This window comes from Pleurodeles waltl, chromosome 6, assembly GCF_031143425.1.
Source record: "Pleurodeles waltl isolate 20211129_DDA chromosome 6, aPleWal1.hap1.20221129, whole genome shotgun sequence".
Lineage (NCBI taxonomy): Eukaryota > Metazoa > Chordata > Amphibia > Caudata > Salamandridae > Pleurodeles > Pleurodeles waltl.
This window is the reverse complement of record NC_090445.1, coordinates 171,107,352-171,179,440: the sequence shown is the minus strand read 5'-3', so window position 1 is coordinate 171,179,440 and position 72,089 is coordinate 171,107,352. Positions and strand designations below refer to the sequence as shown.

At 43.7% G+C, this 72,089-nt stretch overlaps 1 protein-coding gene across 1 annotated transcript; it reads right to left on the bottom strand.

Moving 5' to 3' along the window:
- Positions 1–36,880: 36,880 nt before the first annotated feature.
- LOC138299481 (glucose-6-phosphatase catalytic subunit 1-like) lies at positions 36,881–53,247 on the bottom strand. Its single transcript, XM_069237747.1, has 5 exons — positions 52,519–53,247; positions 49,859–49,968; positions 43,930–44,038; positions 42,351–42,466; positions 36,881–40,189 (listed from the first exon to the last, which is right to left on the bottom strand). Exons 1-5 carry the CDS (start codon positions 52,734–52,736, stop codon positions 39,681–39,683), a joined length of 1,062 nt encoding a protein of 353 aa, XP_069093848.1. The 5' UTR covers positions 52,737–53,247; the 3' UTR covers positions 36,881–39,680.
- Between the last annotated feature and the right edge of the window lie 18,842 nt (positions 53,248–72,089).

The following is a 72,089-nucleotide window of genomic DNA, read 5'->3' as shown; positions in this document are numbered from 1 at the left end:
CCATCGACCAACTCCCGCAAGTACAGCTGGGTAGGTAGTAGCTGCTACTCCTCCTGGACTCCAGTGTGACCTTTGGACTTGGTCCCCTCTCTCCACAGGTCTTCTTCTCCAGGAATTCACTGCTGGTTTCTTGCAGTCTTGTCTGGGTGTCTTCTTTTCTTCTTTTCCTTCCTTTTGGGTGGTTTGGGGAAAATCCAGTGATTTACTCCTGCTTTCCTGGTCGCTGGGGGGTACGGTGTTACTTACCTCTGTGGTTTTCTAGTACTCCCAGCTCCCCTCTACACATTCCACTTACCTAGGTGGGGGTCCTGTGTTCGCATTCCCTTTTTTTGGTAAATGGTTTGGGCTCCCCCTAGGGTCACTATTGGTTAGCTACATTTACACTGTTTTCTAACCTTTTCTCTGCCTGTTACTGTTTACTAGTGCAGTGGTTCCCAACCTGTGGTCTGTGGACCCCTGGGGGTCCAGGACTGCTTAGAAAATTAAATAGTATTAACAGACTACTTCTCCAACTTTCAGTTATGACTCAGTGGGGCGGTCCCTGGATTCCATCAGAAGTTAAAAGGTTGGGAATCACTGTACTAGTGTATATAATTAGGGTATTACTTACCTCCTATTGGAGGGTTGCCTTTCAGGTACTTTGTGGTATTGTGTGACCAAAAATAAAGTACCTTTATTTTTGTACAACGGAGTGTTTTCTTTCATGTGTGTAAGTGCTGTGTGACTACAGTGGTTTTGCATGAGCTTTGCATGTCTCCCAGATAAGCCTTGGCTGCTCATCCACAGCTACCTCTAGAGAGCCTGGCTTCTAGACACTGCCTACACTTCACTGATAGGGGATATCTAGACCTGGTATAAGGCGTAGGTACCTTAGGTACCCACTACACACCAGGTCAGCTTCCCACATTCAGAGATTTTCAATTTTGATTTGTGTTTATGTATCATTAGAGAAGTAATTTGGATTTTGTAAACATTGCTAATCCAGGCCAATTTTCTTCTGGACCACCTTTTATTTTTTTTTATTTTTTAGAAATGGCAGATGTGTTGCATTGATGATTTAATATTTGAGGAACCATGAGACTTATATACTTAATTTTGGTGTCAAACATAGGTTCTTGGGGTCAAACAGTCTTATAGAGACAAAAAATAACTCTCCAGAGCAACCCTTCCACCATTTTCTAAAATTGTGGCTCTAGAGTGATGTGGACAGAAAAGAGTTTGAGATGCTGCAGATATACAGCAAGACGAAATTCCCAAAAGATTGAAACTGATGGGTGAAGAGGATCAAATATTTTATCATTGTAACAAGTGCTGCAAGACGTATACAGTGGAAAAAAGCCTGGAAAAAAATTGTCAAAAAATAGCAGAAACCAGTAAATCGCAACCAGAATCCGAGTCTTCTGAGAAAGCAACGACGACCAAACCCAATGCCAATCCACTTAGAAGATCGATGGCTACTCATCCTCCACCTCCAACAACTGATCAGAAAGCAGAGAATCTTCAATGCGTTAACTCTGGTTTAGCCAGAACAAGGGCCAAAGGGATTGACAAAAGAACAGAGTATGTGAGTCTCAAAGGGAAAACATGTTTTTATCTGCAGCTAGTTTCTTCCAAGATGAAGTTTTCAGCCGAGTAGATGATCTAAACAGTGAGGTGAATGTATTTGCAGTGGATTTGTATGCCCACCAGAACTGCATGCCTGAATACTTTTGAAAATATGAATGTAATATGAGCTCCCAGAAGCAACGTAACCACCAGCTTTCAGTTCAGTTTGCACTCTTTGAAAAAGCAAATTAAGTTTTAAAGCTGCTCTTGAGTGCTGGCTACAGGTTCACACTCAGTGAGATGAGAGAAATAATGGTCAACATTGATGAAACTGTATTGATCCATAACAATGAAACAAAGATTTTTCTGGTGAGAATGTACAATGACAGAATTTGTGTTTGTCAGTTTAACAAAAAAAATGAGCCACCTATGGTGTTCTCAGCTGACTTGTGACTCCTGAAGTTCTTGCTGTCAAAATAAGATCATAGGACGCAGTAAAATCAGTAGGAACTGTTTTAAGAAACATCCTGAAAGATTTAGATTTTGACCTTAATGGCAAATTTTGTGATGCCCCAGAGTCAACAAGAATGCCTGCTGCTGTCTTAACATTATTTACATCATTGTTTAATATCAGCAAAGGAAAAATATTACAAACTAAAGTTCTTGAGTTTGGAGTAGAAGCCGACAACGTTGCTGATTGCTTTGAAGATATAAGAGAAGAAGTGGAAGACAATCACATTAACTGACAGGCTTATGCACTGTCTTTTTCCAATTCATATTAGGAAACTTCACTACTCATGCTGACTGCCCATGCAATCTATGACAAGTGCAAAAGTAGAATGGTAATCACTTCAGTGAATAGGATTGGTGTGTCAACAAGTCATAATGAATAGTACGGATCAGGAACTTGTTAGTCCGACAGCACACCACTTCCAAGTCACTTTACCAGGCAAGGATTTGCAATTGCTTCTCTTGATAATTTTGATTTTGAAGACAGCTCTTCTTTGTCTGGAACATCCAGCACACATGATACTGCCATGGTGCTTTTTCCTGATTGTACCAATGAAGTAGCTGCTGCAAAACAAGATGTCAGCTGTAGGCATAAACAAACAAAGCTGAAAACTTATAACCTAGCCTTGCCAATGTGTGCAAAACCACTACTAGCCATCAACATGTCCCAGTCTACCAAAAAGTTTCAAAGTGGCAGAGGACCTGGATCTTCTTCTGCTGTAGTTCGCAAAGCTGAATTAACTCAATTTATTATATCGCTTATTTGGTGCGGACTAAAGGATGAAGAAAAGCGAGTTCCTCTGTGGGCTGGAATTCATGCTCTGATCTCCCAGAATGCCATTCCACTGAAAAAGGTTGGGTTTTTATCAGTAATACCATATCCAGTCACAAACCCCGCAACAGTAAACACAGCTCTAAAACATTTCCAAATTGTGCGTGCTCATCTTGAAGACCAGCCTATATTGCAGATTTTCTGCAATTAAGGTGTTTTCCGTATTGTAGCTGACATTTTTATGAGTAATCCAGTAGAATTCAATGATCTTTAACCAATGATGGGTGAACTTGGGATTTCATGTGCCACTCTTTTTGCTCTTCAATGTGTCCAGCAGTCCCTTAGTTAGCGGAATATTGAGGGTAATGTGCAAGAAGTAGAGAGGTTTGCGAGTGTGAAAGTAGAGTGAGAGGTGTACCTGTGCAAGCACATGATGAATGGTGCATATGTGCTAGCACAGGGTGAAAGGTATGTCTGTGTGCTAGTGAGTTTATGGTTGTGGTGGGGTTATGCTAGTGGACAGTGACACTAATATATGTCTGCTTATATGAGTGCAGGGTAAGCAGTTTGCATGTGTGAGTGTGGGATGAGCAATGTGCCTCTAAGTTTGTAGTGAGGAGTGTGCTTCTATGGGTGTTTGAACTGTATGAACGGTGAACATTAATGAGTGTATAGCTAACAGTGCTTGCATGAGTGAACAGTGTACTTGCATGAATGTAGGGTAAAAGGGTGCCTGTGTGAGGTACAGTGAAAAAGGTATGCGTGTAAGAGTGTAGGGTGAGAAGTGTGCTTGTATAAGTGTACCATGTGCCTGTATAAGGAGGGTGAGGGGTGTATCTGTGTGAGTGCTGGGTGAGGGTTTTCTGTGTGAGTGCGGATGGAAGGGTATGTCTGTGAGTGCAGATGGGGGGTTGTGCTGGTGTGAGTAAAGGGGAGTAAAGGGGAGGTGTGCCTTTGTGAGTGCATTATGAGCAATGTAGCTATGTAGGTACATGGGGAAGGGTCTATGGTGTGTGATGCATCCCATTCAAGCCAGGCCTATTGGTATTGCCAGTGTTTATTGGAATGGTTTGCTTTAAGGTTGAGGAGGATTTACGCATATTTTAAAGCATGTAGACCTTCATTATGAGTAGCCTGTTAAAATTCCTGTTATTTGACAGCCCTGGATAACTTGTACCAGCAGTCACAATATTTCCAAGCAGGGGAATAAAGAGGATTAAATGTTCTGGGGGAAGAATGAGAATAGTGTTTTGGACTGACTCGCGCATGCTTTCCCAGGTGCTTACCATGGACATTTCTGCTGCTGGAAGTAGCCAAAATCTCTGTGAGAGACAAAACAATTTTTTTTTATTACACTGGTCCCAGTAACTCCACTTACTATACTTATTAAAATGTATGGGCGACTCATAATGAGGGCTTTAGAAACTGAATTTCTCCACCCCATCTAAAACTAGCCTCATTTTATAACCCTCCCTGGTGAACTAACTAACCCCAAATGCCACAAACTACCCGGAACCTACACCTTCAAAGCCTGTCCATTCACAACAGAATGCAGATTTCCTGGATGATGATTACCAGGGAACGGAAGTCTGGAGAAGAACAACATCTACCTAGCATGTCAATGGTTTTGACACACCATCCATTTTAGGAACCCTTATTTCTTGTGTTCTCTCCAAATGGTCATAGTGTGGTTGGGTCTTTCCAGGTAGTGTCGCCAATGAGCAAAGGCACCTGTAATGGCATACAATTCAGGGTTATAGATTGTATAATGTTGTTTGGCCTCTGTGTAGTGAAATATGTGGTTGACTACTGACTTTGTGTTGCACCACTTTGCACCTGGATTAGCTGTCTAGTGTGCACCAGTTGCAGATTACATTTTGTATTCAGTTTAGCTGCCTATTGACTTTATCGTAGTGTTAGACACTGCCATGTTAAATCTGTTCGTACTTTTCCTAATTTTAAAATGTGCTTGTTTTCGTGCTTTTTCTCACCAAGGGCTTTGGCTGATAAGGATGTACTCAGACGGCATGGAACGGCTTTGTTTTGATTTGATATCTTGGGATTGTGGCCAAATCCCAACGTGTTATTTTGAAAGCAGGGCCTAAACTAGCCAGCATGTTTTAATTGCTAAATGAGTTTTTTTTTCCAGAAAGCTCCTTTTGGTTCTGTAAGATCTAAAAAGACCCACTGCGACAGCGAGAGTGAGAGTGGCCTCAATCAGGATTCTTGACGTCGGATGCCTGATATCTGTCCCGTGAGGGTGGTAATCTCTTTCTCACAGTCGAACGGGGTCATCGTCTTGCTGGCATGAGAAAGATGAAGAGCTTGGCAGGCCCTACTGTGATACATTTTTACTTCATTATTTGCCTTGCATAATATAATTTAAGTACATATATTTGCTGTGTACGTTGCAATGTAGAATCATTTTGGTATGTTTTCCTTTCATTGCTGTGACTATTTTTAAATGTGTGCTTTCAACATGCTAATCTACTTTTAGGAACCTCGTGGTGGAATAATAATAAATGTCTTCTTTGAACTGAGAAGTGCATTCCAAAGATTTTTGTCAGCTCAGTCATTAGTGAAAGCAAAACACTCTGACAGTGTTAATAAATAATAATCTACCAAATACAACTCATCCGTTTGTTCATCGTTTTGTGACTGTGTGTTCCCAATTGCTGAAGCTTATGCTTTCATTGCCACAATAAATGGCATTTAGGTAATGACATCTGACAATCTCACAAACAAAGCAGATCTTAAGTGCACAAAAGGCAGTTTCTTTATCAAGGCTCTACTGACCTGAAACTCCTTTTCAATTAAAATGAATAATGGTGGAACCAAGGATGAAGAGCTTGTTAGAAACTGATGACAGAAATTAGCCAAACCAATATCTTGTTGAACTTCGTCCGTGGAACTGGGTGTTGACCACCATGAGACAGCTTAAATGTCTTCAATCAATAAATAACTTTATTTCGGCTGAAAGCCATAAAAGTATCCAATAAACAGCAAACCATAATCGTGCAGTAAAATAATAAATAAGTAAAAGAAAAAGGTTCCACATAATACATAAAAAAAACGCTAATATTTCTACTAAGTTAAAATGTTAAAACTCAATTATAAAAAACAATACAGGATAGATAACAAGTTTCAAAAGTCCTATGGGCCTATGTTATCTTAGTTCCACATAGTGGTCTGTTTCTACCTAAAATAATTTAAGCTAAAATGAGTTGTTGGTACACATGGTTATAACAGCAATACAAGACTAATGTCAGAGTTTCTTTTTCTTTGAAAGGTGAGCCTGCCTATCTTCGTTGCATATAGTAGTCTTCTTTGACCTCAAGTGATTATGGCTACACCAGTCAATTTAAAATTTTCTTATGTTCTCTGGTTCTTATGGCCCATGCGCTTTGTAGGTACCTAGCAACAGCAAAATCTATCTTATCACTTGTGAGGATTCGCAAGGATGTATTGTGTTTCCTTATCCCCATTAATCTACATAAGGGGATAATCCACTTCTTCCTGGACACCGAATATCTAGGACAGAAAAACATGAAATGGGCGAGTGTCTCTGAATGCTCAGGGCAGAAATGACAAGAGCTTGATTTATTGACCTCCTTACTCCATCTTACAGTGAATGTATTAAGTGACAATATCCCTAACCTGAATTTAACAAAGAGAGTTTTAACGTTGAGAGGGACTGATATTGTCCTTTTAGGCCTCAAACTTGGGGCTGCATTTATGATCCAGGAACTGTAGCGTCCTGCTACCATGGGCCTTATTGGTCCAATATTGCACCAAAATAAACTCCCAGTAGCACCACCTTATTCGTACTTTTACTTCCTTTGTTAAATTGCGAGAATCTCTCCACACCTCCTCCATTTTAATGAGTTGGCACGTATCTCTAATGTGTTTGACCCAAGGGATTTTTAGCACACCACCGTCCGCTAAAAGCTCAGCTACTGCTACTTGGTAGGAGGATAAGTATTCGGATGTCCAGAGACGGACCCAATACATAAGAGGTCTTAAGGCAATCTCATTATGGATCTCGTTTAGGGCTAGATCCAATCTGAGAGGTGTGAGAGGAGTACTTATTGGTAATCGCAAAAATTACGTAAAAAGCAATTCTCCGCCGTCGTCAAGCAACTAGAGTTGCAATGCCCTCATAACTCAGCACCATAGATTGAGGCAGCCACTGCCGCTGCCTTGTATACTGTGATAGCAGGTGAGATTTCTCCTTCCGAAGTATTGGCTATTTTCCTCGCTATCACAACTGACCTCTGTCGGAGGATGGACAAACTCTTCTCAATCTGTGCCGACCACCGTTGGTCATCCGATAATCTAATCCCCAGATAGTCGAATTGACTAACTCTCTCTACCAGTTGTCCTGCTAAAGTCATTTTCCCCCTAAAGGACTTGTGTGGGTTGCGAGCCATAAATTTGGTCTTGGAAAGACTTATCTCAAGGCCCCTCTTGATGCAAAATTTAGAGACAGCATCGAGTTCATTTTGAAGGCCCATTGGGGTTCTTGAGAGCAATAAGGTGTCGTCCGCGAACATTAAGATGGGAACGGGAATTCCTGCTAACTTTAGGGCGTCATGGTTGCAGTGCATCAGCTGGTCAACCGCACCATTGATAAAGTGGTTGAACAGAGTGGGGGCCAAGACACACCACTGTCTGACCCCCCTGTCCACGGGTATGGCTTCTGTCAGGTTTCCGCCTTGAGACCAGCGTACCTGGGTATAAGTGCCCTCCTGGAGACGCCTGATCAATTTCAGCATCTCTTTATCGAGTTTATAGGTCTCAAGAACGTTCCACAGTAAATCCCTTGGGACCATATCAAAAGCAGCTTTTAGGTCAATGAAGGCCACGTACAAGTGGCTCTTATGGAGTATCAGATGTTTCCAGCAAAGGATGTTAAACCTAAATGCCTGATCTATTGTACTCACTCCTTTCCTGAACCCTGCCTGGAGGTCGGAAAGGATCAGTGAGTCCTCTATCCATGCCTGCAGTCTGGTCAAAACTTGCTTGCAAAAAACGTTTTGGCTAATGTCAATTAGACTTATTGGTCTGTAGTTAGATGGTAGTTCCCTTGAGCCCTTTTTAAAAATGGGAATTATAATTGTTCCTTGCCATGTGGAAGGTAACCCACCACCTCTCAAAAGCTCATTGCTAAGTGTATTTAAATATAAGGACCAGGTTCTGGGTCGAGACAAATACAAATCACTTGAAATACCATCTGGCCCAGGAGCCTTCCCCTTATGTAGTGTTTGAAGTGCCGAGGTTGTTTCTTTTAAGGAAAACGGAGCCAGATCAAATTTGGAAGGAGCAACTAACCCAGAAGTAAGTAGATGGAAAGGCCCCTCGGAGGAAGGGGGAACAGTGATACTACTAGTTTGAGCCATTTTATACACATTTTCAAAGTGTAAAACCCAGAGTGCTGGCTGGATTACTGGGTAAGTCTCCACATTTTCGGAATGTCCTTTTTCTGCCACTAGTTTCCAGAACAGTCTTGAGTCCTTTACTTGTAGAGCATCTACCAGAGCCTTCCAATGTTCAGTTTCTCATTCTTTTTTAGCATTTTTCAGTACCGTTTTGTATGCAGACCTGGTAGCTCTTATCGCACAACGACTCCCTACCTTCAATGCTTCCAAGAGCTGTGATTTGGCCTGTCGGCAGGAGCTAGAAAACCACCTCAAGGGTCTGTCCCTGTTTTCTACCCGCCTCCTTGCTACCTGGAAGTATGGCTTTAACTGGTTGACCAGGATATTGTGCAGGTTATTCAAGTCGACGATACAGAGTCAATATACTTCAAAGGGAGAAGCGTCGATATCACTACTTTATATATTGATACTTGGAAGTTTGCATCATCTGCCACCATTTCCCACCTAATGTTTTTATAATCGTTTGACGCAACTAAGGTGCTACCCTTCACCCACTTAGATAGGAAGTTGCAATTAAAGAGGGAGGTTGAAAAAGATATACAGAGAGCTTGGTGATCACTGTCGTCACATGGAGAAACTGCCATGTCAATAAGAGAATTCCAAAGGGAAGTGTCTACTTGAACATAGTCTAGACGGCTTGAATATAGGCCTTTCCTATACGTGGGTGACACAGGAGTGTCTGACTTCGTGTTCCCATTAACTATTCTTAACCCCATTGCTTTTATCGAGTCCTCCAATAGATCTAAGGCTCCCCGTAGTCTTTGTAGAAGTCTGGGCCGGGCCTGATCTGTCCCATGGAAGTGCAAACTGGATTCTTTTTTGCTGGGAATCGTCCTCACAGTTCAATTGCATATTATAGTCTCCTGCGACAAGTAGACCCTGCCCCCCAGGCAGATGATTCAAGAAATCTATAAGCAATTTTAGCTGAACGATCTGAGTCTTTTGTGTGCCAGGCCTGATGATTATGTTTACAAGAACTACGCGAACAGGCCCCCTAGGGCCGCTGAGTTCAACCTCCACGGCTAATATGTCCCTGGTGGGGGTAGGCAGCTCCTTTACGTTAGGCAACAGATCGTGCTTAAGTCAGATAATCAGACCCCCAGATGCTCTACCAGATGGCGATGGAAGTGCAGCCTTCTGGAAGGTCCAATATCCTGCTCTGTAAATCGTGGAAGAGGCCCATGTCTCCTGTAGTAAAATAATGTGATGTCGATCCATAAAACTGCACCATTCTGGATTGGTTGTTTTAGATGACACACTGGCCACATTCCAGGATAAGAAATTAATGAAAGATTTGTTAGGTTCGTTACTACCTCCAGTATTTTGCGATCTCACTTTACGCTTATTGTTAGAGGATTTAACTCCACAATACCTCCCTTCTACATAGTCATTGCAACATGCTCCTATCTCTGCCCCCACAGTGCCCAACGGTAAAGTACTTAGATCACGCAATTCCAAAGGTTTGGTACCAAAAATATCCTTCTTCCCTACCTCTGCTATTGGGGCTTTGCGTCAATCTATAATTGCAGTTGAACTACTCATACGTCCCGTCTTGAAGTACATGTACTGTGAGAAAATCGGAATTTAGGACTACCTTTAAAGAACAAATTAACCATAAGGGGGGGATCGTCTGGACAAGAGTGACTTGGGACAAAGTGCATGGTCTCGATCTTAACTCAAGAGCTAATAGGCCCTTTACTAGACTCTGGCTAGCCCTATGAGGTCCGTTTCTGAACTGTCGCTTGAGAATCTCTGGGCAGTTAATATATCATCCCGTATAACGGACCTACATTTCTTTACACCCCTTATCCAGTGGATTACTTTGTTCTTAAGTGAATCCCCTTGTTCCCTTAATCCGTAGCTCACCTTTGGAATATTCATCATATAGATATCATACTGACTATGCTTCATCTGACTCGATGGAGTGCTCGACTGGGAATCTTTGTTAACATTAACTAAAAGCTTATCTCTAGGCATCTCTTGATTAGCCCCTCTGATCAGTTTAGTATTGTATTTATTTGAATTGGCCACTACGGGAGCTACACAAACTTCCCGTTGACTATTTTGTGATACCACTCTTGCGCTCTTAACCCTGTGCATTCCCTTTATAGGAGCGTCGGTTTGCTGTGTTTGAATAGATAGAGAGTTAGACTTAGGGTTGAGAGAGGATTTCCTTATATCCCCAATCACGGCTGCTATACCGTCTAGCTTCTCATGTACCATATAGCTAAGGGAAGTGAGATACTCTCTTAAGCTCATTATTTCAGTTCTTATTTGTGCTAACTGAGCCTCTACAGGTCGTTCCACCTGGATGGCTGAGTGTGTTAAAAGCTCCTCGGCTTACCTTATTGGACCCTTCTCTGAACTAGGGGTTGCCAAAGAAACCAGGGGTAAGAAGCGATTAAAACAGTTTATTTGGGGTGATGCACAATCCTGCTCATTGGTCACACTCAATTTCGGGCTCTCTAAAGGATTAACCAGGGAGTCTAACATAATAGGCTCTAATTGAGACCCCCGTGATAACACGGACGATGGCTCATTGTTCTCAGGAGTCGCAGGAATGAAAAAAGTTTTTATATCTTTAGTCACAAAATCGGATCCTTTCTTGGGGAGCTTGGAAGGTTTGGTAGCTAACAAGCTCTCAACTTCTTCTATTAGGTCATCAATTTGAGACAATGTGCATTTTTCGGCAGCGTGGCGGGGTATTTTCTTTGCCCCCCCGCCCGGTGGTATTACCACTGGCTTTCCATTTCCCCATTCTGGGTACAATAATAAAGTTTCTCAAGTTTGGATGTGGCGGAAAAGAACACAATATCCAGGAAGGGGCTGGGCCAGGAGGCTCTTATTGACAGCACTGCGCTCCCGCTTTGCGGGCAGCGCATCTCCATGGCGGATCGAGGAAGGGACTGGGCCAGGAGGCCCTTATTGACAGCACCGCGCTCCTGCTTCGCGGGCAGCGCATCTCCACGCCGGATCCAGGAAGGGGCTGGGCCAGAAGGCCCTTACTGACAGCACCGTGCTCCCGCTTTGCGGGCAGTGCACGGGTGGCGCCCGGGCACAGCCCGGGCCAAGGGCGGCCCGTCCTTTGCCCGTCATCGTCAGAAAGAGGCAGGGCTGGGCCATCCCTCTGACATCATCTTCACGATTGTGCTACTGCGACGCTCAACCTTCTGGCTGCCCGGAGGTAACCTTTTTACTTATCTTTCTGCTACTGCTAAGGTTAGTCCTTCTTTATTGTTATTTAAACGTTTAAGCTCAGTTGGCAGAAGCTTGCAAAAGACTACTTCGTATTGTGGTTGCTGGGGGTGGGACCAAGCCCCTCAAAGCTACCTTGTGCTCCTTCTGTACAGGAAAGCGTTGGCTCCTGTTTGTGGCAGTTGGGGGTGGCCCAAGCCCCTACTAACTTGACATTGCGTCCCCTTATTTGGGAAGTGTTTGATCTCGTCTGCGATTGTTGGGTGCGGGTTAAGCCCCAACAAATTGGCTTAAATGTCTTCTTTATCCATATTGTTTCTTATATACAAGATGTACCCCATGAAAGAAATTGCTGATGATTCAAAGGAACACTTAGACAACTTGGCATACAATGGATAATGGGGGGGTGGGGCTCAGGAAAATCTCTTGCACATGCTGCTTATGCTCTTGAAGTGCTCCGATAGCCTATTACAAATTTATCCAATAGATCATTAAAAAAGTAATTTATGAAGTGTTGGAAACCCACTGGAGCAATACATAATCTGAGCGGCATTACAAGGTATTCATAATGTCCATATTTTATATTAAAAGTCATCTTCCATTCATCCTTACTTTTCATGTAAACTTCATTGTATGCCCCATGAAGACATAACTTTGTGACCCAGCAGGCATTGTGCAACAGATCTAACAGAATAGAAATGAGTGATAGTGAATGATGATTTAGGATAGTGACTTCATCCAGTTACCTGTAGTTGATGCAAGGTCACAATTCCTCTTGTGGTTTTGGCACAGTGAAAGTGTGAGTCCTGCCATGTTAGGAACATTGACTAATAAACCCTTTAGCTAGATATTTTTCATTATATTTTTTCAGTTCTTGTTCTGCATTACCCACAGGATGAGATTGGCAATATCTACAATAGTGGTCAGCCAGGAAGTGGAATAAGTAAGCAGCTGTAAGGCAAGAGTTCCAGGAATATTATGTAGACTGGAGACAGCAGGCCTCAAAATGTAGCCAGGAGCTTCAGAGAAGGTATATTTCCTTGAAAGAACAATGAAAAAAACAGAGGTCCACTAAAAAGGAGGCTGGATATGAACTGGGCTGCGAAGCAGAGAAACCCCAGCAAGCTGCACACTTACTAGGCAGTGCAGCGCACACTGTGTAGCCTCTTATAATACTGCTGCTGGTCTTGATCTGGAATATTCTGCCTGAAAGGTCAGCACCAATTTGGTAAGGGAAGAAGACAATTATTCTTAATGGCAATGCCACCACCTAGGAATGGGAAAAGCATTGGACAATCATCAGTTACTCCACTTTAAACACTATATGCAACCTGTGGTTGCAGTAGTTCAGTTGATGAAGTGGTGACCACAAGTATCATCTGTAGTCGCCATATTTGGAAATGTCAACTTCCATTAGGGTTTATTATTTTATCCTCCTCTTATACACAGGGAGCATGATGCTCTGGTTGACTGATGAGTGCTCACACAGTTCCTGACCGCACCATTTTTCCAGATCCCTTGGAAAAGCACATTTTAAAGTGTCTACACACAACATTTAGTGCCCAGGCGCGGCAGAAAATGAACAGGGAGAAGGCTAGATGTGACAAGGCTTAGGGGGTAATTACAACTTTGGCGGGCGGCTGCCAATGCGGCCGCACTCCTGCAGTGCCCATTTGGACATCCCTGCAGGGCCGGCGGGCGGAAACCAAGTTTCCGCCCGCCGGCCCAGCGGGGATGTGGGCCGCAACATGGGAGCCGGCTCCAAATGGAGCCGGCGGTGTTGCGGCCATGCGACGGGTGCAGTTGCACCCGTCGCGCTTTTCACTGTCTGCATAGCAGACAGTGACAACCGCATGGGGCCCTGTCAGGGGGCCCCTGCACTGCCCATGCCAGTGGCATGGGCAGTGCAGGGGCCCCCAGGGGCCCCACGACTCCCCGTACCACCAGCCTTTTCCTGGCGGTTCAGACCGCCAGAAAAAGGCTGGCGGTCGGGGACTCGTAATCCCCTGGGCAGCGCTGCCCAGGCGGATTATCACCGCCGGGGCAAATCTGGCAGGATACCGCCGGCCCCGGTGGTCGAAATAGGCCAGGAAGCACCGCCACCCTGTTGGCGGTGCTTCCGTCATTTTAGCCCTGGCGGTCTCGTACCACCAGGGTCAAAATGACCCCCTTAGTGCCAAATGCTCAGGCACAGCATCATGCCCTTGTAAAACCATTATATTTGTGAATGCAGTCTGGTTTCCCAGTCAAGGTCATCATATATCCATGCCTCAATGTATGTTCAGCATCCTTTACACAACCATATTTTGACTATCACTATACTCTGTCCCTTCATGACGCCTAGATTTAATAATAATATAAAATTGAGGACATCTTCGAAGACATAAAAGAGCCTGTTTACAATTCAGTGGTGTTGGACTAGAGTGACGCTTGCAGGGGTAAAAAAGTGAAAAGAGTAACCATGTTTGAAATTGACCGGGTTTGTTCCCAAATGGGTTTAGAGGTCCTCCAAAAAAGGTTTTGGTCTACTGATATTTTTTTCTTTCCCTTTGTAGCTTCATTGCTTCCTTTAGATTCTTAATATTTCTGTATGTATGAAAGTAAAGTAGAAAACAAGGTATTATGCCACCACGGCCTTGTTAAACTTTCAGCAATCACATGCAGATCCACTGCATCTTTTACCTTGATGTTATAATGTTATCCCACTAAAGTCCTTGTTATGAGTGGTCTGTGAATTCCAATGGGCCCAATAACAGCAGTTACTTTCATAAGCAAAACAGGGGGGGGGGGAGGAGGATGCGCTAATTAGCAGAAACACCAATTGCATGTAATTCTCCCAAACCTCACAATCCCCATATTTCCCCACCTGCGGAATTCCCAGGACCCCCAGGTAGAGGTAACATTGGGCTGCGGAAATAACTAGGATTTTAATTGGCAATTCATAATGAGGGTCAAACTGACCAATTACTGATGCCACTGATTATCAGCCTCACTGCTGCACTAAACATGTAGGCACATAAATTGCTTTTTCAACTGTTACCTATTATGGTCTGCTAACCCTCCCTGAAATGATCTGTCCCTTCAGTGAACCATTAAATCTGTATTGGGACCTTTCAGCTCAGTCAATCATCTGCAGAAATATCATCCATTTGCCCTACATATATGACATTCCACACAGTCATTTAAGCCTTGATAAAATGTGTCCTGCTGCTGTTGGAAGGTGCAATCCTACTGATGTGCAGGGACAAGAAGAACCATAAATGTCTTGTGGACGACAGAAGTCTAGCCAGGAAAGACTGCCTTCCAGGTGGAAGTGAGGGTTGTGGTATCCCATTGAGGATGGTATTGACTGAGTCTGGGTGAAAGACGATTAGTATGTGTAGCTGCCTCCAGATATCCAGGTGAGGGAAGGTGTTTGATATTTTGAAGGGAGGGAAAATATAGTAATTTGGTGATTCTATTGATGTGCGAGTGACAATGTGGAGGTCAACAGTAAATTCCAACAATTTTACAAATGTAGAGTGATGGTGCAACGCCACCCAGCTCCCTGAAACAATGAGGGTTGAAATTGGTTTTATGGTGGAGATGAGAAGGATCCTTCAATGGATTTAAGGGACCATCCGGTCATTGATGCCACTATCAACTTGGAACCCAAGCTAATACAATCAAGCAAAGCAAGTTTCTAAAATGCCTATTGTTGGTAAATTTGAGAGATGCAGGACTGAGTAAACCGCACTATTTTTTTCTGCACTACGTGGCTCTTAAACCAGCAAAAAGGTGTTCGAAATCCAGTGTTGTAGATTCACAAGGCTCCAGCAGAGGTTTTGAATGTCATGAATGGATGATGTGAAGTTGCTGGTCATCTATTTACCAGTGTATGCACATGCCTTTCTCCTCGAAACGTAAACTATAAGGCTCAAGATACAGACTGAATAAAGGGGAAGCATAGAAAGACATCAGGAGCAGCATGTAGTGAGCATCAATTAACATTTGTAGAGTTATAGTTTTGATACTGTACTATATTAGGTACAAAAGCAACATTGTATTTTACCAGTAGATGTTGATTGTTGATTTAATAGAAGACACACCTCTCAATAGCAAGAGGTTGCAGACAGGTCTGAAATGGAGTGGAGACTAGTCTGAAGTTGGGTTATTTCAAGAATGGTGTGAGTTTGCCGGTTTATAGTACCTCTGGAAGCTTTTTTGTGTAAGTGAAGCATTGAAAAAGATGCACAATGCTCACTAGAAGACAGGGAACTTTTTTATGGCACTGGAAGGGAGGCTATCCAAGTGATTTTTGACATATTTCATGACTTAAGCAAAATCATGACTATATGGTGGAAAAGAGGCCAAAGAGTTGTTGCTTTTGGGTAGAAATATGAGCTCTAGATTGCACTGGGCCTGATTTAATCATATGCAGAGTTGATTTTGTCAGTTACTACGGAGCTGTATGACAGAATACTGAGGACAATATCATAACACCAGAATATTAAGTCAAAAATATTGCAAAAAATTGCATTTACATTCTTTGGAGGTAAACTACCAAAATAGTGGGGCAAAAATTTTGCGCAACACAATATCAACAAAAAAGGTAAGTATATTGAAATATTTGTATGTATACCATGAGATGTAATGTATGTGAAATAGGAAAGAAAAATAATATAATTTAAAAATTATTTTTAATTAGTAATTTAAATTAAATATATAAAAAAAATATATAATATATATTTATGTATATGCATATATTTTTTACAAGTTGATGCTAAGGTGCGAGACCAGCAAGCTGGCGTCTGTGCGTCATCAATGAGCAGTTGATGGAATGGAACTACCCCCTCTATGTCAACTTCATCTATTATGAGAAGGTATTCAACAGCGTGGACACAGCGACCCTTTGGAAACTCCTCTGCCACTATGGTGTGCCAGATAAACTCACAAGAATCATTAGGAACTCTTATGAGGGAATCACCTGCATGATAGCCCATGAAGGACAACTCACGGAAACCTTCCAAGTCAGGACCGGAGTCCACCAGGGTTGTTTGCTCTCACCTTTTCTCTTCCTGCTGGCTAAAAACTAGATCATAAAGGTATCCACAGTAAGGAGAAGAAATAAGATCCAGTGGACACCTTTGACGCATCTCGACAACCTGGACTTTGCAGATGACCTGGCCCTACTCTCCCACACCCATCTGCAGATGCAAGAGAAGACAGACAATGTGGCAACCACATCAGCACCACTTGGCCTCAACATGTGCAGGGGAAAACCAAGGTCCTGAAGGCTAACATGACCAGCACAACTGCAGTCACTCCTGCAGGTGATGCACTGGAAGAAGGTATGGCCTTCACCTACATATGCAGTGTCACAGTCAGGCTTTTTAACACCAAAGTACATTTGCTCCTTCTGTAGGGAGCAGAAACTTGGAGGACAACAGTGACCACCACCAACAAAGTCCAGACCCTCATCAACACTGGTCTGAGGAAAATCCTCTACATCCTCTGGCCGCACACCATCAGCAACAATGATCTATTGCAGCAGAATTTCCCACTCCCTGCTCATGAAGAAATCATGAAAAAATACAGGAGCTGGATAGGTCACATGCTCCGCTAACCCCCATCAAACACCACCAAGCAAGCCATGGCCTGGAACCATCAAGGGAAAAGGAAAAGAGGAAGGCAAAGAAACACCTGGTGCTGAGGCCTCGAGGCTGACTGAAAGGAGATGGGTTACATCTGGCGTCAGACTGAAAGAAAAGTGCAGGACTGAGATGGCTGGTTTCCTGGTTGATGGCCTATATCCCAGCAGGAGTAGTAGGCATAAGTAAGTAAGCAAATATGTAATCTGTACAAAATAAGAAAAACAACAATTAAACATCCCTTAAAACATTTCATAAAAAATATTTACACTAACAAAATATAAAAGAATTTAAATTGTTTTATTATTAATGAATATATATATACATATATATGTATATATATATCTATGCGCACACTTTATAAAAAACAATATTTAAACAATTAACAAATACATAAAAATAGTAACAATAACTTTAAAGCTTAAAATAACAAATAACTAATATCACACTCAATGAAAACAATTCATGTTTATGGCTAATATAAACATTAAATAAAAACATAAAAATAATAAAACAACTATACAAAATAAACAAGATTTGCAAATGTGTTGGACTTCAAAGGATCAGATTTACTATTCTAATTACAGTTTAAGCAAAAGTAGAGGAAGTGTAGGGCTTTGGAGGGGATAGATGTACAATTCCTACTCCAATTTCAACAGCCATAGGGTGTTTGACTTTGCAGGGGGTAGATTTACTATTCCAAATTCAATGTAAGCAAATCAGCCAAAGTGTTAAACTTTGGAAAGGTTACATTTATTATTCCAGTTTCAGCATAAGCAAAATCAGGATAAGCATGGGACTATTTAGTATTCCAAATTTAATCTAAGCAACATTAGGGTAAATGTTGGACTTTGGAGGGGTTACCGTTACTATTGAGGTAAGCAAATCAGAGAATGGTTTGGACTTTATAAGGGTTAGATTTACTATCCCCACTCCAACTTAAGCAAAAGCAGGAAAATGTTTGACTTTGGAAGGATAGATATGCCAATCCAATTCCTGATCATTTAAGAAAAGTAAAAACCTAACAACATACAATAATTTAAACATTTAAAATAAAAATATGCATTATAAATAAATAGAATTAGATGTATTAGATAATACATTTAAAATAAAAACACTTCCCTCCCTATGACCTAATAAAATTGACCAACCAAAAGGCATTCTGAACAAAACATTAATAACATTAAAATAGTAATCAAGTGAGGCAAATATCATTAATACATATAATAAATATAATCTTCACTGTACATATATTTATTAATAATTACACATATGAACACATTTGCAATTACTTAATATACAATAAATGATTGGCATTACAAATAATGAGTTGCATAATTATGATGTAGCCTTTTCATGAACTTAAAAATGCACTACAAATTAAAAATATATTTATTATTTTCATCAAGCTTTCACCCTAATCCCCTACAAGGCCAAAACCCCACTAATAAATTGCAAATTAGTATTTATGTTGTAGAAAATGTAATGTACACATCACAAAATACACTTAAATAACTAAAATAAAAATAAAATTATTAACATAATTAACATAATGAATTACCAATCAAATATGTAATTAGCATAAAAAGTAATGGCCAATAAAAAACAATAATTTATCATTTTAATAACATTCCACCCTATTGCCCTACAAACTCAACATCCAGCTACCAAATTATAAATTAGTAATGAAACTATAAAAATATTAAATTACACATAGACATCGTTAAAAAAAATCACAAAATACACTTAAAATAACAAGTAAGTAATTAAATAATTTGCACAATTGATTACTAAATAAATATTCAATTAACATAAAACATCAAAACAGAAACAATAATGTATAATTTAAATAACTTCCCACCCTATTTCCTCACAAACCCAACAACCTACTACTACATTTTAAACTAGTAATTAAATGTAAAAAATATTAAATTACACTTTGATACTTACAAAATATACTAAAAAAACTTGTATTATAATATGAATACCTAAATATAATAAAAAATATATATTAAATAGATTTTAAACCGATATTTAATACAACTATACTAAAATAGAAATATATTCCTTATTTAAAAAAAAAAATATTATATACATTATAAAACCATATTCTTACCTTCTATACTTTTTCTCGACTTTTGACTTCACAATATTTTTGACACAATTTTGTTGCACTGCAATTGTATTTACTTAAGTCACCCTGCCGCTTGGAAGACTTGTGCCTTGATATTCTATGTGATGTAGGGGAAATCCAGCGGAAGTTGCTGGAACTGCGCTATGGAGTCCCTCCAGGTATAGCGTCGATGTACTCTTGTGCAATAAACTCCATCCTTAACTCTACTTAGCATGTTCTCATCCCAAAACAAGCTTTGGCAAAGCAGAGAGGTCGCACCTATGGAAGATCTATTGGCTTTGCCAATGTGTTTTTGCCAAGTTATTCACCAGCATGGCTGCTGTTCACCAACATTTAGTAGCATTAAGGAGAGTGGTGTGGATTGTCAAACAATGGAATGGCGAAGAGTGGAATAGAGTGTTGTAGAGTGGAGTGGCAGAGAGTCTTGTGTATTGGAGTGGCATAGTGTGGAGTCGCGTAGAGTGGCAGGATGTTTTGTAATCTCATGGTTGTTTTTGACATTAACAGTGTATCATCAGCAGAGAGGCCAGGTGTTTCTTGGTCCGCTAATTTAGGGAGATCACCTCTGCAATCATATAGTGTGTTTATTAGTCCATTCATGTATAGTGTGAACAATGTTGGGGCTAGGACGCAGCACTGGCGGACCCCTCTAGAGATGTCTATACATTCTGTCAGTTTGCCCTCCCTATCCCACCTCACTTGAGGATCCTTCCCATTATGCAAACAAATTATTAACTGTATTAGTTCTAAGGGCATCCCTATCTCCTTTAGTGCAACCCACAATTTCTCCTGTGGATCAAAAGCAGACTTTAAGTCCACAAACACTACGTAGAGATGCCCATTGTTGATCAGAACCCATTTCCACAGAATCAGTAGAATCTGGATGCCCTTATTTTTGTCGGCAGAGACTCTCCCCTATGAATTAGACTGGGTTTTATTGAAAATCTGCATCGATGGCTTGGTAATTTTATGTCCATTTTTGAAAATGCCAGCTAATTTATAGTGCTAGTATGTGCCCTGAAACCATAGTGCTAGTATGTGCCCTGAAGCTATCTTTTGAGTGGGATAGAACTTGATTATCCTCCATCCAGGGGTGTATGTTCGTCAATACCTGCCTACAAAGAGTTTTCTTAGCTTATAGTTAGCCGGCTTCCCTTGTCCCCCTTTTTGTAAATTTGGATCATTTTGGCCCCCTCCCACGTATCCGTTATCTCTGCCCCCTTCGCTATTGCATTGGAAATCATGTTTAATATGTATCCCTAGATAATTGACTCTGAACTATAAAGGTTGCTGGTGTTCTGTCTAGACAGGGCGTTTTTCCCTTTTCCATACTGTCAATAGTTTCCACCAAGGTAAAGGAGACTGGCAATCCACTACCCCAGTCCTGAACTTCAGTCTGGCTTTCCCTTCTGGAATCAGATCCCATGCTTGCCTCTTTCACAGAATAAAGTTTGAAGAAATGTCGTTCTCAAATATATGCTTGTATATAGAAGTCATCTTCATTAATAATGAGTGGTACCCCTTTGGCAAGCAACGACAGGCTCTCTTTTATTTTGGCCACCCTAACCAATTCTCGCCAACTATCCTACTCCTATCACTCCTTGTCTAAAGCCATGTTACGTTTAAAATGGAGCCATAAGGTAGTTAGTATGAAAAAGAAAGAATTACAGTGCAAATAAATCAAACTTTTTAGGTTTGAGCAATGTTATGTTGTCAATTTTAAAACTCATCAATTCAGTGTTTAATTTGTAAGTAAAAATGTGCCAGTGCTGAAAGTTGTCCTCTGAAATATGCGGCTGCTGCAATTAAATGTGCAAGCACAGAATACTGAGGCAGCATAATCCTAAAGCCTTTTTGGGCCTCTTTAATTCATTTACAGCCGCTCTCTGCCCCCTTCAGCTCACTCTTGCAGCTTTCTGATTTCTCCCAATGTGGAGCTCTTCCCTCCTTCTCTTCATTCGTCTTTCCCATATGTGTCTTTTGATCGCTGTAAGTTCCTGATGCTGAAAACTAAGTGCCGGCCCTCAAAAATAAGTGCTGGTGCCCTCCACCGGAAACCACGGTCTCAAATTAAGCACTGCTTACACTGAGAGTATTTCTCTTTCATACTACCATACAGCTAACAAAGCCGCACGCTAGTATGAAAGAGAAAGACTTGCAGTGGAAACAAACCAAACATTATGGGTTTTACAATTTACATCGTAACACTACAAAAACCTAACAAAATTGATTTATTTGCATTGCGATTCTTTCTCTTTCATACTACCATACGGCTCCATTCTAAAGACGTTAAGTTTAGAATGAAGCTGTACAGTAATATGAAAAATAAAGAATCACGGTGCAAATAAATCAAACTTGTTAGGTTTTTGTAATGTGCATTTGTGGCCCCGAGTAGCCCATGTGGGAATGCCATGTGAGGGAGTTATGGAAGACACACCTGTCGCAGAAGCCCTTTATCGGCTTCATCCCAATTATTTTCAGGGTGAAAAATGGAAGATGTGGCTTACATCCCCTAACCCTTAAAAAAAAGTGACATAACTGGGAGCCACGGTCAATGGCCAATAATTCAAGGGAGCCGCAGGTCGAAAAAGTTTGGGAACCACTGTGTTATAGGATCTCCTCCTTTCTACTATGGCAGTTCTACAGCCACCTTTCATGCCAGCCATCAATTTCATTTTGGCTATCTTGCAGTCCTTATTGTACCATTCTGCCCTTTTCTGTTTAGGTATTATGGTCTTGGTTGTTCTGTAGAAGTAGTACTTAACAGATGTGAGTAGATCATTGAATATATACATGATAGCCGATTCACTTTGCACTCAGTCCCCTAGTAAATATAGGGCAGAGGTGATTTCGATGTATATGCAAGCAATAGTTTCCTTATTCAATTGTACACAAGACCATTTTGACCTCCTGCCATTATCAAAGGACACAATTAGTGGATCCAACGTACATTGATTTTTATTATTGGCTAAGTATGTGATATTCTTTAGTTCAAGCAACAGGACATTATGGTCACTACCAGTTTTATCAATGACCGCCATGTCCTGTAGATTTTTTCACAAGTCTAAATCAATCTAGATGTAGGGGGTCATTATGAGTTTGGTGGACGGTTTTTACCGTTCGCCGAAATTCTAATAGGGAGGTTGCTGCCACACAGGCTACCTCCCTGCCGGCCACATTAAGAGTTTCCTGCTAGGATAGCGGGCAGAAACCTGAGTTTCCACCCACTGGCCTAGCGGGAAACAGCGGGAAACAGGCTACAGCATTGTCTCTGGCTCATAATCGAGCTGGCAGCAATGCTGTAGCCTGCAGGGTGCATCAGCACCATCGCAATGTTCGCTGTCTGCAGACAGATGGTGGTGGCCGGGGGGGGCGCCTGCACTGCCCATGCCAAGTACATGTTCAGTGCAAGGGCCTCCCTGTGGCTCCCTGCAACTGTTCACTGCCAGTATTTTCATGGCAGTGCTACTGCTATGAATCCGCTGGCAGAGAAGGGGGTCATATTAGCACCGCCCCCACCTCCAGACCACCGGGATCTCTGATCCTGGCTGAACTGGCGGTTCCCTGGCAGCCCGACCACCAGTGTTGTAATGTGGCGCTCCGACTGTCGCATTGGGGGAGGTCTGAACGCCATCAGCAAGTCTGGCAGTCTAGTGACTTCAGATTTGTAATGACCTCCGTAGTCTATTCTACTTCTAGAGCTTTTCCTACTAAATGTATAACTAGCCCCATTGTCTGAGATTATGACACGCATTTAGGCCATGTGTAAGCAAAATCGATGCTATCTGCAGGACGACCTTAGAGCTTCTCTTTAGGGGGGAATTCTGTATTCTTGGGATACCCCTTTCCACATCTTCCTCTTGCACAAGAATTTGGATAATGCCTACAGGTTCAAATTTTGCATTGAGATCCCTGGCTATAAGATGGTTCCCAGTATTAGAATTCTCTAGGAATTCTGCTAGGGCTATCAGAGTTTCTGAATCATGATTTGTACTAGTGGGCAATTGTTCATATTCACCAATCATCTTACTGCATATATCCCCTTCACAGAATTAACATCGATGTCCAGGCACTGGTGTAACAATAGAACCTGTAGCCAATTTGGTGCGGGGGTGGGGCCTGAGCTCCTGAAGGGGGGGTGGGGTTAGGAGGGGGGCTTCAGCATAGTATACTGGGCATGGGCACCAGGCCCCTGGTCTGAAAGATCCTGACTGGGTCAGAGGGCCCTATTGATGTACTTTGCAGGGTGGCCCCCTCCAGTGTTGTTATGTCACTGGGCCCAGGATATCAGCAGAACTAAGGTTTAGCTTTCTTTTTTTAACAGATTAAACTGCTCTTAATCTATATTATTAGATCTCCAGCTGGGCAACCTGTGGTTGATGGTCTGGCTTCAATGCTATAGAGCCTGCCCTGAATATGGGTTGAGAGGCCCAGGTTTCTTGAAACACGCAAATATGAAACTTATCTATAAAGATTCCCTATTCTGGGTCAATCACCTTAGATCTAATTCTGCTAGATTCCATGAGATAGGGTTGAGGTAGACTCTATCATCCTTGTCCTGAGGTAGATTTTGTGTCACCCTGTTTTAATCATCCTCCCATATCCTTATATCTGTCTGACTTTCTTGCTGCTTGTTCCCACATAGAGGGTGGAAGTGTATATGAAATTGATGGCAAATTCCATATAGATGGTACAATGTTATTCTTCCTGAATCAGCTGATCTCACCAAGGCCATCATTATTACGTCTAGCAAAGGTAGTATTTGTGGGTTCCCTTATTTGTGTTACAAGGGGACATTTTATTTGTATTTGTGGTAGGATATTCCATAAGGGGCAGGTTATATTTAAACAGAATTTGTGAAACCTTTTGGGGAGAAGTACATGGGTCTAGGTTGACTAGCCCAGTTATATATTCCTCCTTACTCAACTAAAGGGCTATATAGTTGAACTGCATATTATGTGAGTGGCGGCGCTTCACCCCTAATAAATCCATCCTTATCAGGCAATAACAATGTCTACAATTCCTTACCCACTGTATCACTTTGTTGTTGATAGAGTCACTGTTCTCCTTGATGTCCAAGGGTAGTCTTATATATAGTTGTTTCAGTGTTATTTCCATATGTGCTGATCACATTCTGAACCCCCCCTTCTTGGTGATCTAGCTCCCACTTTCCATCAATTATCTTGTTGTTCCCAAAATATGGACTGTGGGGGAGGGTTTTGGATTAATTTTCTATGTCTTTTTACCTGATCTAGGTTTGTACAATAAACTGGGAGGGCACTTAGATTCCCTGTACAATCTAATGCTCTCCCTACAAAGTATCACATCATCATTTGTAGGAATATGTTCCCTCACATGTGCTGTGACCCCTTGTATCCTCAATCCTCTCACCAGTCCCCCCCCCCTTTGGCCTATGTGCATCTTCCTTCTGACTAGTCCCCTTACAGATATTTCCATTCCCTGTCCAGTGAGCCAGACCTGTACTCTCAATCAGGGACCTTAGTTCTACGTGTGTCACTCTGTCCTGCATGACAGTAATACCTTTGTCAGCAATACCTCTGTCAGAAAGTGGCTGCAATGAGTTACACGAGATACATCAGGGATGTAAGTGGTATTAATAGTGAAAATAACAACTTACAAGGGGTGATACCAATGCGAGTACCTGGCGCTCTCCCTCAATTATCTATCAGATTTATCCAAGCAGTGCCACTTACTGGGACTTCACCCCAAAGTCATCCCCAAATGATAACAACTCCTGTTACCCAATATTATAAATTACAGCGGCACACGTTACAGATTAGTCAGCATCAATAGTTCATATTTATATAAATTGCTTCAAGAGTCCTCATTAAAACAGTCTTCGTAAGTTGAATGACACTGTTATTTATTCTTCTTCAAAGATCTGTTATCCAAAGATTGCTCACATTCCCGTCCGTCAACAAGTGTTTCGTCTGGAGAATACCCCTTGACTTCATCAGGACTTCCTACAATAGACAGTTTCATTGTATATATAGTTAACACAAAACATTATATCACTATGAAATGGTATTACATTAATTAATTAATTAATTAATTAATAGTGATACATCCATCCACACTGGTCAGCGTTCGTCTCTCAATCTTCTCAATGCTGACAATCTGGGTGCCCTTATTTTTATCAGCAGAGACTCTCCCTTCTGAATTAGACTGGATTTTATAAAAAATCTGCATTGATGGCTTGGTAACTTTATGTCCCTTTTTGAAATTGCCAGCTATTTTTGGCCTGGTGTCAGGGCAATCCGGCCTCTTCTCCTTATTAAAAATAGGTTCCACTTCTTCAGTGAGATTATCAATCTCATCTATTGTGCAGTTCCCTGCAGCAAGTTGACCAGCCTTTTTGCTGTTTACTGTACCTTGCTGGTTACTCCAGGCTTTCCTCTTCCCCATAATGCTGCAAATTAAAGCAGTCCCACAAGTAGTTGCAATCAACCTAATTTATCAGACAATTAACCAGGCCATTTAATGGTAAACTATCCTAAATTCCAAAGATCAGATTAACAGCTACATCAGCACTATCCTTTCCGGCATTGATAAGTCTTACCAGATTGATGACCCCACAGAGAGTTCCAGTAGCTATGTTCAAAAATACATTTAACAGATGTCTGGCATTAGAAGGGTGGCCTTGCCCTGCCTCTTCCTGGCTCAGACAGGCTAAAATAGGGCAGTCTTGGCTCGGTCTTGGTCCAGGCGCATCCTTTGCAAGTGCTGCACTGCGGGAGTTGAAGAACGCTTTTAAGCAGTGTTGTGGTGTGAACTGTGCAACAGACCCACTTCCAACTGCGGTCTGAGAGTGTTGCTGGGATATGTAGTCCCACTCCAGCAAGGAATTTGCAAGGTCCAGAAAGCAGCCGGCACTGCAGGAGCTGAAAAGCGTTTTTAAGCGCTGCTGTGGTGTGAATTGTGTTATAGACCTACCTCCAACTGCAGGCTGAGAGTGGTGCTGGGATACGTAGTCCCACCCCAGCAAGGAGTTTGTAAGGTCCGGAAAGCAGCCCGCGCTGTGTGAGTTGAAAAGTACTTATAAGCGCTACTGCAGCGTGATTTGTGCTGCAGCCTCATGGGCGTAGGAAGTGTGGGGGATGCAGGAGATGTACCCCCCAGATTTTGGAGTGTGGGGGATATGGGGGACGAGGGTGGGAGGGACAAGGGGACAAAAAAATTCACATGGCCATTAGCACGCAAAAGCGCTACTTATAATGACCCTGCACTTGAAATGCTGACCTGCCTCCAATCACCCACCTGGTGGGCACATAATGAAGGTGAGTCAGGAAGCCCCCTACACCCTCTGCCTTTTTGTTTGTCCTGCTTACAGCTGTGGGCAATAAGCACCAGTGAAGACAAAGGGAGCGAGGAGGAGAAAATAGTTTTTGATGATTGCTGTCTGCATCCTCGGCCATACCCCCACTTGCCGCCTCGAAGAAGAGCGCTGCAGGACAATGAGGGAAATCTAAAGAAGAAATAGAGTCCCACTCAGCCTGACACCTGCAGGCTAGAAAGGAGGCTCTGTGAAGCACATTATTTGTAGTTGCCTAAGATCACACCATTTGGTGAAACAGGGAAGGTCAGATTGAGCCCAGATTTTACCTTTCACACCACACAATTTAGCTATTAGAAGGGTATCTTTTTCTAACATTTATCCTTAACATTATTTTATCTAAGTAATGAAGGGTTGGATTACAGCATTGGTAACAGGGAGAAGTTATGTTTCATTTTGGGCCGTTTTGCCTAGCATTATTATTTATGCTGTTGTTATCGTTACATACTTAAGCATATTGAAGTATGTTATCTTTTCTGTTTCTAACATTCTCGTTTGACGTATATTATATTTTTTTAATTAATTTTCAAGTTTAATAAGTACAGACAGAAAAAAATGGGGAAATAACAAAGAATAACAGTTACATATGGATACATTGGTGAGGGCTACTGAAATTTTGTGGCAGGAGAAGGCTAAAATATGCAGCAAGAAGAGGCAAATTATGCGACATAGTGTGACACATTTTGTGATAGTATTTCATTATTTTGTCATTTTTGCACTTGTTAACACTCTTGGGGCTTAGGTTGCACCTCGTTAGTACAAGTTTAACAACTAAATATAGCAACAAGCAAAAGAAAGTTTTTGTAACTTTTGAACTGCTTGAGCTAGAAACAATATTTTTGTTGTTTAAATCTGCAGATTATGCAGCAGATGGATTTTGTGGCAAATGTGTCAAATCCTTAATTATGTGAAAAACAATGCAGCGCACAATTGCATAATTCTAGTAGCCCTGGTGATAGCTGACCAAGGCATCTGCAATACAGTGTTTGTATCAATGCTTTAACATAAACCTGCACACATTTCATGTTACAGGAAAATACGGTGAGTGCAGACCATGCCCATAAGAGCCTGTTTAAAGGCCCTGAATAGAAAAATACAGTTTGACGGTTGCAGTGGTTTGATGGCATATTTTATTCAAGTCTGTTAGATCTCCGAGTAGTGGCAGCATTTATTTCTTGAGCATATAATCCTTACTCTGAAGTGTGGGTTGGGTCGATGGTTCAACATTGTCGTCTTTAGAAGCGTGTAATAAAAAGGTACATAGCAGTCTTAAGATATCTTTGAGTTGTAATGAAGGAAGTGATAGTTCTGCATATATTTTATTCTGTGTTACAGAGGGCAAGATTTCTTAGCTAGTCTTCTGACGTGTCATAATTGATTCATGATGAATATTCCATTTCACTCAGTGTCCCCCCAAGTAGGTAGGGGTGGTGGGCAGTGCACAGATGCAAGAGAAGGGGGTATGGAGGTTCAGTGTGCAGGTTCACCCAGCCTTGCATGAGGATATAACTTTCAGTATACAGTTCCTGATATAACAGATAAATTACCCCTTACAGTACATTATAAAGATATTGCAAGTCACAGAGGAGTTCCATAATCGTATAGAGGAACAAGGCCAAAGGCTGAGTACATTAGGTCGAAGCTTATCTGGTTTGCTCAAAACATTTAGGGGACATTTGGAAAGCTTCCCTGGGAATGCATACTGCCCATTGCTTACCATCGCTTTGTGATTTGTAGCTCACATTTGCTTGGTTTCTGTATGCTAGCTGTATTTGTTTTAGGCTGTCCAGCTTGAGTTTGTCCCTCCCATAGAGCATCTCATATTTACACAATCCTTCCACCAGTGTTTGATTTCTGTAAACAGCCCTTTAAATCTTGTTCTTATCTTGTCGCACTTGCTGGGCATTCAAAGAACAAGATCAAATGACAGGCTCTGTCTACTAGTTTGGTGTTTATATTTCTTTCTCTGGGTTTAAAGTGTGAAGATTTATATGACAATTATGCTGGCTACTGGTGGTGTGCTGTAGGAAGGCTGTAGGAAGCTACTTTTTTCTACCACACACGAAAATGTAAAAGTCTGTAAATGAAATGTGCAGATATTTAAGATTATAAGTGTGGTGGAAACTAATATTTTAATTTAATCAAACCAAATCAATACACTACAGGATGACATTTCCACACATTAACATTTGTGTGCAGTATACTTTTATCAATAAAACTGTATGTCTGTGCAAATGTAATGGTCATTTCAATTGAAGATATGTTGTCTTTAATGGCAGTGTGCTACCACACCATGCATACTCCAATTTACGCCACTCCACTCTACTCTGCACCACTCCAATCTACACCTCTCTACTCTAATCTGTGCCACTCTATTCTATGCCAATGCACTCTACCCCTATCCAGTCTAGGCCACTCCACTCTGCTCTACATCGCTACTCTCTCCAGCACTCCACAACACTGCACTCTCTGCCACTATACTCTGCATTAATGCACTCTACTCTGTACAACTCCACTCTACGCCAGTGCACTCTATGCCAAACCATTCTACTCCACTCTAATCTACTCTGCACCACTGTACTCTACACCACTCTACTCCATTCCACTACACTCTACCCTGCACCAATCCACTCTATGACACTTCATTCTACCCTGAAACAATCTACTCTTTGTCACTGTACTCTTCAGCACTTTTCTCAACTTTGTACTACCCTACGCCTCTGCAATCTGTTGTACCACTCCACTCCACACCACTCTACTCTGCAGCACTCCACACTACGCCACTTCAGTCTATGCTGTTCCATTCTAACACTACTGCACTCTATGCCATTGCGCTCCTAACCACTTTACTCAAAACCAATGCACTTTATGCCACTGCACTCTATGCCAATCTACTCTGCACCACAGCACTCTATGCAACTGCTTTCTATGCCACTGCACTCTGCACCAGAGCACTCTATGCCAATGCACTCTACGACACTTTACAATACACCACTGTACTCTACGACCCTTTATTCTGCAACATTGCACTCTGTGCCACTGAAATCTTTGCCGCTCTTCTCTGCACCACTGCACCTATGCCACTGTACTCTGCCCCACTGCAGTCTTTTCTGCACCACTGCACTCTATTCTACCCTACACCGCTCTACTTTGAAACTATTTACTCTATGATACTGCACTCTACGCAACTCCACTACTACTATGCCAGTCCAATCTACCATGCACCACTCCAACCTACCCTGCGCCACTCCAATCTGCTCTGCACCACTCTATGCTACTGCCCTCTATAACACTATACTCTACTCTGCAACACTCTACTCTTCACTACTATACTCTGCAGCACTCCACTTTATGCCACTGCACTCTGTTATTCTATTCTACTCTGCACCAATGCACTGTGCGCCACTCTTCTCTACTCTGCATCACTCTACGTCACTGCACTCTGCACTAATGCATTATATGCCACTCTACTCTACATCACTGCCCTTTACGACACTCTACTCTGCAACGCTGCACTCTGCCACTGAACTATACTTCTCTCTACTCTACACCACGCCTCTCTACTCAGCACCGCTCAACTTTATGCCACTCTACACCAATTCACTCTATGCCACTACACTCTACACCACTCTACTCTGCATCACTGCACTTTTTGCCACTGCACTCTGCACCACTCTACCATGCACCACTCTACCACGCACCGCATCACTCTACGACACAGCACTCTGCACCACTGAACTCTGCATCACTGCAATCTGTGCTGTGCTACTCAGCGCCCCCTAGTCTCCACCACTCTATGCTACTGCACTCAGTGCTAAACCAGTGCACTCTACACCACTTTACTCAAAACAATGCACTCTACGCCAATCTACTTTGTACCACTGTACTCAATGCCACTTCACTCTAGACCACTCAACTCCACTCTGATACTTCACTCTGACATTACACTAGATGATACTAGACTATTACACTCTATTCCATTAAACTCTATGCCACTCTGTTCCACTCTATGACACTTTCTCCACTCTGTGGCACCCTACGCAATTCCCTATACGTCACTCCATTCCACTTTACTCCACTCTATTCTATGACACACCACTCCACTCTATGCCACTCCATGCCACTTCAATCTACGATACTCAACTCCACTCCATGCAACTCCACTCTATGACTCTCTATGCCACTCTACTATACAACAATGTACTATGCTCAATGACACTCTACTCAACTCTCTCTATTCCACTTCACTTTACTTTACTTCACTCTATGCCACTTCACTCTTCTTAATGCCACTCCACTCTATGGCACTCTGCTACTCCACTCTACTACTACTAAACTTTATGGCATTGGCGCTTGATTAAAGATTCAGATGTCCATTGATTGCATTCTCACTCATGTGAGACATGAGTCAGATTTATGTTGGCCTTTTTGGTTACAAGCACTCGGTAACCCTTTTATCTCAAGCTTAATTAGGGCTGAGGATGATCCTGATACATGTCTAGGGGATCGAAACATCGTTGGCCAAAGTGCCTTTACTTGAATTTGTGATATTGTATATAAGTTGGCATAAGCATAGGTACTATGAGCTAATGACTTCTTGATTCACTATTTGAGTCATTCATGTAAACACCAGAGAATGAAAGCTTTTAAATCATTATTATGGATGCTAACCACTGTGATATACGGGTTACTTTTTAGTCGAGCCTAGACAGTTCGCATGCGCTGTCTGCAAGACATGTTGGAATGAGTATAAGACTTTGATCCCGACTGACGTTGCCAGCCACGTACCATAGGTTGAAGGCTGTGTCGCTCTTGTTTTGCTGCCTTCTAACTGGTTTGGCAGCCAATACGTCGCTTCCTGTACTTGGCTGAGGAGCACCAGCCAAGTATAGTTTGATTGGAATGTTTTTCTGTTGTTTGGGCAGACTATTTTTTTTTGTTTCCTGCCTCTCGTTTGTCAGTAAGCACTTGTGTTCACACGCGCAGTTCGTTTTCCACGTTTGCCGTTCACTTGGTCCTTACTTTACATAATCAGTAAATGCAAGTAGTTGTGTCATGCATGTGTTTTGTACATTTATTTGTGCCTTTATTTAGCATACAATCAAACCCAGAAATGAATCCTCGACAGCGGCTCTCCCCGCACAGCGGGAAAGCCGGTACCACAATATTCACTGCACTCATGGAAACTTGCCTCATAATGCTTTGCAGGCCTTCCCTTTACAAATCAGTTTTGCCCATAACTCAGCCTGTGGTGGTCCTAGGACAATGGGACCACCACCAAAACATTCAGAACGATCTGCTCTTTCTGCTCAGGCTATCTAGTGGGTCACACTAGATTAGAATGGGCCCAAAAATCATAACCTCTTCCACCATTTAATCCATATTTAAACTTTTCTCTTATAGCTTGACCTTTTGTTTTCACAGCTGAGATGAGTTTGTGTTATAAGAGCCTTGTTTGTAAGCACTTGTGTTAAAGCACGCAGTTTGTTTTCCACGTTTGCCCTTCACTTGGTCCTTACTTTACGTAATCAGTAAATGCAAGTAGTTGTGTCATGCATGTATTTTGTACATTTATGTGTGCGTTTATTTAGCATACAATCGACCCAGAAATGAATCCTCGACAGCGGCTCTTCCCGCACAGCGGGAAAGCTAGTACCACAATATTCACTGCACTCAGGGAAACTCACCCCATAATGCTTTGCAGGCATTCCTTTTACAAAACATTTTTGCCCATAACTCACCCTGTGGTGGTCCTAGGGCAATGGGACCACCACCAAAACATTCAGAACTATATGCTCTTTCTGCTCAGGCTATCTAGTGGGTCACACTAGATTAGAATGGGCCCAAAAATCATAACCTCTTCCACCATTTAATGCATATTTAAACTTCTCTCTTATAGCTTGAACTTGTTTTTACAGCTGAGATAAGTTTGTGTTATATGAGCCTTAATTGTAAGTACTTGTGATAAAGCACGCAGTTTGTTTTCCGCGTTTGCTCTTCACTTGGTCCTTACTTTACATCATCAGTAAATAGAAGTAGTTGTGTTGTGTGTGTATTTTGTACATTTTTGTGGCTTTATATAGCCTAAAATTTACCCAGGAATGAACATTAAACAATGGCTCTCCCTGCACAGCAGGAGAGCCAATACTACAATATTCACTGCACGCTCACTGCACGTGGGGAAACTCACCCCATAATGCTTTGCAGGCATTCCTTTTACAACACATTTTTATTCATAACTCAGCCTATGGTGGTCCTAGGGCAATGGGACCACCATTAAAACCATTCAGAATGATATGCTCTTTCTGTCCAGGCCATCTTGTGGGTCACGCTAGGTTAGAGGGGGCCCAAAAATCCTACCCTCTTCCACCCTTCAATGCATATTTAAATGCTCTGATAACTGGAACATTTGTTTTTACAGCTGAGAGAAGTTTGTGTTATAAGGGCTTTGTATATAATAATATTTTGACAGCCTTGCTCGGCCTGCAAATGTGTAATGCACTATGATAATTGCCCCAAGGCACTACTAACTCAGTAGGTTCCACAGGGACAAATAGCCATGACCAGTGGCATTGCACCTTCTGCTAATGCACAAACAGTTTATTTCTGATAAATGTTTAATGTATGGACAAACACAGTTTTTTTTTTTATAAAGGTTTAATGTACAGAATGGCCAAATATTTCAGCCATTTTACTGAGGACCTGATACTTCTCCAGCCATTTATGGGTTTGGGGGACATTCTGAGCTTCTGACGTCAGAAAAAGTTCTGGCGGTGTTCTGTGACACTGTACTCGTGAGTGTTTTTGGCTCCACAGTGACATCTGGCCATGACCAGTGGTACTACACCTTCTGCTGTTGCCTCTACAGGGACATCTAGTAACAACCTGAGGCACTGCACCGTTGGGCCACTGACTCCGCAGTTGAATGATATTTAAAAGGGCTGGTAGGCCTGAAAATGTGTAATACACTATGCCCTCAAGGTGCTGATTATACAGTTACACTGCAATGTTCTTTATAAAAAAAATGTTATGTGATTAGGCCCTCTAGGGGCTGAATATATGGTTACATGGCCATGTTTCTTCTGAATGCTATTTGTACTGTGGTGCTCAGTAGCGGCTGTTAAGACCATTATAGTCTAATACCAAGTGTATGAAGGAATGCACAAACATAGTTTATTTCTGATAAAGGTTTAATGTGCTGCATGGCTAAGTGTTTATAAGTTCCCATATGTGAGGTTGTCATTATCACTTACAACACCAACAACTCTAACTCTCGCTAATGTGAAACCTATTGCATTGCAAATGCTTGTTACCTTTTTCTTGTAATTGGTGATATTGGGTCATCCAGATAACTTGTCGTGTTGCATTTTATGCAAGGGACCCCTGTTCCTTTAGAGTTAGTTTACTACTCATTCTACGACACTCTACTGACACCATGACACTACACCACAACAATCGACAACATTATGACTCATCATTCTCCTTTACACCATTAACTTTTAGCCATGCTAAATAGTAGTCACACTAGTGTACAGCATGGCTAAAATACATTGGCAAAGCCAACAGATCTTGCATAGGCGAGACCTATTGGCTTTGCCAATGTGTGTTTAACAAGTATGAACTCCGAGGTGACTTGCAATATCCTTATGTATGCAGGGGGTACTTTATCCCATATAATACATGGTTACACCATCAACTTTTCCACACACCACTTAAAGCCTTAGTGCATAGCTTCTGTCATTGCAAAGTATTAAAAAAGAGCAGAAGAAAGAAAAACAATATTCATTTGTTGCTTTAAACAGCCGCATTAATTATGCTCTGTGACCTGATCTGCTGCTAGCTTTGGCAGAAGACATTGTGATGTCAGAACTCAACTGTAATAACCTTATAATAGTCATTTTCTGATGTCATTTTTTATAATCAGTGAATGATTTTTCTTTATAATCAGTGACTTGGTGCGTCACAAATAGCCGATTCTAAAGAAATTAGTGACTGACGTTTATACAGGGATTACAGAATTTCATGTTTTATATAGCCTGTAACTTCAAGAGCTTCTTCAGTGTAAATGCTCCCAGTTATTACTGATGTGGAGCTGAGCTGCCAAGATCACACACAGGAGTAGAAGTGTTATTAGAATTACGGTTTCAGAGGACAGTTTATAATTGTTGTACCTGATCGCTTTTGATATCTCCGGTGCGGTTCCAATTGGCAAGAGATTAGGGGCATGGTGGATGTGGGGCGCAAAGGGTATGTTCTTCCTTTTTATCCCCCTCCCTTTATTTGCATGGCTCACAAAGATGCAAGGTTAATCAACATGTTAGTTTCACATTTGAGCTAATTACTTTGTGAATGTAAGTAACAATAAAAGATACTTTCAGACTGTGACAACATACCTTCCTTTCTCCCCATTTCATGTCCAAACTATATGATTGTGTACATTAATTGGAGCCTGCAGTTTGCAAACAGGCGATTTGTATAGGGTCGATGAAAAGTCCCCAAGGCTGTCCCTGTCCCCCCCAGAAATGTATTGTCTCCTATGCCTCTGGGCAGCCCCACCTCCAACTGTGGGCCGAGAGTGGTGCTGGTGGACGTAGCCCCACCCCAGCAAGGAGTTTGCAAGGCCTGGAAAGCAGCCCACGCTGTAAGAGTTAAAACCTGCTTTTAAGCCTACTGTGGTGGGAATTGTGCGGCAGCCTCACCTCCAATTGTGGGCTGAGAGTGGTGCTGAGGGAGGTAGTCCCACCCCAGCCAGGAGTTTGAAGGTCCAGAAAGCAGCTTGCGCTGTGGGAGTGGAAAAGTGCTTTCAGGTGCTACTGCAGTGTGAATTGTGCGGCGGCCCCACTTTTAACTGCAGGCCGAGCGTGGTGCTGGGGGATGTAGCCCCACCCCAGCAAGGAGTTTGCAAGCTACGGAAAGCCACTTCTATTTACTCTTGTGCAAATAAACTCCATCTAAACTCTACTCTGCATGTTCTCATCTTAAAAATTATGTTTATGAGACAATATGTTGGGTCAGTCACCAACAAAGAAACTTGTTGCACTTGGATACTGAAGGATGTGCTAAGGTAGTGCGAGGAGGGGTGGGACTGAATGGATGTAATTGAATAAAGAGCTGGCAGAGTCGGGGGAAATGTAAAAAAAATCTGTATGAAGTTGGTTTTGATGGTCAGAAGAGCACTTAAAACTCTCTAAATGGTTTTATGCTGTCTTGCAACAGAAGGGGTTTTACAAGTCGCCAAATGGTTGCTACCTTAAGAATTTCTCTTCTTGTAAAGGGAATCTATGAATCAGGTCAAACTTTTCTCTTTCATAAATGTTCAAAGTTAACTAATGATTTTATGGTATTGTAATCTTTATTGAGGTGGAAGTGTTAGGCTGTTGATCTGGTGGAGGATGGAGGAGGCCCTCAAGAGTGGAAGGTATCTCATATTTCATGGGATGGGACCAGGCTTTCCACATTTGGGGTTCGACAGATGATAATGCAGTGCCATTCAGGATTTCAAATAGAATAGAAGAATGATCTGACCAGCAAACACCAAGAAGGGATAAACATTTCACCATCCCTGAGTCAGCTGTGATAATAACTGTCCCTTTGCTGCGAGTGATGTGCTGTGAGTACATAACAGCATTGTGAAAATTCACAAGGCAATGAATGGCTTACAGTTAGGATTGCCTGAATATAGCAACAATGAAATCACCCCTGAATTAATACTGGTTTAAATTTTGGGGGAGATAGATAACATATACTAAATGGTAATGGATGGTGATAAAGATAGTGCGACTTTCAGGTATTTAAAAGTGAAACAAGTGATGGTGGGAGTGTATTTGGGAATGAGAGACTTGAGCTGAGGCACAGATGCATTTCAACAGTAGATGGAGAAGGGAATTGTTACTACACTAAAAGAGTAACTAAAATAAGCCCATAAGTTATTGACCAGGTTTAGCTTATAACATAGAAGTTTTCACTTTGCTAGACTCATCTCAAGTCTGCCTATACTCACACATTCATCAACTTTTCCAAATCAATCAATAAAGTTAGATATAGCAGGAGTTGTGGCTTGGGAAAGTGTAAACGGTAAACAGATACTGTCATTGTAATTAAAAAACCTTTTGCGGAGTGAATGGATTAGTATTGTTGGGAGAATACACTTTTAAATGTGTGTTTGTGGGATCATGGATATTTGATAGGCATTTGGTGGGTAGAAAATTAAAATACAATGTAACCATAACCTTGTCAACGTTCCTTAATTGCAAATTCCATAGTCTCATTTAGATTTATAAAAAAATATATTTTGAAACATGATTTTGTAAAGTAGTGATTTTTTTATGTACAGTACAGCTTACATTACAGGCATTAACATATTTACAAAAAATAAATAAAAAACACTAATAGGGCATCCTGGGAAAAATTTCTGCAATTGTCATTTTGTCCAATGAGCTACTTCCCTTCATACAACAGCTACCGGGTTTTGTGTGCTGTAGACACTGAACACAATGGCTGTCTAGTCTTGGGGGCATGGGTGGAATTGTAAAGGAGGAGTTTAACCTTCAGCTTCTCAGGCTGCAGTTGTTTCCTATGCAATCAGATTAGTTGCTGACTGTTTAACCTAAAGCAGTGGAATGTTACAGACACATTTTAACTTCCAGTTTATTTTCATTCGCTAAAACTTAATTTTTTTAACTTTGTATCAAAATATCCTTCTTTGAAGCTCCAGACCTCAGCCTTTGCATTCTGTATGCTGTGGACATACAGAGATCACTTCCTAACTACGAGGACGCTTTTCAGAGGTTGACAGATTACCAGAGAACATGGGAGACGTGACATGGAGACATATGACACTCTTGTGACATTCGAGGTATAAGAGTGCCAACTGGTAGGTTTTTAATTTGCAACAGAAATTACCTATATTGCTAAGTTGATGACTCATGCTAAAACTGAACTCCAGAGAACGCAGATTTCTTTTGTAATATCAGCCTCATGAGAAATGTAATGTCATATTCATCCCACATACTGTTGTAGGCATTGTGTGTATTTCTTACTGTACACAATCCTCTTTGGGGATTTAAATGACAATTCTGGGAATCTTGTTGTGTGTATTTCTTATTGTACACAATCATCTTTGAGGATTTAAATGGCTATTCTGTGAATCTTGTCACAATATGTCTCAAAGCCTAAGGTGACGTCATCAAACATAGGAACATTCTAGAAAGGTTATTGTTGGTGAGTGTTAGTGATGCAGGATTGGGCAAAGAGAACTATTCTTTCTCTTCACTGGATGTCTTTTTTTTTAAAAACACTATTGAATTACAGTTATATGGGTGTGTGCTGTGACCTCTCAGGGGAAGTGTGGCTGAGGTGAGTAGAACAGGAGGGGGGAAAGTTTAATGTATTTGGCTCTGGTTCAAGTTGTGGTTCCAAGAGGAGTACCTAACACTTTTTTGGTGATATTATTTATATATACTGCCTATGGATATTGCTTAACCTTAGTTTTGATTTTGTCCGGAAGTTAAAAAATACAATACAAATATACTGACATTGTGAGTATAATGTTTGTAAAAATAACTATTTAAATGTAGTACACAATTGGAGCACTAATGCAACTAGTGAGGTTGCTTCAGATATGGTAGTGCTGAACTTGTTCACAGTATAACAGCTTATAAATAACAACATTTGTTTTTTGCAAATGGGTTTTTCCTGCATGTGCTTGGGGCAAGAAAAATACTGAGAGCCTTGTGTAAATAGGCGGGCCTTTCGACACATTGAGAATGGTGGTCTTTGGCAGTAGGCCTGCAGCAAATGTGAGCCCTTGAGTTGAGCCTGTTGAGGCTCTGGTGTCGGAAACAAAGTAGTCCTTCCCACCTCTGAATGGAGGTGGGGTGCAGAGAAGGTGGGTGACTTCTGGTGAATACTATATGATCACCCATCTGTAAATCAGGCCCCAGTCTGGAATTAGTGTGCTTATCGATGGAGTTCCACAGTGGAGTCTTTTGCAGGGATGACTGGATGACCTGAATAATAACTGGACTTTCAGTTACCAAGTGACATGGACTATTAAGCCAAGACATATTTTGGCAGCTGTCTGGTGGATCTTTGCCTAAAGACACAACCATGAAGTCATCCGTGTTCATGAGGTAGATTCTCTGTAGAGGATTTAAAATGCTTTACTGCAGTCCAATGTTGTCTAGAGGTGGAAGCACCTAGTGCCTATCTCCGAAATACTCCTGTGGCAGAAAAACACATAAAGGTTTTGATGATTCAAAGGGATAACACTAGTAGGGATTCACATTAAGAAGTAGAAGCCCTGTTTGTGAGGAGGTCTCTACACCCCATACAGAGGGAAGGAGCTAACCTTCCATTTACACTTACTGTCGATGGGTAGTGACTACTTCTCTACTTCTGATAAAGTAAAGTTCACTAACATAATTCCGACTCCTCTACTTGAGTTGCAGAATTCCTAATAGCATCCAATGTTGATGAATGGCTCCTACACTTTAATCTAATGATACAAAGCCCCCTTGAGTTGTTATTCCACAAGTAAGTGTATCAATTTGTGTGAGACTGCATGCCAAGATGAACTGCAGGCTTTGTGGAGGGGGACTGCCTTAGCTTGATTTCTCTCACTGCCGCTCCTCCCTCTGGTTGAATCCTCCTTTCGTAACCTGTTGCCCTTCACCTGTCCTGCCCCACTCCATCTCATGTGCTGCTCCATCTTTCCTTACCTGTTGGGCAGACAGCTCAGGCAGGTTCCAGACTAATCACTCCATCTCTACCGAGAGAGATCCGAGAGGGTTTGAGGGACACCTTATCAACAAGGCTCTTTCATTAACCACTGTATTGTGGCCCCTACTTACACTCTCCTGTTCCTCCTTGGCTCTTCAATCGGGCCTTGGAGTGCCATAAAACACTAAATAAATATTCAGCAAAACACAATATAGCACCTCAGGTTGTAGCACTCCAAACCAGATTCGTAAAGAGCCCTAGAAAGCTTGAAGTCAAAGAGTCGGTTGTCATTAAATAGGATGCACTGAGGTTTCCGAATTCTATGTCTCTACCAACGTAGAGGCTGTAAAAAATGGAATATATTAGTACTTCTGTGTCCCGATTATAATATCTTTTTTTCCTCCTTTAGAAGCAGAGTTACACAGTAAGGGATGATCCCAACGGCAGTAAGTGGCACCACTGCGCTCTTGCAGAAGGACAACACGTAGAACAGCAGCTCCACCTTTGTTGGTGGCTTGAAGATGTCAAAGAGGTGAAGGACGATGAGGCAGGAGATGATGCAGTACAGACGGAAAGTGACCTGCGCCCCTTGTTTCCCTCTGCAGCTCTCCTGGTACATACGTGAGTTGAGAGCCAGCCCCAGGCCGCAGAAGATCCCCAGGTTCCTGAGCAGGCCGGCAAAGGGGGTGGTGTCGATGTGGATCCATTCGGGCTTGGAGCACCAGCGCTTGGCTTTCTCCATTGGCCAAAGAAGGTCCACACCCAGGGCTTTCAGAAGAAGGTAGAACCCAAGGGCGAAGGCGAAGAGGAAGAGGGTGGTGTAGAGGTATCTCTTCAGGCTTGTCTTGTAGATGGCGGGGATGTGGTCAAATGCCTCAGCCACAGCCATACCTTTGCAAATGGAAACACTGTTAATTTATGTTCAATAAATCATAAGGTATACAAGGCGATGATTAAATGTTCTTGTAGTTACATTTCCTTCTAGCCTTCCCTCTGTTAAGTAAGAAACATGGAGCAACACTGTCTTATGCAACATTGTCTTAAAGCCCCAGCGTCATTGTAAACATGGTAAATCATCTGAACAGTCACGTTTATTTAGCTGAGAGGTGTGGTTGGACAGACAGGAGTCACAGGAAAGAGCTGGGATGTCCCCAAGTTTTCACCAACAGTACATCCACTGAGCAGGGTCAAGTAGATGGAGTGAGCAGAAGTGAGGTTGAACACAAGAGGGTTTGTTTACTTCAAGAAGGTGAAGTTTGGTGAATTGCAGGATTCAATATGGGAAGTAGCTGAGTAGAACCTCAGCTCCATAGGGAGGGCAAAATATTGAACAGACTCAAACACCATTGTGACAAGTTTAAACTGGACTCTGCTGCTTGCAGTATCTTTCCTGGATCCAAAACTGGGCAGCATTAAAAAAAAGGTTCTTTATTTAGATGCAGTATCCAATCGGAGTGAGTCACAATTTGCGACCAACCTAATTAATATTAACCAGGTAGGTTGGATTGTGGAGGAACCCAAATCCTTATTTTGTGAACGTTCCTATTAGTATATTAGCCAGCTTGCAAATAAGTTTACGGTCACAAAAAGACTGGTTGCAAATTGTGACCACTTTTTGTGACCGGAACCTTTGTACATCTGGCTCCTAATGAGTTCAGCCTTCTTACAAGGGATATTACATAACAATGGGATCACCCAAATCAAATCCTTAGGACATGGGTAATTTGTTATATGTAGCAACAGTGACTCAGTGGGAAAAAGAACAGCTGAACGGATCTCATATTACTCTGCAGTATTTTTTCTTCCTTCATTTAAACTGCTGCACACATGAGCACTTTTTTCTTGAGCACTCTTTGATATATATTGGTTGGAGCCACCTCATATGTATTTAATGTATTTACATCTGTTTTTTAAAATATAGAAAGAGCTATACACGTAAATGTGTCTTTTTGTGTGTGATGCTGAATTTGTTATGAATAGGAGTAGTTCTCCCTTGTTTTGAAGAAGGAGGACCTACCCCTGTCCTCAAACCACGTGGGTTGGGTTCTTTTTAGAAATATTTAAGTTGGAGTAATAGTATATTACAAGGGAGGCATTGCTGAACGGTCTTTATATGTGACAAGACAAATAGGATTAGTATCGGGGATTGGTTGTTATGTGAATTGTAGAGTGAAATGTAAGAAAACTGTCTCAGTTGAGTAAAGCGGCTCGGATTTAATGCTAAGGCCAAATTTTTTTCAAAATCAAGGCTGCACAAAGTTGCCATTGACACTGGAATAAAAGGCTGAATCTACAACAGTGCTTTGGAGACCAGCACTTATTTTACCTTATTGGACATTTACAGAGAGCAAGAGAGAGAAAAACACACAGGAAGGAGGGAAGAAAAAGACGGAAAACCTGTCAAAAACAGAGAAAGCTGAAACCAGCAAAAGCGAGAATGAGGGGCGATGAGTGTCTGGCTGTAGACTAAAAAGGCATGAGGTGGATTCGTGGCTACCCAGGCTCATATTTGGCATGCCGACATTTAATAGCGCCGGCTGAGAGAGTCTGAGCAGAGCTGTGGGCTCGGGCACTCATTCTTTTACAAATTAAGCACTGGACTCAACATGTTTGAAACCCGTAGGGTATATGTTGTACACATAGCAAAACACTATACAAGTGCTACATTACATCACAACACCACCACGGCCCATATTTATACATTTTTAGCACTGAATTTGCGTAATTTTTTTACACAAAAGCAGCGCAAACTTACAAAATATAGGCCTATATTTATACTTTTTATCGCCGCATTTGCGCCATTTTTTTTACACAAAAGCAGCGCATACTTACAAAATACAATTGTATTTTGTAAGTTTGCGCCGATTTTGGGTAAAATAAAACGACACAGTTCCGGCGCTAAAATGTATAAATATGGGCCATAATTGTATTTTGTACGTTTGCGCCGAGTTTGTGTAAAAAAAACGACGCAAATACGGTGCTGGCCCACGTCTTTGCTGCCAGTGCCCCGGTTACTGGGCTATTCTCCCAGCTTGTAGAAGAGGCGACTCACCTGCTATGACTCCAGCGATCACCTGATGGGGGAAGTGGGCGGCCAGGAATACCCTGGACAAGCAGACACAGGTCTGGACCGCCCAGAATGCCGCCCAGAGGAGGGTGTGGAGGAACCTACGGAGAGAACGGGGAGAAGGCTGAGTAAGGGGAAGCAGGACCCTGATTACTAGTTGAAGCGACATCATTAAATGGTTTCTGGAGTTCACTCTGCGTTTCTATCTGTTCTAAAAGATTCCGAGCTCTGTGTCTGCTTCCGTTTCAAAGTTACACTCACACTCTTTGTTTGGGTTTCACGAGCGGAGCAGACCTTTGACCTCCTGCCACTCCAGGCCTCTCTACAAATGACAGTGAGGCCCGTGACCGCACCCATATCCTTAATTTTGTTCACGGGGAACCAGGCTGGTGGGGGCACGTGATGTATGGGACACCCTGCTCCCATAGACAAGAGAGAGCCTACTGTGACCCCAAAGGTCACGGTGGTCTTACTGCACTTTCTCTTGGTGAACAGTGTGTCCTGCTCGTGCCTTTGATGTCTCTGACCCTGTCACCGCACACAAGAGCCATTTATCCCTGCAAAGGAGGGGGCAGGGAACAGGCTCTCCTGTCTAATGAAAATAAACTTTCATAGAAAAACAATCCCAATGTTACAAGGTCCACATATTCGCACATACATGTGGCAAATTTATGTGCTAATTAAGACACCGTCTGCTTGGACTTCAAGCATAAGCAATCGCTAGGCCCCAGTGGACTATTATATTTATTAGGAGGTCTTTCAATGTGAGTTTATTTATGAATTTTTCGGTTGGTTGGGACAAGTTACTCTACATTTACGTGAGTTTATTTAATAGTTTCAATCGTGTTAATTAAATAACGTATGCCTTTTCGTCGGGTATGCCTAGACGTTGAGCGCCTGGCATCTGTGTGCGATCTAAACATACAATAAATGCATTGATGTAGCAGAAGCAACATTGCTCTTGCCTGGTTCGGCAACTTACTGGAGGACACCAACTTTTATTATATGACTTTGTTACAACTTAGAGGTGACAACATCAGTAACTCCTACTCTGGCATTTGAAAATCAAAGATATTGATTCAGACAGAAACTTTGCAAGGCTTTGCTGGGCCCTGCCTAGAATTAGGCACCGTCGTGTGACCTCTCCTCGGCGTTAGGCCATTAGTCAGCACCATGCTCTACATATGATGTGTGGCTTTGCGTGGAAGGGGTGGACAACAGAGAGGAAGGCTGCACCTAGCCATTTAATCATCTGCGACTTTAAGAGGTGGGGACAACCAGAGGAAACCAGGGGCATGAGGAGGTCAACGAGTCTTTGCAAGAGAATCTATGGCGCTCCTAAGCTATCCAACTACACCCGTGTACCCGAATTATTTAGGACTCTGGCTCTGCAGAGCACGTGGTCTATTTTCGCTTTGTAAATGCAGAGGATTTTTGAGTATTGCGCATATAAACCCTGAAATTACCCATAAAGTGACGCTATATATAATACCCAAGCAAACATGTTTTGCGTTTGTTTCTTAAGGGCTTAGGAAAGTTGTCAACTTTGGTTGGCCACGTTTACCTGTTCTGGAAGCACCCAGCGTGACTTTTCCGAAGAAGGATGGAGAGGACGGCCGTCACCATGACGTAATAGACGCCAGCGGCGCCCATGGCGTGTCCGGAAGGGCTTCCTGCGGGGAGAAAGTAATGAAGTTAGGTGGTAACACGACAGACTATGGGAATTGCAGAGGAACATTTGTTTCTATTTCGAATGGTCAGGAAAATCACAATCATATTGTGTACTTGAAAGAACAAAATCCATGTTCTGACATATCTACCATCCCGAATGAGGTCCCCATGGAGGGTGATTTACTTTGAAAAGCTGTTATTGTCATTAAAGTCTATGAGCCTGATTCTGAGTATAGGTGCTATTTATCACACATGACAAATAATGATACCATGGGGTACGTTATTTATTGGGTGCGATAAATAGCGCCTTTCACAAGTTTGCGGGGAATTACATGCAGTTTTGGGGCTGATTTAAGAACTCCTAGAGTCTCCATGTGGCACATTAACGTCATTTTATTTTACACTAATGTGGACCATTGAGGCCAAAATCACGGTCCAAATTTACAAAGTAGAGCGATGCATGCATTACGCCACTTTGTAACCCTTTGCGCTACATTATGCCTGCGCCAGGCATAATGTATACAAAGGGGGCGTTTCCCCATTAGGGGAGCCGAAGAATTGTCACAAAGAAATGTAAAAGGTTTATTTGTGTCATTTATTTCAGCACTTTTAACACCTGCTCAGAGCAGGTCGTTAAAAGGAGGCATGCCATTGTTTTCAATGGGACTTAATGGCCTTTGCAGGACTGTTGACACTAATCCTGCAAAGCTCTGAACTAGCATGAAAAATGTTGACGCTACTTCCCCTAACTACTGCCATGGTGTGCTGTATCTTAGATACAGTGCACACATGGTGGCGTTAGGGGGCGCTAAGGGGTGCAAAACGTGGCTCTGCACCCAGTGCACCGCCACCTTTCATAAAACAGGCCCTTTGTTTTTATCATACCAAAATCCGCATGAGGCAGTAAATACTATATGCTTTTCCCTTCTTGGCAAATCTGTTGAAATTTAACAATGGTTGAGTTATTTAACACATCCGATAGCTATTGGATGCAATAAATATCTGCAAGCTCATAATTCCAACCCATGCCTAAACAGAAGTTTAGGTATGGTTGGAATATAACAAGCAACTCGTAATAAGGGCCTATGGAGGCTTTTTTTCTCTTGCAGTGAATAGAAGTGAAATGCGGGCACAACCTACCAAATGCGAGAGAGTTGACAGGTAAGAGTCAAGTCCTGAGAATATCACATCATTGCATTCTTGATATTGTAGTCCTGTATCAGTTCATTTGGACTTATTGGGAGTAGGGGGATGTGGCCTAACAGCGAGAGCTGCCGACTTTAGAATTGGGAAGCCAGACTCCAACAATTCAACATAATGTGATTTTGTGTAAATTTCCTTGTGCCTGGGAAAAATGTAGTACTGCAAGGCTCTCTTGCAAAAACGTCATTTAAATCATTCTAATGCCATTGTGTCAAATTCACTATATAAAACCGCCAAAAATACAACAGACTAGCATATTTGAAGGCAATAGTTTGAAGGAAAGTGCTGGTCAAGAAAATGTGCACCTGCTTTGAATAATCCTGCGACCCATGCATATAGTTTAGGGTTCCAGCAGCATCTTTAATGCAAATTCAGACTTCATTCCTCCCTTGTTACTATATGACAGTGTGGCACTTGGTGACATTTAATTCAGTTGTTTTGTCTTCTCCAGTGCTTTAAATGGAAATGCAGAAGTGCAGATACTATTCAGAGCAGTGGTTCCCAACCTTTTGACTTCTGTGGACCCCCCACTTTATCATTACTGGAACCCGGGGACCCCCACTGAATCATTATTGGAATCTGGGGCACCCCCTACTGAGTCATTACTGGAATCTGGAGACCTAGGCCCATATTTATACTTTTTTAGCACCGCATTTGCATAATTTTTTTACGCAGAAGCGGCGCAAACTGACAAAATACAATCGTATTTTGTAAGTTTGCGCCGCTTTTGCGTTAAAAAGCGGCGCAAATGTGGCGCTAAAAAAGTATAAATATGCGCCCTAATCTGTTAATATTATTCGATGTTCTAAGCAGTTGCGGACTCCCTGAGGAGGCTTTGTGGACCCCTAGTGGTCCCCGGACCACAGGTTGGGAACCACTGATTTAGAGTAAAGTGTTGGCGCTCTTCTATTAAAAGTACTGCAGTGGTGCTGACAAGTGCAAGTACTCCCCCTTTCAAATGACAGAAGTGCAGGTTAGTGGCGTAACGAAACTTGAGGGGGTCTCCCTGCAAAGTACCTTCAGGGGCCCCCCTCCCCCCGGATCCAGTCAGGGGCCTGCTGCTCGCGCAGTGCACAGTGTACCATGCTCAGGGGGCCCCTGTAGCCCAACCCTCCTCCACCCCTCCGCACCGCAGGAGCCTTTGTTACGCCACTGGTGCCGGTACTCAGCACCAGAGAGTACCTGCCCAATTAAAGCTCTGGTCATGTCCCTCTGCTCCTTGACACCTTCGCTCGCCTGGCTACTGTTAACCTCCTGCAGGCTTTATCAGGGCTTGAATTTATCATAAAGCCAAGCCTTTTATTGCGTCCATCAACCGGTTGTGTAATCAGTACCTTTGTCCTCCTTAAGCCTTCAGGCCGCGGGGTCGATCTGCTAGTCAGCAACTCGCAGACTGCGAGACAGATGCTAACGCCGACCGGCCATTCTACAAAACATAGCGCTATAAAACTGATACTTACTAACAGATGTGCGAAGATTTGCAATTAAAAAAATAGTGTGAGGATCTTTTAGCTACATATAAGTGTGTAGAGAAAACCTCTGCAAAACAATTTAAAATTTAAAAGAAAACACGCAGAAAAATAAAAGAACACTGATAACCCCTTCGTAACCCAGTTACTCTTTCAGCAGCATTTCCCAGTTTGAACTATCGACAGGCTGATCTCTCAAGGGGAAAAGTCGAGACTTTTGCTGTTAGACATTCGATGTTGTCCACATAGTGCCACTGTACACTCAAGAACAGGTGCCTCGAAAGCAGAACCCAGAAAAGACGACCTGTGGAGTTGTCTCACAAAGATTGTGCCTTCTCTTTATGTTGTTATATTGTTCATTTAAATTGTGTATTTCCTTTTCCCGAAAAGCATTCTGCTAACCTGATGAGTCTGCACCACACTGTAGAACACTACAAGTAAGTAGGTTATCATAACTCTGATTAAAACTGCACCATGTAAGACGCCTGGAGAAACTGCAGATTGGGATCCCCCTTTCTTGGCTATGTCAGTATCTGGGTCATTCACGCCAACGTCTTGCCTTTCTGGAGGGGCATCAAAATGGAGCTGCCTGACAGCTCGAGCATCTAAGGCTCAAGGTTCTCATTGCCGGAGTCCTACACTGGCCTACCAGGGGCTTCTCCAGTGAATGGCGGCAAATAATGCCTCAGAAAATACCCAGACATGGTCAACCAAAGAGTCTTTCGGTGCCTAAGGCCTGGGCAAGGAGAATTAGATGTATTAAAAATGTATCCAATCAAAAACTCATACTTTATAGCAGTCCTGGCTTAACTGTCTCCCTATAACCCTGTGAAATCTAGGAAACCTTCAAAATAACCTGATCATTAGGGTCGAAAAGGCAACCATAGCCAGCTGTCCCCCGCACCAAGTTGAAAAGCACTGAGGTCCAGTGTTTAATTTGTGCTTGTTGTTTCCGGTGCTGAGCACTGGCACTTATCTTTGCGGGCCGGAGCTTATTATTCTGCCTCAAACATTTGCTGCGAGCAAAAGACCCTTATGGGAAAGACGGAGAAAGAGAAAAACGAAAAAGCGTTACAAAGGGATAAAGTAGAAAGCTGCAAGGGTGAGCTGAAGGGGCAGGGAGTGGCTTTATATGGATTGAAGAGGCCCGAGACGGCTTCAGGATTACGCTGCCTGAGTATTCCGTGTTCACAAATTTAATTGCAGCAGCCGCATGTTTGAGGAGGGCTTTGGGCACCGGCACCTTTTTATTTACAAATTAAGCACTGCTGGGGTCACACGGTCGTCGCCCAGGTCACATCTGTGGTCAGCACATGTCAACCCTTCTAGGGTCCCTGCAGCATCCTCGTTCGGCACCCCGGGGACACACAGTAGTGATGGGTCCTACCATCAGCTCCCAGCTTGACTAGGACAAATCTCTCTACCTTGGTCTGGCAATAGCAGATCTCCTAACTCCGAACACTGCGGCTGGGCCGGAGGCGCCCGATTATTGTTGCCAAGCACAGGGCACTCCTATTGTCTACTTGAGAGGGTAATTGTTTGTAAATCCCTTAATTTGCCCAATTAATATGTATATGGTGGTTGGATTAGCTCAAGAAACGCCCTGCCGAGCATAACAGTTTTTTTTGTTCGGAAACACTTTAAGTATGCAGGGATGTATAGTTCGATTTTATTTATTATAGATACAGACCTGCATGTCCCAGAATGCTTAGCGCTGCTGGATGAAAAAACAAGACTGTCTGGAAGCCATCCTTATTTCACTACGTCATTGACAAGAGTGTCTGGGAAGCTGTCATGGTGATGGACAAGTTATTAACCACCAGTCTTTTCGGTAAACATGCGCACTGGGTCTTTCTTGGTAAATCGGCACTTTTGGGAGGTATCTGTTTGTTTTGCTTGTTTATTAAGCGCTCAAACCACTGCTATGTAACTTCAGAGCACTAGGTGCTGTCTGTCGTGGTGAAATGACAAATGTAGAGTTGTGGGGGAGATTTTAAATAGACTAGTTGTGTTAAGTTGAAGTTGGAATATATTTGTTCCAGTTAACACGATGCAATGTTTGATTATTCTTTTTTTGGAAACGTGCATAAATGAATTGCCCTACAGAAATGCTTTAATTGAAGTACTCGATTTTCTGAATCAAGTTTTTTTTTTAACGTTATGTATTTTACATGACCTGTCTGTTTATGTATATTCTAGCATATGACCGAATTGATCAAATATAAATTATAATATATTGTACTTTTTTGGATGTGTAGTAGTGTGATGGATATAACTGCATTTGTTAATGTCCTGACTCCACACCAGCCCCCACAAACTGCAAGTTTCCTGATTTCGCTGTAGACCAGTCCACCTCTTTGATGAGCTGGGTCTGGTGGTCTAAACCAGAGGAAACTGGTTTTGTCCTTAAATAAATGGTGCTGTCTGGTAATAAATTATGAACTTTGACCTCTGTCTCTACGGTTGTACAGGGATAAACAATTGGGATGCTTTCCTCCTTGCCCCCTGTGACGCAAGGAGACAGGCGAGGAGTATTTATGAGCAGAGGTTGGCCAGATGAACTCTGCTCCCCAGCTCTGCCATGCCTCATAGTTTAAATCTGTTAGACTTTCTCATAGCGCTGTAAATTAGTTTGTGGCATTGTTTCTGACTACGGAATACACGAAAAATAGCCACTGACAACAAAAATCTTACAAATTGTACTTACAATAGCTCTCCTATAGTGACGCTTTAAAGTATGTATGCCTTGGGTACCTAAATATTGTATTTTTAACATGACTTGTATGCTTTGTGTGTGTTTTTATATAGGACCGAAATATAGATATATAGAATCATTCTACCCAGTCCTGGAGACCACACGTCCATGTTTAAAAAAATAGACTAAAGTCAAATGGTGCCTGGTTTAAGCTACAAATCTCATGAGGATAGACTTGTAGGTAAAACAGCTCGGCGGATTACTGCACCTGCAAAATAACTTTATGCGTGTTGCAGATCAATGGTTTGGACCTAACAGGGCCAGCTCAGACTTTCCTTCTTCTCGGTCATTAAAAAGACCACCATTAGTTGGCACTATACATTTACAGAGCTGCAAAGTCGCAGAGGCACAATGTGTTATACATTAAAATAAGTTAGCATTTTGGCCATAATTACCTGGACCGGTCTCGCAGGTGACCGGGTACTGCTCGATGACCGGCGCTGATGTGTTGTTGTAATAATCAGTGTCATGGACCCACCAGTACGGTCTCTGCCCAAACAGGATCCTAGGAGAATTACAAAACAGGACATCACTCACAGATCAGTAACTTGGAATCTACATTTTATGGTGCATTTTAAACATTTCTGTCTATATTGGTATTCCTTTTCTGATTATCTTATGTTTTCATGTATATTCATGTTGTGCCTTGTGAAACTATGAAGCTGCAACCGGTTTTTTCAAAATGCATTTAAAGATAAATACACAGACATACATACACACACATATGCAGCTTCCTAAGGAAATCTCGCACATTGCACAGGGCTGTGTGTGGGGCAACTGATGGTTGTGTCGGCTATCTTTATAAGCATGGCACATGACATTTTGGACTACGTGGTCGAATTTTGAACCAATGCAATGAGCCTTGTCGAAGCCCAACCTCGGCATCTTGACTTTACACGGCAGTGTAACCCGACATGGGTAATGTCCTTTTAAGCATTAATGCCAAAATCGACGAACTCCGTTTTTTTCGCCATTCATCCGCTGCCAGCATTCTGCAAACCCTGGCACGTCATATCTTCCCAGAAATCCTTCTGACGGACATTATGGACCTTAACGAGCGTTTCAAGTATTTTCGGAGGGATTTAAGTAAACGCTATCCTCCACCTCGGATAATTTGAATGAGCCTCAGTTTGCCTCCTCGGCCACCGGGGAGCGCTCGCTGACTGTTTTTTGCCTGCTTCCTTCCTGGGGTGCCTCTCGCTAACCTTAGGCAGCGCAGGGCGCAGGAAGTGCGCACAGACCCCATGCACTCCGCATCCTTTTCTCTTAGCCCAGCAAATCTTTTACACATCCCCGAGCAATGACCTGCAATAAAGCAAAACATGACCACGTGACAACCGAATATGCTTCATTTTTTTTTTTGTGGTAATCTTAAGGGTTGCGTCAGAGGCTCAGGGCACAGACTGAGGGGAGAGCATCCGAATATTTAGGATGTTACTGGCAGACTGGTCCATGTCTGCTGTCCGTGGATGAGTATTCTCAAGAAATCGAGATGTGGACGGTATCGAATTTAGCGCTTTATGGACCTCAGTAGGTGCCTAAAAGCGATGAGGGGAAAATGAGAGACGCAAAAAGAAAGTAGGCGAGAGTCGAGAGAAAGGGCGGAGACAAGATGGAGGGAAGGGGTTTTGTGGATTGACATATGTCCCCAAAACACTAGCATTTCAATGGATCGAATATTGTAAATCCCTCGTCATTAGGAACTTCTTTTGAAACAGGGCGGTCTCCATCACTGGATTAAACGGGCGGTAATATGTTGACACCACAATGGCCATAAAAGGTTGTAGATTATAGTAAATTACCTTAAAATGCCCCCTCACAGGACAATGGGAGCGCGCAGCAGCCAAAATATAATTTCGTTAGTGTCTCAGAGCATCCCCGCAACACAGCTGCTGGGCGATGTTTTTTGTGTATGTTTTAAGCAAAACAGTGCCCCAGTCCTGGCCACCACTGTACAAGCCGTGTGATTTGAGGCAAGCCACTAGTACCTGCCGTTGTCTGAATTGTCATTTCCACAAACAAAGACATCTCAAGTTTTCCGAAAGTTACAAGCGAAAGTGGTTTGACATTTTTGGACAAAAATGTGACGGTTTCTGATCGGAACCGCCTGGTTGTTTAGACATTACTGAAGCTTTCACCGTCGGAAGCAGTCAGTAGTGAGAAAATACACTTTCCCTACAAATCTGCCTGGAGTTGTGTACAGAAGGAAACACATTGAGTAGAGACAGCGAGTAGGTCGATAACACGCGACGTGATGCCAGGTCTCCAACCATATGAAAAGATTGTATATGTAAAGCGATTACTATTAAATATTTAGTGTATGTAAAAGGGCAGGACACGAGTGTATTCCTGATGGGTGCGACGCAAGACTTGGCTTTGTCATAAAATGAAATCTGCATGGGAGGCACGGCAGTGACTGCATGTGATCCTGTCTCAGCGTAGGCTGTTGTTTGTACAGTGCCTCGTGTGTGCAATGTTCGTGCAACGACTGGTGCGCGCGCGCGCACACACACACACACACACACACACACACACACACACATATTATAGCGAGAGTCTTCCAATTGACCCCAAAACTGTGGCCTTTTGGTTGGACTCGTTTAAGTGGCACAAGAAACTCAAGGCTCGACGTCACTGTTTGAAAGTACACGAGACGGTTTATAATCCAAATTCCTCTATTTTAGCTAATTGTGGTATCAGGGGAAAAACACTCTATGTCATTGCACCCCTCAGATCCCATAGCTGACATTTTTTTAGCTTCACATTGTTTATAATAAGCATTTTACCCACGAACAGAACGGTCTGTCACTTAACACCCATTTAAATGGTGCTCATTTTGTCCACCTGTGGATGTTGAAAGGCTGAGTTGGTCTATCTAGGATTTAAATATGCGAGCTCTGCAACCCACCCCATGGGGCGAGCTCAGTCAGGTTTCACGTTCTTGTCTTAAATGTTACGCACAGACATATTTTACAAGTGCATTACGCCACTGAGCCACCCCGCCAGCTTCTCTTGGTTTACAACAGCCCACCACAGACCCCGAACTGGTACTCACCATTTGAAGACGAGGTTGAGCCAGTCTCCGATCACGGCCACCCAGATGAGCTTGATGCCCACCGCCTCGCACAGGTGGAACCAGATGGGGAAGAAGACGAAGAAGGTGTTGCGGAGGTCAGCGGCGAAGGAGACGAACATGAACCAGTCCTGGGAGCTCTTGTAGTTCACTTGGAGGTACTGCACCATCTTGGCCCCGGAGTCGTGGAGGAGGTCCATGGCCCCCTTTCCTTCTAAAAACCTGTTTCCCCTGTCCTTGTACTCGCAGGTTCCAAATTCTTATTCCCCCTTATTCTTTTCAGAAGTCTGAATTTCCCACTCAACTTTTTCCTACACTAAAATATTATGAATTGCTGTTTTTCTTTATGACGTTCTTCCACGTTTGAAATTGTTGCTTTCTTTCTTTGCTTGTACTCACAATTTTTTTTAAATTCGTTCTTCTTCCTAGCCTGGTACTCACACTTTATAAATTCCTGCTTATTCCTAATAGCGCGTCTAAATTCCTACTTTTCCTAACTGTAGTACTGACACAAAAACTCCTCTACTCGCAGTTTGTCTTAAATCCCTAATCCCTCTAGTTTTACTCCTCGCACGTCCTAAATTCCCAGCTTCCTCTTGTTTTTGTATTCCCTCCTGGCCCTAACTGGCACTTTCCGCTAATCCCAGTGCACACAACTCGGTCCCTCTCACCCAGGCTCTCGTGCACTCCAGGCAGCTCTGCAGTGTTCCCTTCTTATATACACAGTCTGAGGCTTTGACCTTCGACCCAAAGAACTTCCCCCCCAAGCAACATATTGTTGACAAGCGCTCAGCAGTTTCATGTTACCCTGGAAGTTGGAAATGAGGGAGAATACCGAGAAACGTCAGGTGACTGACCCTGTGCTGCGCACGCCGTGTGCACGCCGTCTGCACGCCCAGTTTTCAATTGTTCATCACAGGCGGCCTCTTCCTCCGACGTCAGTGACTCCCCCGCGTGCCCATTCCCCTCGAAACAAGTCCATGCCTGCAGACCGGTAGAGGTGATGTTTGAGCTACTCAAGGGCCCGATGTTTCTCAAAAAAGTATAGACTAATTATTCATCTAAGCTAGAATATATATATATATATTTTAGTAATGAAGTAACAGCCCTTCTGTTTCCATAGTTTTCACTCTGACTTCCCATCCTGAATATTATTCATATTTAATTGTGATACTGTATAATGAACCACGCAGGAGTGCAATGCTTTTAATTAATCGTCACAAAAAAAAATACCATTATTATTTTTTTGTCTAATTATATTATTAGCCTGTATATTGGCCTGTAACTAGCTTGCATGGTTGAGTTTTGTTTTCAAAACCAATATACTTAAAGAGTCGAAAAATTTGCACTAGTAGCACTTATGAAGGGCCGGCGTGGGATATGTTTTGAGATGCAGGTGCCCAAGGTATTTTATTGTTTTAATCTTGTGTTAGTGAATAACTTCTAGTTTCCACCCCTCGATAAGCAACCTGCGTAATTCAGCCCGTGTTGCATGGCACCGGAGTGACCCCTCGCCTGCTATCCCGGGCTATCACCTACCTAGAGTACCGCACCTCATGACGTGGCCTCCCGCCGCACAACGTCATCCTACGACCGGACATTCGTGTATGAACCATTTTTTTTCAAACATGTATTTGACATGTCTCAATCCTTCACCCTTTTGCTTTATATAGAGGCATCGGCTTTATGAACGGTTGGGTAGATAATCGTTTCTCCACAATAATTTTAGTCTTTGATCTTCCCTTTTTATGCTCACACAGAGCTACATTTCATTGAACCACATGTCACTGAGTGACACTATTGCCAAGATACCCACCTCATCCCAGAAACCAGAAATATAATCGCAAATACAATCTACTGTCTACAGCTCACTGATGTGGAATAACCCAACCAGCACACTGCGTTCCGTGTCCAGGTAGGTGAATGCGGGTGGACATATGGTTACGCTGAATATTATATAGTAATGTCAGTTCATATATAACCCTTCTGGTCTACACTAATACCAATACCACAGCACTCGGCAGACCGCAGCCACTGGTACCTTAGTCTTCTTATAGTCACATAAACCACATCTGCTACGTGTCTCGTTCATCACCCAGTACTGCACCAGCAAATAAATCAGCCATCACCAACTGAACAGGCATGGAATAACTGAAGAGATCTATCACGTACTGCTGGCCAATCAAAGCCATCTAATGTGGTCCACCGCTGCAGGTCTCAACCAGCTACACACGCTGACTGCTTTACATCTCCCAATGACATTCAGATATGGGAGGATAACAGCGCCCATCCCAGTAGCTCCCCACCACTTCTCTCCAATCATGCCAGCTTAGAACCAAAAAACCCTGCCCAGGACCAAAAAACTTTAAAAAAGTTATCATGTTGCACAGTATAGTGCAATAACAAGCTAAGTAGATCATGATCACAAGAAGTACCATAAAGGGATCTGCAGAGTTTTTCAAAGCTGTCAGCTTACTGAAAACCATAAACTGCACAACCATCTCTCAATCCTCTTCATCCAACACACTGGTAAACGTTAACTCCCATAGCAGGATAACTGCACCACCGTGGTCACCACGCACATGGAAACGCCTCCCACACCAGATCATAACACAAAAAGATGCTCCACATAAGGGTAGTAAGTACTGTAATACATTTCATTTCATAGCGCTCTTTATCAGGGGACTACAGATCATGATAATGTACAGTATTAAACCTAAAATAAATATAAGAAAAACGCACCTACCAAGGATACGGAATACTTTCAGCAAGAAAGCCCACCATACTTTGTTCAAATATCTGCTGTACAACCGTTTGCAATAAAAATACTATAGCCAGGATTTTCTAAACCTTTAGATTGCTTTTCCATGATGCTATGCTTTCCCATGGTTATCGTGTTGATAGACTCATAGAGTTTTCCAGCAAGCTAAGGTCACGCCGTTTCTAATGCTCTGGCACTATTTGAGCACTTTTGTATGTGTGTTTCCTACTCACTCAGGTCATTGTTGAATTATCCAGTTACACCAGTTATATAGATAAAAAATGGCCCATTACCCCCAGTGACCCGTGGCTCATGTGTGAGCATAATCTCCCACTGCTTGGTCAAATAGTTTGGTCTTTTATCTCCATTTCTTGACAATACTCAGTGTGAGGTGGTTCTGTCATGTACTTCTGGCACTTTATAAACAGATGTGAACACATTTCTATTATGTTTATGCAAGAGTCAGCTTGATGGGGTGGATCCTGTGTAATTATGGCGTAGTATTCTTTTAGATGTAGTCATGCTGAGATATGTGCACGGCTATTTGGTGTTCATGAATATTCTTTTGCATGGCAATGAATGTTATGGCCCTACTATGTAGTACTTTGTCTGTTATAGATATAAGGCTATGACCCCATTTCAGTCTGTTCTGTTTATTGCCAACCCACAACCTGCACATTTGATTCTGTTTCTTGTGTACTATAATAAATTCATTTTATGTCAAGAACGGAGGCTCCTATTATGCTTCTCTAACTTGCTTTATTTTAAATAGCAGCAGTCAAGAAAACTACAACTCCCATGAGGCTTAACAAGTCCAAAGCCAATGGGAGAAGAACAGGAATAACAGATGCATCAATCACTATACACGGTGCCACGTAACCACTAAGCTTGACTGCGACCAGCCCTCTTTCTTGCTGCTCGCAGTCAAGATAAGTGGTGTTTTTATTCTCTCCTACGCTTTTTCAGTGGTTATTGTTGTTATATTTTAATTATTGGTTATATATGAGCGCTTACTTATCTCCGCGCTTAAACGGTCTTTGCAGCATGCGTTTCCGCTCCTCGCAGCGTTTTCTTTCAGCCCTGAGGCTTTTGAGCTGCGCTCGCGCGCGTCTTGAGGCATTTTGCCTCCATTACACGAACGTTCTAAAACGAACGTTCCTTACCGCCGTGTGCCGGGTTGTTCTTCCCACAAGCCGTTCAGAGTCCCGGAGCCTCGCCTCCTCGTCTCAGCTCTCGCATTGTCCTTTCCTGACCTGGACACGCCTTAGGGGCGTGTTTTTTTGTTCCTTTATCCTCCCATTACTTCCTGGTTGCTGTTAACCCTTTCTACAGGGGCTCTCTTTTTTTCTTCCTCCCTGATACAATTGTATTAGTTTTGCCTGAACCATTCCCTTTATAATGGATCCTCAGGATTCACCTTCAGCCAATATGGAAGATTTTGGAACCCTCATTAATGAGGCTGTGGTAAAAGCTGTTTCAGCTTCAATGTTAAAAATGTCAAAACATTTTGAGACCACTGTTCAAAACATGGTCCACAAATCCTTCTTGACCCATTCTGCGGGGGATAGCAGAAAAATAAATTACAAGGATTTGTCTAACCAAAAACCATCCGCTAGCGCTGTTCTGACTGGTGAAGCTTCTTCACCCATGGAGGAGGACGAGTTTCCTCCCAGGCCTCCTTCTCAGGAGGGGAATAGTAATGTTTTCATTAAATGCAAATCCAAGGTTAAACATTCTGTTACAGCGCCAAAACAAATTGTTGTCTCCCACATTTCAGATACCGATGACGACGTCGGTGATGCAGATGAGGCAGATGACGCCTCTGACATATGGGGTTCACAGTCTCAGGCTTCCCCTGCTAAAAAGCCTAAACTAAATGTTTCGGACCCGTTTTTTGCCAAAACCATTTTAGACGCGGATGGTGACCCCATGTTCGACCCATCACTTTTACATCACCCTAACTCCACGGAGTGGTCTCCGTCTTCTCACGTGGGTAAATACATTGCTTCCAGACTGAGAGTTCCTCTCGATAAGCAGACAAGGTCTAAATTGAGATCTGAATGCCCCAGACCATCACTCTTTTCCCAGATTACAGCGACTCCTACAATTGACGATTCTATACTTACCTTTTTCTCTAAATTCGGAAAGGACCCCCATAAGGGGGTAGATAAAGCCTGGTCAAGTTGCCAGGACAAACTGCTCGATGTTGTGGGTCCTTTGGCTCGTATTTTAGATCTCGCTGAATCAGCAAGAATGGATGAGGCGGACATTGATCCGGCTGAGCTATCCTTATGGACACAGAGAGCCTTTTGCCTCCTGGGCAACGCTAACGCCTCCATCATTCACGGGAGAAAGAAAGGTTTACTCCTAAAATTGGACCCCAAGTTGTCAAATCTGGCCAACATGGATCCCGGCGTTAAAGCTGATGGTCATCTTTTTGGGAATACCTTCGTTAAGGACTTGGGAACATTCGTTTCTACTTTTTCCTCAATTGACAAGGCTCAACAAAATATCAAGAAAGTATTCAATCATCAGGTTTTTGCCAGGACCGGTACAGGCAGGAGCCGCTCTACCGGCCGTCCCTTCCAAGGAAACAGAGGCTCCTACTACTCCTCTCAGTCCACCTATCCATCTCAAACCTACAAGCCCCAGTTCTACCCTCAGCGTGGCAGAGGCTACAGAGGTCGTGGGCAGCGTGGATTCCAATCCCACAACAACCAAGGTAAGCCCTGTTTCTGGCCTTACTCCAATAGGGGGACGACTTCGTCATTTCACCCAAAAATGGCGCTCGCTGACTTCAGATCCTTGGGTTCTCAATACCATTATGGGTTACCAAATAGAGTTCTATGCCACTCCCGTCCAAAGGTACTTTCCACCTCCCCCTCGTTTTTCCACAGAGATGTCTTCCCTGATTTCAGAAGAAATAGCTTAGTTACTCTCAAAGCGAGCCATCCAAAAAGCCCCTCTAGATTCCTCTGGTTTCCTCAGCTCTCTCTTTTTGGTGCAAAAGAAAAACAAAAAGGTCAGGCCTGTGATAAATCTCAGGGATTTCAATCAGTTTGTCGTTTATCGACATTTCAAGATGGAGACCATTATCCATCTCAGGGACATTCTTCTTCCTTGCGATTTCATGGTACGTCTAGACCTTCAGGACGCATACCTTTCAGTTCCCATCCATCCAAATCACAGCAAATATCTTCAGTTTCAATGGCTTGGCCAGACGTATCAATTTTCATCCCTTCCATTCGGCCTTTCTTACGCACCTTGGTGCTTCACCAAGTTAATGAAGCCGGTCACGGCTCACCTCAGGTCATTAGGCATCAGACTTCTAATTTATCTGGACGATATCCTCATACTACATCAGAATCGTGCTACTCTCTTGTAGGAGGCTGGACTGGCTTGTAGTGAGTACCTAGGGGTACTTGCACCTTGCACCAGGCCCAGTTATCCCTTATTAGTGTATAGGGTGTCTAGCAGCTTAGGCTGATAGATAATGGTAGCTTAGCAGAGCAGCTTAGGCTGAACTAGGAGACGTGTGAAGCTACTACAGTACCACTTAGTGTCATATGCACAATATCATAAGAAAACACAATACACAGTTATACTAAAAATAAAGGTACTTTATTTTTATGACAATATGCCAAAGTATCTCAGAGTGTACCCTCAGTGAGAGGATAGGAAATATACACAAGATATATATACACAATACCAGAAATATGCAGTATAGTCTTAGAAAACAGTGCAAACAATGTATAGTTACAATAGAATGCAATGGGGACACATAGGGATAGGGGCAACACAAACCATATACTCCAAAAGTGGAATGCAAACCACAAATGGACCCCAAACCTATGTGACCTCGTAGAGGGTCGCTGGGACTATTAGAAAATAGTGAGAGTTAGAAAAATAACCCTCCCCAAGACCCTGAAAAGTGAGTGCAAAGTGCACTAAAGTTCCCCTAAGGACAAAGAAGTCGTGTTAGAGGAATAAGGCAGGAAAGACACAAACCAACAATGCAACAACGCTAGATTTCCAATCTGGGGTACCTGTGGAACAAGGGGACCAAGTCCAAAAGTCACAAGCAAGTCGGAGATGGGCAGATGCCCAGGAAATGCCAGCTGCGGGTGCAAAGAAGCTTCGACTGGACTGAAGAAGCTGTGGTTTCTGCAGGAACGCAAAGGGCTAGAGACTTCCCCTTTGGAGGACGGATCCCTCTCGCCTTGTAGAGTCGTGCAGAAGTGTTTTCCCGCCGAAAGAATGCCAACAAGCCTTACTAGCTGCAAATCGTGCGGTAAGCGTTTTTGGATGCTGCTGTGGCCCAGGAGGTCGCAAATTGGACCAGGAGGTAGAGGGGATGTCGAGCAAGACAAGGAGCCCTCTTAGCAGCAGGTAGCACCCGGAGAAGTGCCAGAAACAGGCACTACGAGGATGCGTGAAACGGTGCTCACCCGAAGTTACACAAAGGAGTCCCACATCGCCGGAGACCAACTTAGAAAGTCGTGCAATGCAGGTTAGAGTGCCGTGGACCCAGGCTTGGCTGTGCACGAAGGATTTCCGCCGGAAGTGCACAGGGGCCGGAGTAGCTGCAAAAGTCGCGGTTCCCAGCAATGCAGTCTAGCGAGGTGAGGCAAGGACTTACCTCCACCAAACTTGGACTGAAGAGTCACTGGACTGTGGGAGTCACTTGGACAGAGTTGCTGGATTCGAGGGACCTCGCTCGTCATGCTGAGAGGAGACCCAAGGGACCGGTAGTGCAGCTTTTTGGTGCCTGCGGTTGCAGGGGGACGATTCCGTCGACCCACGGGAGATTTCTTCGGAGCTTCTAGTGCAGAGAGGAGGCAGACTACCCCCACAGCATGCACCACCAGGAAAACAGTCGAGAAGGCGGCAGGATCAGCGTTACAGAGTTGCAGTAGTCGTCTTTGCTACTATGTTGCAGGTTTGCAGGCTTCCAGCGCGGTAGGCAGTCGATTCCTTGGCAGAAGGTGAAGAGAGAGATGCAGAGGAACTCGGATGAGCTCTTGCATTCGTTATCTAAGGAATCCCAAGAGACAGAGACCCTAAATAGCCAGAAAAGAGGGTTTGGCTACCTAGGAGAGAGGATAGGCTAGCAACACCTGAAGGAGCCTATCACAAGGAGTCTCTGACGTCACCTGGTGGCACTGGCCACTCAGAGCAGTCCAGTGTGCCAGCAGCACCTCTGTTTCCAAGATGGCAGAGGTCTGGAGCACACTGGAGGAGCTCTGGGCACCTCCCAGGGGAGGTACAGGTCAGGGGAGTGGTCACTCCCCTTTCCTTTGTCCAGTTTCGCGCCAGAGCAGGGCTAAGGGGTCCCCTGAACCGGTGTAGACTGGCTTATGCAGAATTGGGCACATCTGTGCCCAAGAAAGCATTTCCAGAGGCTGGGGGAGGCTACTCCTCCCCTGCCTTCACACCATTTTCCAAAGGGAGAGGGTGTTACACCCTCTCTCAGAGGAAGTCCTTTGTTCTGCCATCCTGGGCCAGGCCTGGCTGGACCCCAGGAGGGCAGCTGCCTGTCTGAGGGGCTGGCAGCAGCAGCAGCTGCAGTGAAACCCCAGGAAGGGCAGTTTGGCAGTACCAGGGTCTGTGCTACAGACCACTGGGATCATGGGATTGTGCCAACTATGCCAGGATGGTATAGAGGGGGCAATTCCATGATCATAGACATGTTACATGGCCATATTCGGAGTTACCATTGTGAAGCTACATATAGGTAGTGACCTATATGTAGTGCACGCGTGTAATGGTGTCCCCGCACTCACAAAGTCCGGGGAATTGGCCCTGAACAATGTGGGGGCACCTTGGCTAGTGCCAGGGTGCCCTCACACTAAGTAACTTAGCACCCAACCTTTACCAGGTAAAGGTTAGACATATAGGTGACTTATAAGTTACTTAAGTGCAGTGTAAAATGGCTGTGAAATAACGTGTGCGTTATTTCACTCAGGCTGCAGTGGCTGGCCTGTGTAAGAATTGTCAGAGCTCCCTATGGGTGGCAAAAGAAATGCTGCAGCCCATAGGGATCTCCTGGAACCCCAATACCCTGGGTACCTCAGTACCATATACTAGGGAATTATAAGGGTGTTCCAGTAAGCCAATGTAAATTGGTAAAATTGGTCACTAGCCTGTCAGTGACAATTTGAAAGAAATGAGAGAGCATAACCACTGAGGTTCTGATTAGCAGAGCCTCAGTGAGACAGTTAGTCACTACACAGGTAACACATTCAGGCACACTTATGAGCACTGGGGCCCTGGTGAACAGGGTCCCAGTGACACATACAACTAAAACAACATATATACAGTGAAAAATGGGGGTAACATGCCAGGCAAGATGGTACTTTCCTACACAACCCCCCCCCCAAACGAAGGACAATAAGACTAGCCATGACCTGATGAGTCTTCATTGTCTAAGTGGAAATATCTGGAGAGTCCATCTGCATTGGAGTGGCTACTCCCAGGTCTATGTTCCACTGTATAGTCCATTCCCTGTAGGGATATGGACCACCTCAACAATTTAGGATTTTCACCTTTCATTTGTTTTAGCCAAAGTAGAGGTTTGTGGTCTGTCTGAACAATGAAGTGAGTGCCAAACAGGTATGGCCTCAACTTCTTCAGAGCCCAGACCACAGCAAAGGCCTCCCTCTCAATGGCAGACCAACGCTTTTCTCTAGGGGTCAACCTCCTACTAATAAAAGCAACAGGTTGATCCTGGCCCTCAGAATTAAGTTGTGATAGGACTGCCCCTACTCCTAATTCAGATGCATCAGTTTGGACATAGAAGTTTTTTAGAGTAACAAGGGCTTTTCAGGACAGGTGCAGAGCACATGGCCTGCTTCAGCTCCTCAAAAGCTTTCTGACAGCTAGCTGTCCACAATACCTTTTTAGGCATCTTTTTGGAAGTGAGGTCATTAAGAGGGGCTGCAATGGAGCCATAGTTCTTAATGAACCTCCTGTAATACCCAGTGAGGCCTAGGAAGGCTCTCACCTGAGTCTGAGTGGTAGGGGGAACCCAATCAATAATTGTTTGGATTTTCCCCTGAAGTGGTGCAATCTGTTCCCCACCAACAAGGTGTCCCAGATAAACCACCTTCCCCTGCCCTATCTGGCACTTTGAAGCCTTGATAGTGAGGCCTGCCTTTTGCAGGGCCTCCAAAACTTTCCATAGGTGGACCAGGTGATCATCCCAGCTGGAGCTAAAGACAGCTATATCGTCCAAATATGCTGCACTGAAAGCTTCCAGCCCTTGCAGGACTGTGTTCACCAACCTTTGAAAAGTGGCAGGTGCATTTTTCAAACCAAAAGGCATTACTGTAAATTGGTAATGGCCTCCAATGGTTGAAAATGCTGTTTTAGGTTTAGCATCTTCTGACAATTTGATCTGCCAATACCCTGCAGTCAAATCAAAAGTGCTTAGATACTTGGCAGATGCCAGTGTATCTATGAGCCCATCTGCCCTGGGTATAGGGTGAGCATCAGTTTTGGTTACAAGGTTGAGACCTCTATAGTCTACACAAAACTGCATTTCCTTCTTTCCATCTTTGGAATGGGGTTTTGGTACAAGTACCACAGGAGAAGCCCATGGACTTTCAGAGTGCTCAACCACTCCCAGCTCTAACATTTTCTGCACCTCTTGCTTTATGCAGTCCCTGACATGGTCAGGCTGCCTATAGATCTTACTTTTGACAGGTAAACTGTCTCCAGTATCTATAGTGTGCTCACACCAAGAAGTGGTGCCTGGCACAGTAGAGAAGAGTTCAGAGAATTGATCTAGGAGATTTATGCAATGGTCTTTCTGCTCAGCAGTAAGACAATCAGCCAAAACTACACCTTCCACAAGAGCATCTTGTTCTGTGGAAGAGAAGAGATCAGGTAGAGGATCACTGTCTTCTTCCTGTCCCTCATCAGTTGCCATGAGCAGGGTGAGATCAGCCCTGTCATAGTAGGGTTTCAGGCGATTGACATGGAGCACCCTAAGGGGACTCCTGGCAGTGCCTAAGTCAACTAAGTAGGTGACTTCACCCTTCTTTTCAACAATTATGTGGGGTCCACTCCATTTATCTTGGAGTGCTCTTGGGGCCACAGGCTCCGAGACCCACACTTTCTGCCCTGGTTGGTACTGAACCAAAACAGCCTTCTGATCATGCCATTGCTTCTGGAGCTCTTGGCTGGCCTGAAGGTTTTTACTGGCCTTTTTCATATACTCAGCCATCCTTGATCTGAGGCCAAGTACATAATCCACAATATCCTGCTTAGGAGCTTTTAAAGGTTGTTCCCAACCCTCCTTTACAAGTGTGAGTGGACCCCTAACAGGGTGTCCAAAAAGAAGTTCAAAGGGGCTGAAGCCCACTCCTTTCTGGGGTACCTCCCTGTAGGCAAAAAGGAGGCATGGTAACAGGATATCCCATCTCCTGCGGAGTTTTTCTGGGAGACCCATAATCATGCCTTTGAGAGTTTTATTAAATCTCTCCACCAGTCCATTTGTTTGTGGATGATAGGGTGTAGTGAACTTGTAAGTTACACCACACTCCTTCCACATGGCCTTTAAGTATGCAGACATGAAATTGTTTCCTCTGTCTGATACTACTTCCTTTGGGAAGCCCACCCTGGAAAATATTCCCAGGAGGGCCTTTGCCACTGCAGGAGCTGTAGTGGTCCTTAAAGGAATTGCCTCAGGATATCTTGTGGCATGGTCCACTACCACCAAGATAAACCTATTGCCTGAAGCAGTAGGAGGGTCAAGGGGGCCAACTATGTCAACCCCTACCCTTTCAAAGGGAACCCCAACCACAGGCAGTGGAATAAGGGGTGCCTTTGGAGTGCCACCTGTTTTGCCACTGGCTTGACAGGTTTCACAGGACTTACAAAACTCTTTTGTGTCCTCAGACATCCTAGGCCAATGAAACAATGGAACCAGTCTGTCCCAAGTTTTCATTTGTCCCAGGTGCCCAGCTAGGGGAATGTCGTGTGCAAGAGTTAGGAGGAACTTTCTGTACTCCTGAGGGATAACTAATCTCCTGGCAGTTCCAGGCTTAGGATCCCTTGCCTCAGTATACAAGAGGTTGTCCTCCCAGTAAACTCTGTGAGAGTCACTGACATCCCCATTAGCCTGTTTGACAGCTTGCTGTCTGAGACCCTCTAATGTGGGACAGGTTTGCTGTGCCACACTCAGCTCCTCCCTGGCAGGCCCCCCTTCACCCAAAAGTTCAGCAGTGTCTGCTTGAAGCTCCTCTGGTGTAGGTTCTGCACAGGGAGGGAATTCTTCTTCCTCAGAAGTTGAATCCACTGTAGAGGGAGGGATAGTAGGAAGTGGTTTGCTTCTACTAGCCCTAGCTTTAGGGAGCACTTGGTCCATTGTTCCAGGGTCCAAGCTTCCCTGTCCTTTTTGCTTTTTGGACTGAGCCCTTGTCAAAGCAAAAATATGCCCTGGGATGCCCAGCATTGCTGCATGGGCCTCCAACTCCACATCTGACCAAGCTGATGTCTCCAAATCATTCCCTAATAGACAGTCTACAGGTAAATCTGAAGCTACCACAACTTTCTTTGGACCAGTAACCCCCCCCCAGTTGAGATTTACAACAGCCATGGGGTGGCTAAGTGTGTTGTTGTGAGCATCGGTTACTTGGTACTGGTGACCAAGTAGGTGTTGTTCAGGGTGGACCAGTTTCTCTATGACCATAGTCACACTGGCTCCAGTGTCCCTGTAGGCCTGAACCTCAACACCATTTATTAGGGGTAGCTGCTTGTACTTATCCATATTAAGGGGACAAGCAACTAAGGTGGCTAAATCAATAGCCCCCTCAGAGACTAACACAGCCTCTGTGGTCTCCCTAACAAGACCAACCCCAACTAAGTTACCAATAGTGAGCCCAGCTACTCCCTTGGATTGGCTATTAGTAGGTTTGCTCCCACCACCACTGCTATTAGTAGGGACACTAGGTGTAGCAGTAGGGGTTGTAGTGGTAGGAGGCTTGGTGCCTTTCTTTGGACAACTGGGATCTGTTGTCCAATGGCCTTTTATTTTACATAAATAGCACCATGGTTTCTTTTCCTTGTTTTGATTAGAAGAGGATTTGGGCCCACCACCCCCACCAGAGTGTTTTTGTGGGCCTGATGAAGACTCATTTTTAGATTTGTCCCCACCCTTGTCAGAAGACTTACCATCCTTCTTCTTGTTGCCATCTTTGTCACCCCCTGTATGAACTTTTCTGTTCACCCTTGTTCTGACCCATTTGTCTGCCTTCTTTCCCAATTCTTGAGGAGAGGTCAGATCAGAGTCCACCAAGTACTGGTGCAACAAATCAGACACACAATTATTAAGAATATGCTCTCTCAGGATCAAGTTATACAGGCTGTCATAATCATTAACTTTACTGCCATGTAACCACCCCTCCAAGGCCTTCACTGAATGGTCAATGAAATCAACCCAGTCTTGTGAAGACTCCTTTTTGGTCTCTCTGAACTTTATCCTGTATTGTTCAGTGGTTAAGCCATAACCATCCAGGAGTGCATTCTTAAGAACTTTGTAATCATTAGCTTCATTTTCTTTTACAGTAAGGAGCCTATCCCTACCTTTTCCACTAAATGATAGCCATAGGATAGCAGCCCACTGCCTTTGAGGGACATCCTGTACAGCACAGGCCCTCTCAAGTGCAGCAAACCACTTGTTAATGTCATCCCCCTCCTTATAAGGGGGAACTATCTTATGCAGATTCCTGGAATCATGCTCTTTTGCAGGATGACTATGGGGAATACTGCTGCTGCCACCATGGGTTTCTAAACCCAGTTTCTGTCTCTCCTTCTCTACTTCTAAAGTCTGTCTATCCAAATCCAGCTGTTGCTTCTTGAGCTTCAGTCTGGTTTGTTCCACTCTCAATCTATTGAGCTCCCTTTCTAACAATCTGTCATCAGGGTGGGTGGGAGGGACATGCCTTGAAACAGAAGTATGGTGAGAATGGACAGAAGGAGACCTGTCCCTTACAGAGGGCACCCTAACAGCTTGGCTAACAGAAACATCAGTACCACTGTGGTGAGAATAAATGCTTTTGCTATGATGTGAGACAACACTATTTGTATGGTGTGACTCAACATCATTACCAACTATGCTAGACTGTCTAGTAATGGGCAGGCTAAGAAGTTTCTTTCCTGAATCTTTTCCTGGGGGAGTCCCTGGATCAGATTGGGAACCATTAGCTACTTTTTCAACAGATGGGGCACTTCTTGCCTTATCTTGTTCTCTAAGCATGTTAAGTAACAATTCCAAGGAAGGATTCTTCCCTACACTCAAACCTCTCTCTATGCAGAGACTCCTTGCTCCTTTCCAGCTAAGGTGATCATATGCAAGTTTGGACAGATCAACATTTTGGCCTGTGCCAGACATTTTTAGAGAGAGTTAAAGTGATAGAAAAAGAGAAAAAAGTTTGTCAGAGCTTTTAGAAAGACAGAGAAAAAAACTTTTAAAACTTTTTAGAACTTTTTAGAAAGTTAGAAGTACTTTTCAGCACTTAGAAAAGAGTGAAAAGAGGAAATGCAAAACTTTTTGGCAATGTGTATATACACTGACCTTGTTTTGTATATTTTTCTCTTATGAAAAGTACAATGACAAGAGTGGTAAGTAGTCTCAAAGCACTTATCCCACCGCTGCACAACCAATGTAGGAGGCTGGACTGGCTTGTAGTGAGTACCTAGGGGTACTTGCACCTTGCACCAGGCCCAGTTATCCCTTATTAGTGTATAGGGTGTCTAGCAGCTTAGGCTGATAGATAATGGTAGCTTAGCAGAGCAGCTTAGGCTGAACTAGGAGACGTGTGAAGCTACTGCAGTACCACTTAGTGTCATATGCACAATATCATAAGAAAACACAATACACAGTTATACTAAAAATAAAGGTACTTTATTTTTATGACAATATGCCAAAGTATCTCAGAGTGTACCCTCAGTGAGAGGATAGGAAATATACACAAGATATATATACACAATACCAGAAATATGCAGTATAGTCTTAGAAAACAGTGCAAACAATGTATAGTTACAATAGGATGCAATGGGGACACATAGGGATAGGGGCAACACAAACCATATACTCCAAAAGTGGAATTCGAACCACGAATGGACCCCAAACCTATGTGACCTCGTAGAGGGTCGCTGGGACTATTAGAAAATAGTGAGAGTTAGAAAAATAACCCTCCCCAAGACCCTGAAAAGTGAGTGCAAAGTGCACTAAAGTTCCCCTAAGGACAAAGAAGTCGTGTTAGAGGAATAAGGCAGGAAAGACACAAACCAACAATGCAACAACGCTGGATTTCCAATCTGGGGTACCTGTGGAACAAGGGGACCAAGTCCAAAAGTCACAAGCAAGTCGGAGATGGGCAGATGCCCAGGAAATGCCAGCTGCGGGTGCAAAGAAGCTTCGACTGGACTGAAGAAGCTGCGGTTTCTGCAGGAACACAAAGGGGTAGAGACTTCCCCTTTGGAGGACGGATCCCTCTCGCCTTGCAGAGTCGTGCAGAAGTGTTTTCCCGCCGAAAGAACGCCAACAAGCCTTGCTAGCTGCAAATCGTACGGTAAGCGTTTTTGGATGCTGCTGTGGCCCAGGAGGGACCAGGAGGTCGCAAATTGGACCAGGAGGTAGAGGGGATGTCGAGCAAGACAAGGAGCCCTCTTAGAAGCAGGTAGCACCCGGAGAAGTGCCAGAAACAGGCACTACGAGGATGCGTGAAACAGTGCTCACCCGAAGTTACACAAAGGAGTCCCACGTCGCCGGAGACCAACTTAGAAAGTCGTGCAATGCAGGTTAGAGTGCCGTGGACCCAGGCTTGGCTGTGCACGAAGGATTTCCGTCGGAAGTGCACAGGGGCCGGAGTAGCTGCAAAAGTCGCGGTTCCCAGCAATGCAGTCTAGCGAGGTGAGGCAAGGACTTACCTCCACCAAACTTGGACTGAAGAGTCACTGGACTGTGGGAGTCACTTGGACAGAGTTGCTGGATTCGAGGGACCTCGCTCGTCGTGCTGAGAGGAGACCCAAGGGACCGGTAGTGCAGCTTTTTGGTGCCTGCGGTTGCAGGGGGACGATTCCGTCGACCCATGTGAGAAGGTAGCCTCTTTCTAGCCTTGTTACCCCCACTTTTGGCCTGTTTGTGAGTGTATGTCAGGGTGTTTGTCACTGTTTTCACTGTCTCACTGGGATCCTGATAGCCAGGCCTCAGTGCTCATAGTGAAAACACTATGTTTTCAGTATGGTTGTTATGTGTCACTGGGATCCTGCTGGTCAGGACCCCAGTGCTCATAGGTTTGTGGCCTATATGTATGTGTCACTGGGACCCTGTCACACAGGGCCCCAGTGCTCATAGGTGTGCATGTATATGTTCCCTGTGTGGTGCCTAACTGTCTCACTGAGGCTCTGCTAACCAGAACCTCAGTGGTTATGCTCTCTCATTACTTTCAAATTGTCACTAACAGGCTAGTGACCAATTTTACCAATTTACATTGGCTTACTGGAACACCCTTATAATTCCCTAGTATATGGTACTGAGGTACCCAGGGTATTGGGGTTCCAGGAGATCCCTATGGGCTGCAGCATTTCTTTTGCCACCCATAGGGAGCTCTGACAATTCTTACACAGGCCTGCCACTGCAGCCTGAGTGAAATAACGTCCACGTTATTTCACAGCCATTTTACACTGCACTTAAGTAACTTATAAGTCACCTATATGTCTAACCTTTACCTGGTAAAGGTTAGGTGCAAAGTTACTTAGTGTGAGGGCACCCTGGCACTAGCCAAGGTGCCCCCACATTGTTCAGAGCCAATTCACTGAACTTTGTGAGTGCGGGGACACCATTACACGCGTGCACTACATATAGGTCACTACCTATATGTAGCTTCACCATGGTAACTCCGAATATGGCCATGTAACATGTCTATGATCATGGAATTGCCCCCTCTATGCCATCCTGGCATTGTTGGTACAATTCCATGATCCCAGTGGTCTGTAGCACAGACCCTGGTACTGCCAGACTGCCCTTCCTGGGGTTTCTCTGCAGCTGCTGCTGCTGCCAACCCCTCAGACAGGCAGCTGCCCTCCTGGGGTACAGCCAGGCCTGGCCCAGGATGGCAGAACAAAGAACTTCCTCTGAGAGAGGGTGTGACACCCTCTCCCTTTGGAAAATGGTGTGAAGGCAGGGGAGGAGTAGCCTCCCCCAGCCTCTGGAAATGCTTTGTGGGGCACAAATGTGCCCAATTCTGCATAAGCCAGTCTACACCGGTTCAGGGACCCCTTAGCCCCTGCTCTGGCGCGAAACTGGACAAAGGAAAGGGGAGTGACCACTCCCCTGCACCTCCCCTGGGAGGTGTCCAGAGCTCCTCCAGTGTGCTCCAGACCTCTGCCATCTTGGAAACAGAGGTGCTGCTGGCACACTGGACTGCTCTGAGTGGCCAGTGCCACCAGGTGACGTCAGAGACTCCTGCTGATAGGCTCCTTCAGGTGTTAGTAGCCTTTCCTCTCTCCTAGGTAGCCAAACCCTCTTTTCTGGCTATTTAGGGTCTCTGTCTCTGGGGAAACTTTAGATAACGAATGCATGAGCTCAGCCGAGTTCCTCTGCATCTCCCTCTTCACCTTCTGATAAGGAATCGACCGCTGACCGCGCTGGAAGCCTGCAAACCTGCAACATAGTAGCAAAGACGACTACTGCAACTCTGTAACGCTGATCCTGCCGCCTTCTCGACTGTTTTCCTGCTTGTGCATGCTGTGGGGGTAGTCTGCCTCCTCTCTGCACCAGAAGCTCCGAAGAAATCTCCCGTGGGTCGACGGAATCTTCCCCCTGCAACCGCAGGCACCAAAAAGCTGCATTACCGGTCCCTTGGGTCTCCTCTCAGCACGACGAGCGAGGTCCCTCGAATCCAGCGACACTGTCCAAGTGACCCCCACAGTCCAGTGACTCTTCAGCCCAAGTTTGGTGGAGGTAAGTCCTTGCCTCACCTCGCTGGGCTGCATTGCTGGGAACCGCGACTTTGCAAGCTACTCCGGCCCCTGTGCACTTCCGGCGGAAATCCTTCGTGCACAGCCAAGCCTGGGTCCACGGCACTCTAACCTGCATTGCACGACTTTCTAAGTTGGTCTCCGGCGACGTGGGACTCCTTTGTGCAACTTCGGCGAGCACCGTTTCACGCATCCTCGTAGTGCCTGTTTCTGGCACTTCTCCGGGTGCTACCTGCTTCAGTGAGGGCTCTTTGTCTTGCTCGACGTCCCCTCTCTCTGCAGGTCCAATTTGCGACCTCCTGGTCCCTCCTGGGCCCCAGCAGCGTCCAAAAACGCCAAACGCACGATTTGCGTGTAGCAAGGCTTGTTGGCGTCCATCCGGCGGGAAAACACTTCTGCACGACTCTCCAAGGCGTGGGGGATCCATCCTCCAAAGGGGAAGTCTCTAGCCCTTGTCGTTCCTGCAGTATTCACAGTTCTTCAGCCTAGTAAGAGCTTCTTTGCACCAACCGCTGGCATTTCTTGGGCATCTGCCCATCTCCGAGCTGCTTGTGACTTTTGGACTTGGTCCCCTTGTTCCACAGGTACCCTCAGTCAGGAATCCATCGTTGTTGCATTGCTGATTTGTGTTTTCCTTACATTCTCCCTCTAACACGACAATTTTGTCCTTAGGGGAACTTTAGTGCACTTTGCACTCACTTTTCAGGGTCTTGGGGAGGGTTATTTTTCTAACTCTCACTATTTTCTAATAGTCCCAGCGACCCTCTACAAGGTCACATAGGTTTGGGGTCCATTCGTGGTTCGCATTCCACTTCTGGAGTATATGGTTTGTGTTGCCCCTATCCCTATGTTTCCCCATGGCATCCTATTGTAACTATACATTGTTTGCACTGTTTTCTAAGACTATACTGCATATTTTTGCTATTGTGTATATATATCTTGTGTATATTTCCTATCCTCTCACTGAGGGTACACTCTAAGATACTTTGGCATATTGTCATAAAAATAAAGTACCTTTATTTTTAGTATAACTGTGTATTGTGTTTTCTTATGATATTGTGCATATGACACTAAGTGGTACTGTAGTAGCTTCACACGTCTCCTAGTTCAGCCTAAGCTGCTCTGCTAAGCTACCATTATCTATCAGCCTAAGCTGCTAGACACCCTATACACTAATAAGGGATAACTGGGCCTGGTGCAAGGTGCAAGTACCCCTTGGTACTCACTACAAGCCAGCCCAGCCTCCTACAACCCACGGGAGATTTCTTCGGAGCTTCTAGTGCAGAGAGGAGGCAGACTACCCCCACAGCATGCACCACCAGGAAAACAGTCGAGAAGGCGGCAGGATCAGCGTTACAGAGTTGCAGTAGTCGTCTTTGCTACTATGTTGCAGGTTTGCAGGCTTCCAGCGCGGTAGGCAGTCGATTCCTTGGCAGAAGGTGAAGAGAGAGATGCAGAGGAACTCGGATGAGCTCTTGCATTCGTTATCTAAGGAATCCCAAGAGACAGAGACCCTAAATAGCCAGAAAAGAGGGTTTGGCTACCTAGGAGAGAGGATAGGCTAGCAACACCTGAAGGAGCCTATCACAAGGAGTCTCTGACGTCACCTGGTGGCACTGGCCACTCAGAGCAGTCCAGTGTGCCAGCAGCACCTCTGTTTCCAAGATGGCAGAGGTCTGGAGCACACTGGAGGAGCTCTGGGCACCTCCCAGGGGAGGTACAGGTCAGGGGAGTGGTCACTCCCCTTTCCTTTGTCCAGTTTCGCGCCAGAGCAGGGCTAAGGGGTCCCCTGAACCGGTGTAGA

Bases quoted from the DNA above. Each gene is read 5' to 3' on its own strand.
- LOC138299481 (XM_069237747.1), bottom strand. From the start codon at position 52,736: ATGGACCTCCTCCACGACTCCGGGGCCAAGATGGTGCAGTACCTCCAA. The intron at 42,467-43,929 runs GTAAACGTGGCC...TTCTCTCCGTAG, and splicing joins GCTGGGTGCTTCCAGAACAG to GTTCCTCCACACCCTCCTCT. The intron at 40,190-42,350 runs GTGAGTCGCCTC...CCATTTGCAAAG, and splicing joins GATCGCTGGAGTCATAGCAG to GTATGGCTGTGGCTGAGGCA.